This window comes from Centroberyx affinis, unplaced genomic scaffold, assembly GCF_046629955.1.
Source record: "Centroberyx affinis isolate AG114_WGS23_722 - 3 ecotype Tasmania unplaced genomic scaffold, CSIRO-AGI_Caff_v1 ptg000032l_1, whole genome shotgun sequence".
Lineage (NCBI taxonomy): Eukaryota > Metazoa > Chordata > Actinopteri > Beryciformes > Berycidae > Centroberyx > Centroberyx affinis.
The window spans coordinates 22,567-89,151 of record NW_027278746.1 but is presented as its reverse complement, the minus strand read 5'-3'; the positions used below and the strand labels follow the sequence as shown (position 1 = coordinate 89,151).

At 41.0% G+C, this 66,585-nt stretch overlaps 2 protein-coding genes across 2 annotated transcripts; both read left to right on the top strand.

The window, feature by feature from the left end:
- The first annotated feature begins 10,371 nt into the window (after window positions 1–10,371).
- On the top strand, window positions 10,372–17,819 carry rbm7 (RNA binding motif protein 7). The gene is made up of 5 exons (XM_071515851.1): window positions 10,372–10,570; window positions 10,870–11,032; window positions 14,367–14,442; window positions 15,335–15,428; window positions 16,782–17,819. Exons 1-5 carry the CDS (start codon window positions 10,478–10,480, stop codon window positions 17,148–17,150), a joined length of 795 nt encoding a protein of 264 aa, XP_071371952.1. The 5' UTR covers window positions 10,372–10,477; the 3' UTR covers window positions 17,151–17,819.
- Window positions 17,820–22,030: 4,211 nt separating this feature from the next.
- On the top strand, window positions 22,031–34,447 carry barx2 (BARX homeobox 2). Its single transcript, XM_071515839.1, has 4 exons — window positions 22,031–22,433; window positions 28,689–29,004; window positions 31,815–31,899; window positions 32,495–34,447. The coding sequence occupies exons 1-4, from the start codon at window positions 22,247–22,249 to the stop codon at window positions 32,798–32,800; spliced, it is 894 nt and encodes a 297-aa protein (XP_071371940.1). The 5' UTR covers window positions 22,031–22,246; the 3' UTR covers window positions 32,801–34,447.
- Window positions 34,448–66,585: the final 32,138 nt, after the last annotated feature.

Here is a 66,585-nt window from a genome sequence, read left to right as displayed (position 1 = left end):
TTTATCCAGGTTGACACCATAAGAGAGCAGGTAGGTGTGTTGCTTAAGAACCCGTCAACAGGCTGCTGATGAACGCACATTTGTTGTTGTGGGGATCGAACGTGTGGCTATATAGTTCAGTCTCTCTATGAACTAGGTCACCCTGTCACCCACATTATAATGGGACTTCCTTGTAATTCTTCCCTAGTCAACACTGAGCGTATATGGGATATGAGGCTCTGACATCAACACACCTCCTCTTGCTCAGTATTCCTTCGATATTTTTCACTAGTTAATGTATGAATTGTTGCTTTTTGTTGCCAGAGGGAGAAGCCTTGCCCCCCACATCTAGGAATACAAGCCAGAGAATATAAAATTAATATTTCATAGTGCTCCAACGCCCGTCAGACAAATTTATGTGGACATCCCGTCAATAAATGGTTGAAAGATTGATGGAATATGATGTCCCCGGGTAGAGCATGAACCAGCTGGTGGGGGAGTTGATACAAGAGCTATTTTTGGAAGATTCCTAGCTTTCCTTTAATCTAGGGGGGCAGCCAACTGATGCGTTGGTGCATGCATCAGTGTGGCCACAGAAAATGGAAAGCAAAAGGGCATGATGTCACAGGAATCTCCCCTCTTTATCACAGCCTGTATAAAATCACTGCTCATTTGTGTCTAACGGACATTGCATCGTCAATGAAAACATTAAGTATTTGTCTAAATTGAATTTCTCAGTCATATTCACATGGGGAAAACACCAACATATGTGCGTGAAAAACATTTTTCTGACAGGAAATTAGTTTAACTTCCACTCTAGATAATGGTTCTCAACGCAACCGCTGCCATTGAGCACATTCAATTACCACTATGATAGATTCAGCAGCATTTGTTTCTTTCAACTAATGAAAATGAAAAGCCCAAGCACTGTGTATTGCAAGATTAATAAGCAGAGGTGATCATGTGCTCTCTCTGCCTCTGTGACATTTGTGTTGCACATGTAGGGCTCAGGGCGTGCGCCCGGGGCTTGCCTGCAGGGCCACGGTCACCCGTGAAATCTGACTGGCCACTCGAGATGACCACAGAAAAGGCAGAGATCTAAGAGCCTAACTGGCTATGATTTTAGGACTGTCTAATAAACATGACGACTGGAAAGGCATTATCTCTAATAAGGTGAAATTTATATTAAGGAATGTCTCCTTCATTAGAGTCAAAGCTTCTCCATGAATTCAATCATTGAAGTTACCCTGCCTTTAGCCATTCTCTTTCGTTGTTTTTAACAATCCTCTTCCAAACCATCTAGGAATCTCAAGGAATGTTGTTACTTACTTAGGGAGGTAGCTGTCACAAATCATGAATCACATTCTGAATATGAATTACTGAACATGAACCCGGGTCTTTTGAAAATGTTCAGTCATTAAAACATGGGTTTAGACAAAAAAAACAATCAGCGTGCAACTGAGTTACTGAAACAAGTTAAGTAGCTAAGTAACTATGAAGTACAGGTGTTGTCAAGTTTTTTCATGTTTTTTTCAAGGTCATTTTGTCCAGAGGATCCCCATATGAGAAGATTTTTGCTGTTGTTGATTTAGTAATGAATTATTTAACTGTCTACACTGTACATGTAGAGACAATAGTGGTGAAAGTGAAACCTATGATTGGGATAGTCATTCTTACACTCTCTTACACTCTCATTAGCATAATTTATAATGAATTTCATTATTGTAATATTAAGCTATCCCTCATTTTGCCTAGGGACCCCATGGAACCCTACAAGGACCCCTCAGGGACCCTGGACCCCACTTTGAGAATCCTTGATGTAATACACACTTAGGTTGGTGTCATAGAAACACAATCTACAATGTAAAATGCATAGAATCACTGCATTTACCATCCCACATGTTTATCGTAAGACATTCATATAAGGTTCAGTGTCATAGGTGCCCCCACCAACACACACACAAACACGCACACGCACACACACACACACACACACACACACACACACACACACACAAACACACACACACACACCACCTCCACCACCCACCCACTAAAAAGATCCTGTTGACACCAATGATCTCGCTGCCTTCTGTTATTCATGGAAACTGAGTTGACAGAAAGAGCTATGCTGCATTCATTATGTCTTCTGCAAACCAGAGATAGCTGCTCCATTGTGACACACCTCATTACATTGGACATGTTTATACGATTAAAAGCTGATTCTTACCTTTGACCAGTTTTCTGATCCATTACACACTTTATTAAGTGGCATCCTTAATTTTGCTTGGCTAAAATTCTATGACATCATAAATAAACTTAACGTTAAGGAGAAACGCTGAACGCTTCTACAGAGAAACCGACAAGCCAAGAATAGAAGGACAACAGTCGCAATATTAGTTGTGACAATGACAGATCCAAACCCGTGGAACAGCAGTCAATGGATTTGACATGGTCCCATCTTGCCGGATCTGTCAAACTGCTCTTGAACTTTTCTTTCTATTATGTTATGGTTAGGAACACAGTACAGCCTAGAGCAGCTCCTGCACGGGTTTGAAGTAATGTGCTTTACCCTGACAGTGAAGATAAAGGGCTGGGGCTGGGGGTGAGGAGGAAAAAAAACAACAACTCAGAGGTCTCCAGAGAGCTTACTGTGAATTTGAAGGTTAGCTCTGCAGTTTTATGCCAATATAAGGTCGGTAGTCGTTTCAATTATTCCACAAAGCTACCGCCAGCAATTAATTTACGCACCGAGCGTTACCAACAAGATTGAAGAATTGTTGACCTTCTTATGCACTCCATAAACACCCGGGCAATACAGATAGCTTCTCCATGAAATGACATGGCTAAATGAAATTCTATTTCACTTGCATCACTGACTTCTTGGAGGTTGGCAATTTGAGCCCAAGGCTAGGATAGTTAAACACCCTCTTAACAGTGTGCCAGTCATGGATGGTTTATATGACTGTCTCATTTTTTTTTTTGCCAGCGTAAACATACGAGGATGAGGACACCACCATTCTACTGGAATTATGGGATATCAGCTTCTCAAATGGCATTCGCTGATAGGAACCCCTATTTGAGAACAGTTGTGAAGTCTTGTCTAAATGGAAGCTCTGCCTTGTCTACCATAAAACTATCAGCAATGTAATTTCTTCAATACACTGACAGTATAGATGGTGGTCTGGCTCCAGTGAGTGTAATTTCTTCAATACAACTACATCATTGATGGTGGTCAGACTGCTAGCCTTTGTGAACCCAAGTGCAAATTAGAGAAAGGGTTTTAATCCAGAGGTTTTGCATGTAAAGCAAATATTTGCATCACAAGGAGTTCAGCTGATTACCATAGTGATGAGAATCTTCAAAGAGAAAACTTAGTTTCTTCCTCTGGGGTTGAGCTCAGAGTAACATGTTATGAGCTGCGATATTGACTGACTCCGAGGGCATGTTCTGCTCAACGGCAGAAATATGGGACACTACGCTGTTGATTATCATAAAGGGGGGGGAGGGGGAGAGAAAAAGCAAAAGCTTACTTTTGGAACAAGAAAAAATGAGAAGCACTCTCTTTTGACAGAGCTCATTATCTTCTCTGAAGGTGTTTGAGGCTTCAAAAAGCAGCGGGAGAGAGGAGGAATAGAGAGGAGAGGGGATGGGAGTGGAATATCCAGAGCGGCTGGAGATTCGTGATGTGATGAGCTTTATGCTGTGGGTATCCATCTCTTAATTATTCCTTTAGGACCGTCATTTCCCCTCCATTCCCCAGCTATAAAACACCCTCCATATGGCACCTTTGGCAAAGGGCATTATTCTGTGCCTCAACAGGCAGGCATTGGGGGTGAGCCTGAGGATTTGCTGGCCATTTGAAATGTGCTGACACCTCACTTCTTGGAACAGTTAAAGGGGTATGGGGTAATGGGAGGAGAGGGGTGGAGGGACGGGTATTATGCAAAAGAAATGCCCCCTTTTATTCATTTTAGCACAACCTATGCTCCTTCCCATGCTCTTATACATATAAGTTAATTCAGTCATTAGACACATTCTTTTGGGGTGAGGGGGGGAGTGGGGGGGGGGGGGTGCTGTAGAAGTTAAGTGATGGAAAGAGAAAGGAGTGGTGGATGCCCTGCCGCAGTCAGTTTTGTGGCATGGGGCTGATGCCAGACATCTCTCTCTCTCTCTGTTACTGCTACTCAGCACTGCAGCACTGTAGCAACAGGGTGGATCTCTCCCTATATTTGTGTGTGTGTGTGTGTGTGTGAGAGAGAGAGAGAGAGAGAGAGAGAAAGAGAGAGAGTGGAGTCACAGAAGTGGAAATGAAGTCACAGTATGTCAGCGCAGCAGCAACATGGAGAACTGATATTGAGATAACAAGCATGTTGCAATGTGAGAGAAATCCGTACAGAAACGAAGCGGCTCGGACACCCCTCAGTAGACTTTTGCATTCATTTCTTCTAGGGTGGGCGATGAAGTGAGATGGCACCCTGCCAGCGATCAACTTGTCTGTGTGTGTGTGTGTGTGTGTGTGTGATTCATTTCATCAGATATATCTAACAATGTGAGGACAGAACACCTCACTCAAATCCCACACTTGTATTCACTGAAGATGTTCAGCTGACAGAAACAGTTGCTGCACTGCACTTTGCACTGAGCTTGGACGTCAAGTATTACGCTTTGAGTTTCATTCTACTCTGAGAAAATAAATGAGTAATGTGTGTGACCCTTCCTGCTGGTGCAACTACTCTCTCAGGCTGTTCCTGTAATCTAAGAATACTGACTCACCTGATTAAATAAGGGTGATACAGTATATATATGGACTCAGCATACATAAAGTACAGCACACTGCCATTGCTGGGCGTAAAGACATACCATACGCAGTATACAAAGCACTTACTCAACTATCTAAGAGGGACCCTTCATGAATAGTCCACAGTCTTGAATAATAACTGACATCCAGCACACCAAAAGTGGTTCTGCTGCTCTATTGAATTAAGTATGATTGATCCACATAATGCCACAGGCTCCTAGAAACCACTCAAAGACCGTCCCTATCAACTATCCAATAGCAGTGCAGGAGGTGTAAAATAAGATTGGGTGTAGGTAGCGGTCGGGGGGGGGGGGAGTGCTGGATAAGCACTGAGTAGCACTTATAAAGGTACAGGCCATTAAACCGGGGCGCTGGACGCATTGAGCGGGAAACCGCCCGATGACATCACACCGCCGGAGAGGGATGGCTTAATTAAAGTTTCATCCGACAAATATTCATGTGCATTTAATGATCCCAGATCACTTCATTCCACATGAATTATGGATATTAATGAATAGGAGGGGAAGGGCTGGGTGTGTTGGGGATGGTGGGGGTTAGAGCCTAAGGCAAGGGTGGGGATTGGATGATGAGGAGGAGGATGGTGTCTAGCCACCAGTCCATCGCCTCGCAGTCTCACCATACCCTCCCGGCCAGAGGTCATACTGGAAGTGCGTCTACAGTATGTGTGTGTGTGTGTTACAGTAACCTTGTGTGGAGGCGCTGAAACTCCACAAGATTTCACCCGGACCTGGCCGGAGCGGGGCGGCTGGTGGTGGCCTACTTCTGAGGTTGTGTCCTGTCACATCTCCCTTCTGTGCATGCTCGCTGGCTTCCATCTCGCCCCCGAGCGCTGCTCCCGTTTTGTCATGTTTTTTCATTTTAATCGAAACAATGTGGCCGAGCCTCATGTACAGGCATCCAAGATCCCGGTCATACAAACAGAAGGGACGCACCAATGTTATTCATGGTCAGTGTAAGATATGACTTCTCGAGCTGAAGTGCACACCACTATTTCATCTTTATCTCTAATATACTAAAGTGTTTCTGTAATCATTATAAATTAGCAAACTGGCTTTCTGCCTGTGTACTACTAGGTTCCCAACCAGGCACAACAGGCATAACAGTGTCCTGCTTGCTAATTTGTTTGATTATAAAGAGTCAAGTCAGGCAGTGCTGTGAGTGTTTACATTAATCTTGAACAGTGGATGCACATGCTGTGCAATGTAAAGCAATGGGCATTCAAAGATTTTTCGAAAAAAAGCTTGAAAAGAAATCTCTTTCATTAACATATGCAGTCATGTGAACCACTGATCAATTAGCCATCTATTTTAGTCAAAGACAGTAGATGTGTAACTTTGTGAGAGCTGTGCAAAGATTATGTGAATCTTTTTATTAGTGTTCCACAATGCACTTCTTCACATTGCACCACCTTGCTGAATTTTAACCCAGGATGTTTCAGTAAACTCTATGTCACACTTACTGAGTCCATGATAAACGAGACATTGAATGTTGTCATACATGCTCGTACAATGGCAGGGGGTTTACAGTAGTATCCAGATAGTCCCATCTTCCTGATAGTCCAAACATTACCATGTATATAAAAATGTGAATGATTTCTTTGGAGAACCTTTTTTTACCTTCAAAAACTTTGTCAGCAAAAATTGTTCTCCAGAAGAAAAAGAAAAGATCTATGCAGAACTACACCACCTAACAAAAAACCCATTTAGAAGTATTTTTTAATGTAATGAAAGTAGGCTGTCACCAGGGGAAACATCAAAAGAGCATATGCCTATGGCAATCAGATCTAATTCCATTCTCGTCCAAATAAAGAGAAATCTTTAAATTCAGCATCTCTATTCTTCCACAATGCATAGCAACCATCTCTCCTCACCACAGAGATGCAGCACCGCTCTGAAATACCAGAATCATTGGATCAATGCTGCCACCTACTGCTACTTTAGAGGCTCTTCAGGAGGAAAAATCACATTGTGGCTCAGTATGTTTTTGGATATAGCCTAATGAAGGGATAAGCAACCATATGCCATAGAGAGTCTGCAGGTTTTCATTCCAACCAAACCTCTAAAGCAGGTGACTTCACTGAGTAGCACACCTTCAACCAGAGTGGAATAAGTGATCAGTGAAATCTCCTGCTGTAGTCTTTGGTTGGAATGAAAACCTACAACTATGCAACTATTACATTTTTTTCAAGACAATGCTGCTCAAAATTTCAGAATTTCGGATATATTCCTAAAAACATAAAAACCTCTTGCACACCTACACCTTAGTGACAGGTACGTAGGAAAATAACCATGTACATTAAATGAACAAGACTTCCCGCAAACTGGCTCCTCACTTGTACTCACTATATTCAAATGACATTTCAGTCATTAGATCTTCATCACCAAAACGTTGTTTGAAAAGTACAAGAGTACAAGTGATGAGACAGATATAGTCGTAAAGCAGAAATACAGGGGATTGTATTGTCTTCAGTCAGTTTCTGTGGGCAGTAAAGTGGGTTTTACGCTCTGTCTCACTCACAGACTCAGCAAGTCTGCCTGTTTTGTCTTCCAATTCCCCCCATTTTACACCTAGTTTCCCCCATTTCCACATTGAATACTTTGTCCTATGGAACAGCACTTTCATAGTACTTCCCTGAATTCCATCCAATGGTTATAAAAAGGGAGGAGGAAATACATCAGGGAGATGTATGGGCTAATGGCAATGCAGAGACCAAAAATAGATCCAAGGGCTTTAGTCATCAAAAAGCACTGCACAGGTGTGGTTTTATGGTTTAGGTTTTTTTTTTTTACTGCTTCCATTGCAACCTTGCAGCATTTTAAATCATAAGCATTTAGTGGGAAAACGCCAATATATCCAATACGTCAAGTGTTAACAATCCTGCACGACATGCACAGTTCCCACAAGAAATGATGAGAGCCAAGATTTTAGTGTCAAGTTGTGGAGTTCATTGGCACAGGACAATTATAAATGACGAAAATATCGTCTTGCGTGGAATAAATCATACAGATTGCAAGGTTTAAGATTCATACAGATTCTGCTAGACTGGCTAACATAGACCATGCAGTCCGGCTGGATCTTGTATAAATTATACAGCAAGAAGAGTAAAAGAAGGACTGTCTTCAAATTGTCATTGATGTGCAGTCCCTATCTCCCCCGCTTGAGCTTTACCCCAGGCCAAAATCTGTGAGGTTGTTCCCCAGGCATGGAGGAGGAAATCATTACACTTTAAATCGACCTAATTAATATAGAGGACAGAGTCCAAGGCCCATCTGATTAGGGTGGAAGTCGAGCCTCTCACACCGCTCACTTGACCTCTACACTCGATGATGTCGCCATCACCAGGAGCACTTGGTTCCAGGCGCTTGAGTCACTGACCCAAATGCATTGAGCCACAGGGTTTTAAAGAGAAAAACCTTTTCAGTATGCAACAGCCAGGCAGTCAAAGGAAGGGTATGAGACAATAGAACAGAATAGAATAGAATAGAATAGAATAACTTTATTGTACACATAAGGTGGAAAATTGCATTTGGCCTCACCAAAGATAGACAACAGTGCACACTGCCCAAAGAAAACCACCATATAGAGAAGTGCAAATGTGGTGTGTGCAGAGAGCTGTACATCTATCGTACGCAAAAAATGAGTGATCCTATATGAGAATTTGGGATCCACTGGCAAATTCTAAAACTGTAGCTTTTCAATTCAAGTGGGCCTGTACAGCTTATTGGCATGGCCTTTAGTAAGATATAGCCTATTAATGTTTGAAAGACACACTCTCTCACTTGAACAAGCACGCACACTCACAAGCATGCACGTGCGCAAACACACTCAAACTGTTAACAAATCATTGAATACCTTCTCTCTCACTACTGAATTAGGATGAGCAAACCCACACGTTTGAGTAGTCAACTTTGTTGCTTCTAACACTTAATTTTTTGTCTGAATATTGATGAAACATGAAAGTAGAGATTTAAAAAAAAATGTTATGATTCTGGTCTTTTTGGACCATTTGTAGAAATCTTTTCAATCTGCAATGGAGAGGAACAAAAACATGTTCTGCTCATCCCATATGGCATCACTGCTACCCTTACATTTCTAAAGATCCTACTTTCATTGATGATAAAATAAGAGGCCACTGGAATATACTGTATAAGACAATGAAAAAACAATGAAAAGTCATAGCAGTTCTATGGTTTGATTCCATTTTTGAATGAGGAGGAGTCAGAAGAAAAAAGTCAGAACCATTAGCAAGCCTTAATGTCTCTGATCTCTGAGTACTCGCTTGCTTCACCTGCTGAGAGCCTTAACGAAACTGATTTTCCTGTGAAACGATTCTCAAGTTTCATTTATGGAGATCAAACGGTCTCATAAGGAGATACAGAACACAAATAAATGCAGAGTGATTTCTATCTGCAATCACCATCCATCTGAAAACTTGTCTTGTAATTATGTAAAAACATTTGTGAATAAACACTTTCATTCATTGTCTTTACCTGCTTATAGGCTGCCTATTCAGGGTCATGGGAGGGCTGGAGCCTATCCCAGCATGCATTGGGCTGAAGGCAGATTAAACACCCTGGACAGTTCGCCAGTCCATCACAAGGTTAATACATAGACAGACAATTTAGAGTCACCAATCCACCTGACTTGCATGTCTTTAGACTTTGGGAAGAAAACCACATGAACACGCATGCGGAACATGCAAACTGCCCACATAAAGGGCCAGGAATCAAACCCCAGACCTTCTTGCTGTGAGGTGACAGTGCTAACCACTGAGTCACCATGCGGCCACATAAATACTTTCAATTATCATTAATAGCCTATATCATGTTTTAATATTTTCACACAAACATATCCAGTTGAATGGCTTAACCATATTCACAGTCCTTAAACATATTTGTGAATTGGCAAGTTTGCTTTGTTATTTAAATATTTCTGTGAATCTCATCTGTTTGTGTTGCATTACACTTGCCAGAATATTTCTTAGAGTTGCATTTTTGGATTCAGATATATTTATGAATCTCCATCTATTTATGTTGATAGTGGATACTTTTGATACTTTTTGTTCTGGACCAAGAACAAGACTTCCGTTTTTGCCGTTCAGATTTCAAAATAAAAGCCTGAAAGTTTGTTCAGTCCAGTTTAGCATGTGTTCAGTATGGCTACTGCTCAGTATAATGTATGCAGTCTTTATAGTTAGTAAAAAATATTCGGATTTTTTTTTAACATTAGCCTATTATGACATCATGCTATACACGTTTAAACGTCGGCGCTTTTATTTTGAAAGCTGAACGCCAAAACCGGAAGTCGTCTGATATTCTGGCGAGTGTAATGCAAAAGTATTCACACAAATAGATGAGATTCACATATTAAAATAACAAATGCAAACTCGACAATTCACAAATTAGTTTAAGGACGGCGAAGATGGTTACGCCATGTAATTTACCGGTTTTACTGGTCAATCTGCAGCAGTGCCCTTCCTTTACAGGCTGATAGGTAGGTATTCCAACTTCTCACATCTTTTGTGTCGTAACAAAGTCTATGGCCATTACGACTGAAACTACATTATGACGGCAGGAAACTACTCTACGGTAGCGCTAGGCCTTCCGTATATATTTCGCAGAGCTCGTTACGCGTGTAGTTTGCTTTGCTTGGAGTGCCAGTGTTGTTAAAGATACAATGGGAATAGAAGATGAAACAGATCGGACGCTCTTCATTAGAAATTTAGATCAAAGAGTGACGGAGGAGCTTTTGTTCGAACTGTTTTTACAGGTGCAGTAAACACTAGCAAGGCTACCTTCGTATACATAACATTAGCTTCTCCAAGCTTGCCAGAGTTGATATTGGCTAAAATGACCCATAGATGTAAAATAATTTAACAAATATGCTCATTTACCAACAAAGGGTGGCTGCACCGTAACTTACACTGCTAGTTGTGCAAAAGCTGTGGACAGATTCGGGCGAAAATGACACCAGTCAGTCAGCAGCCATTCAGATTAGCTAACGTTAGCCGATGCTAGCTTGCTGTCATACTGCTCTTGTTTACAATCTTACTTTGATGTTTCTTGCAGGCAGGACCTCTCCTCAGAACGAAAATTCCAAAGGACACGGATGGGAAACAGAAAACTTTTGGCTTTGCCATTTACAAACATGAAGTGTCCGTGCCATATGCCATGCAACTATTGAATGGGACGTCGCTGTTTGGGAGATCTATCCATGTTCAGTTCAGATCAGGTGAGTGAACCTTTTTAACCGGGTGAACCCTTTTGGCGCATTCATTTATTATCGTCCATAAACAATTTAAGGTACACTGGAGATCCAAATTGAAATGCCGTCGAGTTACACTGGTAGGCAACGGTTTAAAGTCAAAGACCACTGTCTTCACATAAGTAGGTAGGTATGGGTGAAAAATATAAATGTATGAAAGATGGTTAGGTAGTTTGGTAGAAAGTTGGATAGGCAAGTGATAGCTTAAACTACCTCAAGATATGGCTGCAATTTATTTACACATAGCTGCATCTTGAGTACAAACGGGACCGTCCGATGACTTGGACGAAGTCTTGACCGCATACTGTGTGCCAAGAAGCGGCTGGTCAGAAACTGATAATTCTGATTCTGATAAGATGGCGGCCATCTTATCAGAATCAGAATTATCAGAAGTAGATATACACGGATATGTGAAAAGTAGACCCTCAAAAGTCTGATTTTGTTGTTAAAATCAGCTCCTATGTAATAGAAACGGACCAGTCCACGTCAGAGTCCACCATTTTTACCATATTGCACATGAGCCTTGTGCCAAAAATTGTCCCAGCTTAGAATGTTTTTCCCCTTGCAGCATCTTCCCTTGATTTCACACCAGGGTAGAAAACAATGAAATCATTTAAATTTTGGGGATTGTTTTCCTATCACTAGCTTTTCAAACTTTAAACCACATTTTAAAAACATTTAGTCGTAGCCTACTCAAAGTAACAGCTGCCTCATAATGAATGGAGATCAGGCGTGTTTGTGATCTTATTTCAAACCACAAGTGTCTGTTGAGTCTACAGGATGATGTCAGCCTATGCATTACTCTACTTGTCATACAAAGAACATTTCACCATTTCCTTATGCAGCGACAAAACAACAACACACACTGAGGACAAAACAAGGACACACCGCCAAGAAAAAGACAGTTTATAGGGGATACAAATTTTGGTACAACACCATTCTACGCAGTCCTGTGATGTGTGCCACTGCTGCCTCTAGCATGTGCAGATAAAATTTCAAAATAAGGCCTACATAGTTAAAGGAATAGTTCACCCAAAAAAAAAAAAAAAAGCTTGCCAGCATGACTCTGTAGCAGCCTTCTCCAAAACAACTGAAGTCTTTAAGGACTGATCTTTACAGTTCCAAAAATCACAAAAAATAACCATAAAATTACTTCATGCAGTTCATGCAGCATAATCAAAGTCTTCTGACACGCTCTGTGAGTGGGGAAAAAAAACAAAATTTTATACGTTACTTAATGCAAATGGAGTCTTTCTCCATTGTATTTAGCTTCCGCATTACCAAACCTCACGAGATGGAGGTCACACACTGTGGCACGCACAAACCTTGCACGGCCACGGTGGCCTCGCAGATGCATCAGAAACCTTCTTTATTGTATTGCACCTCTGATTATCCATGACATGAACCACTGGAATCTCGTGGATGCCTCTCAGCAGCTGGCTGTCACACTGAGGTACTTAGTAATTGGGATCAATCAATAGGCTTTTGCAGCTAGTTACAAGTTGGGCACTATGGCGATTGTTGTATCTGTTTACACCCGAAATTACTTCTTCTTTGTTTATAATTGGGAATTTATCAGTATTTGCATTTAGCGCCTCTCCCTGAAATGCAAAATGCATGACATTGCAACATGCATTAGTGTTGTGTTATAAAATTTGGAGTACGCACTTTACTATGTGAGAAATGCCACCAATGTTGCCCTTTGCATTGTTGCGCATGTTGCTTGCATAGAATGTGTAATGGGTCTCAGAGCGGACCGACCATGCAAGTGCTAACATACTAAGCCACAATGCTGTATCATACAATGCTATTTGATGGCTTTGTTTACTCTGTGTAGCACTCAGACCTGCCAGCTGAACTTGTGTGCGCCTTTTTCCACATATCCGTTTTGTGCATACTCCCAGAGTAAGACATCATGTCAGAACTGTTTCTGTCCAGATGTTTTTTGCCACATGGTATGTGATCAAGCTGTCCTCCAAGGTTTGGCATGGGCTGCATTCAGACTCGAGATGCAAGTAAATGCATATGAATTGCAGCGGCATCTTGAAGCTATTCAGCTACATATTTTCAGTTCAGTTGTCACAATAGCAACAAACCTGGGATACAACAAACAACATAAAATGCTATAATCAAAGCTAATGAAGGGTAGCTAATATAGATTAGTTTTGAAATATGTTTTCCTGTGTCCTAAGATGGTTCATATTGTTTTAGTGATCTTTTACTAATAGTGAGTTTGTCCCACCCTGTAATCTTTGCTGCTACACGCTTGTATAGTTGCGTACTAGATACAATTGAAAAGATTGTAAAAAAATAATGGCAGTACTGAAGGGTTTTGGCTTGGAGCTGGTGGCACTTCTGTAATGGGAAGTACAACTGGATATAAAAGTTTAGGGCTGGTTGCACACAAGGACAGCAAGGGGCACAAAATTGCTTAAGTCAGTTACAGTCAATGCTTTTATGCAAGAGGTCCAGGGATTTTATACAGTCCTGATCTTATAACAGTTGTTGATTTAAAACAAAATTCTGGCCATGGTTTGGAGTGGTATCACTGAACATTAACTAAACAAGCTTCACAATCTCTGTAAAGTAGGATCAGGCAAACAGTCCATTGTGTTTTATTGAATGGTGAGTGAGATGAGCGCAGCACTGTAGAGCATAGGAACATTTGTTGAACAGTGTGCACTTAATACAGAGTAGTATTACTAATATTAATAATAGGTATACCAGAGTCATTATTGAATAGCTGCAACTTTGTGTGATTTCTTAATGGATTGCAGAAAGGCCATGTCACCAAAACATGCACATAGAATAAGGATTGAGGTGTCTACCTTGACTTCTCCCAGTCCAAGCCTCCATGCAGCAGCAAAGCACCTCATTCAAACTGAGACTGCTCCCATGAATAGCACCAGAAGGCAATTTTTTATTTTGAACACAATCAGCACAATCAGTGGTGATCAGAGCGCACATTACTATTTACATTTTTTTTATATTTGTCTATAAAAGTGCTAATCATCCCTATTTAATAAATCAGTTGACCTCTAGTTTAAACAGAGTCCACAAAGTCTGTCTCCCATTCATTGTTGAAGGACAGCTCCAGGTTGTACATCCTGTCAACATTACAGTTTAGAGTCTTGGATTTTATTTTATTTTTTTACTTTTGGCACAGAGTTACTGAAGTTGCTAAATACTGACTGTACTGTTTGCTAGTCTGCCTTAAGAATAACCGTTAACGCCTAGTTGAATTACTTTCCCCTTCACCATTAAACAAGACCCTCTTTCTGCTGCCTTTGCCTCATCGCAGGAAGCAGCCATAACAGCAGCCCAGGGAACTCGCAGAATTCAAGTCCTGCAAACACTCCCAATCCACATGGCCAGAGGTAAGAATGTGGCACGAGTTTAGTTTTTCTTGTAGCTCAATAAAGGCAAATCTGCATTTAATTTGGGTTTATAAATCTCTTCAAGGTGCGTTTCACTTTAGCACAACATTTTCATTTTAAGTATGCTTAACCTTGTAGGTTTGGGGGATTAAATGATTACATCAGGGATCAGTGATGGGTGGAAATTCCATTGCCAATTTTTTGCAATTTGAAATTACCTTGGTGTTTGGTAATTTAAAATGTAGCCTCGTGCTAGGCACTCTTTGGGGAAGCACATGCAGGGAATAAAGTTATGCTCAAGTTGATTTTTAAAATGTATTTACAGCAGAACACACCTAATATGTCACAAAACCTTCCTCAACGTGTGCTGGTACCCCGTTTGAGTGTCTTGTGCTACTGGAATGCACCGTGAGCTGATAACTTGTTGATCAGTTTTTTTTCCTTGACAGTGAGGACTTCTAGGCCTACTATATTGTCAAATGTAAAAATACCTCTTACGTATTTAAAAGCTACATCCCCTTCTAAAGATTATATCCTTTTGTCATACAATGATCCTATAAAATATTAGCACTAACTTCCCTTTCCATGAAGTAGACTAGGTGAAATCAATTGAAAGCTGTTGTTCCTTTTCGATTTCACCAGGTAAATCTGCTTCATTCACAAAAGGCAGGTGTAGATAAAAGGTCGGACATCAATTAGAGAAAGGATTTAAAATGTTGAGACAAATCAAACATGGATTGCAAAAGTAGGTGCTGTATGTCAAGTGCCCCTAACATTTTGTCGACTCTGTGTATGTGGAAATTAGTCTGTTGGCAGGGTGGGTAACATTTTGTTTTTGGCTTTTTATGACAAGGAATTAATTGACAATGTTTTCTTTTCCTCTTGTGTGGAGGACACAAGTCCAGTTGAATTCCCCACCGTATACTCCTCCTCCTCAAATGCAGAGGTCCTTCTCATCTCTTGATAATCTGCAAAAACATGTCATGGTAACTTTCTTCTCCTTTCTTATTGACACAGAACCTTGCAGGCATGACACAATTTATAGTCTCCATTTAAGATGTGATGTGTAAAGATCTGCACTCTGCCCCCTTTTGGTCAAAAACCTGCATCTGTTTCTCAGTGATGAATCAAGATTCAAGATTTCCTTTATTGTCATTGTACAGGTACAATGACATTGCGCTCGCAGCTCCCTGAGTTTGATGCATAACAAACTAAACAATAATAATTGAAGTAAATTGAATAAAATAAATAATATAAATTAAAAAAATGAGTGCAAAAGCACAGTGTGCATGGTGTGTTGTTCACTTAAGTGTAGTTAAAAAAAAAATAAGTTTGTTTAAAACTTATGAGCAGTTGGGTAAGAATATTGGGCCTCATGCAGTAACATTCTCTTAAATTTCTCTTATATTTTCTCTTAATTTTCTGTTAAAAGAAAAAATAAGAGAAGTCAACTCCAGATGCACCAAACGTTCTTAACCATCCAAATCTGCTCTTACCCGGGTGTGCTGAATGATGAATCCCACTTGATCATAAATTGGAGGCGCGTGGCCGATTTGTTTATTAGCATAGGTAACGCCCCCTAAACACCTTATAAGGGCAGGTGTTGTGCCGTGTGCAAATACTCTGGCACATGGCCAAGAATTGGAGAGGCGCTCTTGGCAATCTGAAACGGCTCAGCAGCCATTCATCCGTCTCATCAGATAGATCTGTGCGATCTCTAAAAACACGTTCTCTGTGTAAGGCCTGGATGGCCAAAGCATCTAAGAGCAGTATGTAAGCCATTCAGAAGCTGAACGCATGCAATATCATCCAAGGGTTTTTATAGTCTTAATTGGGATCAGTGGACCGATAGTATTTCTTTAGCCCACGAATTTAATAATCCAATCATTATAATTACTCTAAAACATATAATAATCTAAATTTGATTATATGATATTCATGCGTTTTTTTTTTATGTTCTTCAAATTTAAAACTTATGTTTCCTTGTGTTGGACAAACAATTTGTGGACTGTGAAAATGAGATGTTTTTTTCTTATCTTGGTAAGAGTGCTCTCGACCACTTGTAAACTTTTCTCTTACCTAAGAGAAGAGCAAAAATAAGAAAAACATTGGTGAATCCCAGAAATCAATGGGTACTAACAAAATAAGAACAAATCGTGGATACGAACAAAAATAAGAGAATTTGTTTGTATATCGCTTCCTGCATGAGGCCCAATGTCCGTACTGCACTGATCATATTGAAGAAATACATTCCTGATTACACTGTGTATAGGAAAAGGAGAAGTAGCAGGATAAAGAACCTTTATGTGCATGTTACCTTTCTTTTCCTACATCCACAGATGAACAATATGATGTGGCAGATGCAGCAGCTTGAGCAGATGAACGGCAGCGTCCCCAGGCTTCTGCAGAGGCAGCAGTTCGGAGGTGGAAGTTCTGGAGGAGGCGGCGGCGGCTCGAGGCAACAGGACAACTCTCCCTATCGGCAGCAGTCGCCCCAGGCCAACAGCGGCGCCGCTCACCACAGCAGAAGCCAGCGCCACGCGGACGAAGCGGGTTCCGGCCGTCACCAACAACACAGCCGGGACAACCACCATCACCACGATGACAGGAGCGGCAACCGTCACCATGACAACAGAGGCGGAAACCGATACCCTGACGATAGAAGTGGCAGCCGTGGCTACCAAGATAATAGATGGAGACGGTATTGAGACACCGTAGGGATTTCTGTAAATTGATTTTACAAATTTGTGGACAGCTTACTAAAGAGGATCATGAATTTTTGTTAACAAAAAAAAAAACACGTGTGTACTCAGGTTGTTTGTATATGATCCTACCAGTTTGAAGATTTACTAACTTATGCCTTAGTGCCATCATTGTTTACTTTTAAGGTGTTTTTAAACTTTGTACACTTCTTTCAAATGTGAGTTTTTCCTCACAAGTGTTGCAAATATATTGGGGGTGGGATGTTTTCATCATGAGAGCAAGAAATATGATCTACTACATAAAAAAAAAAACACTTTTCGCTGGTAGTCACTGTTGAAAGATTAAGAAAAAATCAAATGTATTTAAAAAATTGATTTTGGATAACGACAATTTTTTATAATATGCAAATCGTCGTTAAAATGGTGCTCCCAATATTTTAATCTACTGCAGGTATTTCAGCAAAAAAACAAAGCAATTTTCAGCTAAAGACTCGATTCCACCAGCAGCACTTTTTCTGCAGTAGGACAACACTTTTTTTCTTTGTTTTCTTAGATCAATGAACCTTGCTCTTTCTAGTAATGGAGTATTTTTTTTTTAATTCTGCAATTGTAAGACAAACTGGTTACATGTTTTAAAATGGACATTTTGATTATTATAAAGCTCCTTTCATTTGATTATTGTATTGTCTTTTCATCTTTTGGTATATTTTGTGAACATTTGGCCATATTATAAAACAAATGCCTATCTGGGCCTAGCAGACTGCTTTCTGGCTATGGCACACCAGTATGCTATTTACATCTTATTCTGTAGGCTATGTGCAACCAACTAAGTGAGCTATTGTACTTTGATGCTACAGAACATACCGTTAGGCGCGCGCACATGCCTCATCTGCACCTATAAATGGCCCACGTGTAACTAATATGCTTGTGCAGTGGGTTATGAAGTAATCTGCAGGTGGCGCCACACACATCCTTTTATTGAATCAATTAAGATGTTAAATATAACTGGGCCACATGATCAGCTCCTACATCTGACCTTTCTATTTAGGATGCTTTCAAGTGTTTACATGGGTTTGTCACAGGGGTTTACAGTTTGGCCCGCTCTGCTCTGTTAATTGCATGCAGTGAACGGACATGTTGGGATCGTTCTTGTATTTCTTTCTCGCGCACCAGAACGGATCATAGGCAGTGTCTTGTTTTCCAAGATGACTTTATCGAAAGGTTCATCACGTCAGCTTGAGACTGGCACACGTTTGGTTGCCTTACAGATATGTTTTTAAAAGTAGCCTATTGTTCCGTCCCAAAGTTGGTACCACTTTGGAGCCTGACATCTCATGTTACAGTCAGCGTCTTTGCTCCGATGCCCCGGTGCCGCCCGTATTGAGGGCTTGCTTACAACAAAGTGACTGATCAAATCCCTTAATGTCCTCGTTGAGGTCATAATCTACCCTTCCGAAAGTGCTTAGGCCTCTAACAGCGGCTCCCGCGGTGTATCGACAAGTATATCCCCCAATAAAGCTCCCGGGGTCCAAAAGTGGAGGTGCATTTGCACCCTCTCCACTAAGCTCTTTGTCTTGCCTGTAATATGCCTAGTGTCAGATTCCGCCCTGATGCTCCCGAGTCGCCCTAATGAAGAGTATCCTCTGTTCTGTGTCAGTACTAGGAAGGCCCTTATTACAGCGCTGGCTGTGGCATAACTGTTTTAATTGGTTGATCTGCCTGGCGTCTCCAGCCCTGGAGCGGGCGGATTAGAGGGCCCGCTCAGTAGCCGCTGCTGTGTGGACTTATATAGAAGCGTGTCTACTGAAATGATCCACTACCAAAGACCCGCAGACCCTCCCTTCCTTCTAGCAGCCCCGCAAGCCACAAGTGACAAGAGCCTGCAACCATCATTCCCGGATCTTTGCGCCACTCAGGTTGCCGGGTTCATTGGTGCCACGGTATCCACTGCAAAAGATGCCCCTCTCAGCGAGTCATTTAGTTTCACATTCAGTCAGACAATCTTGTTGATTTTCTTAAAACGGGTGAAAACTTTTTCCAGTGGGCTAAAATAATGTCACATATTGGTGAGCTTGATGAAGGCGAGCACATCACTAGTAGGCTATTGTTCCTCATTATTCCCAGTGCAGTTTCACTCGTTTACTAAATTTCCTACAAACAAGTTTCACTATCTTGAAATTTAAAAGAAAAAAACAACAACAACAAATAAATAGAAAATGACCTTTTATTCAAAAGGTGGGAGCAAGATGATTTGCAGTGAAATCATCTCATTCTTTCTCTGTAAGAAAAACAAGCCTTTAAGGTTCAAATGACTTGTTAAGATGGATAGCCTACTTTTTGCAGCGGCCTCGCTCCCCACCCCTCGGCTCCGTACCCCACCCCTCAAAATGTAAAATGTGCTCCGCAGACTGCGGCAGCCTCTCAGCAGCAGTTGTTCTCATCTTCCCCCTTTGATCAAGCCATCAAACCCCCAAAAGAACCCGAGCTTTCCCATGCAGAGCTCCCATATTTCCTCCTTCATAATCCTTCACACTTTGAACACGGCGACTGTAATCTACGGAGGCACAGGCCGCCAGCGAGTTATATTTATTTCCAATGCTTGGGAAGATGGTAATCGTTTCTCCACAGGCCACCGACATTTCAAAGTGTAAACTTGACACTATCCTCTGAGGTTTCCTGCTGGGCTCTCACAGAGATGATTCGCCCCACACAGACATCTTAGGTAAAAGACTGTACAAGTAAATTATTGGAAACATGTCGGAAACTGTTACTTCTCTTCCTTCCCTTCCCCATCTTCCAAAAATATATGTCCGCCCAATGAGAATGTTACAGGCTTTAGTATTGGTCATTTCAAAAAGCAGATTTAGAGAAGAACAAAAGCCTATTGAATAAAAAAAAAAGTAGACCTCTCGTGGAAAAGCATGTGGAAAGATTCAGTCTGACATCAAGGGAATTAAACATGTCAGTTGGTGTGTCAGTGATTCCTCACATTAACATTCAGCCTGTAGCCAAAATGACTGATGACAGACACCGAACATTTATCCTGTAGCCTATTATTTGATTTAAGACAGACGTTCTGAAAAAAAAAGTTTCGCCTATTTGATTGTTTGCAATGGGAATAGACGCATTATGCTACTGGAGCCTCTATTCAAACAATAGGCTACTTATATCAGAACTTGGATTTGGAAATGGACTTGAAAGAAGGATTATAGGCAATTTGTTCTATGTTTCAGTTTGTTTTGCATGCTATTTCGTTTAGGATGTGTTGTTTTGAAATGAGGCAACAGTCATGTCTCCCTCGTGCCGCAATACACAGCCATATCAGTTAGCACGCACGATTACAATTTAGACTGATTGATTTATCTATAAGTTTAATTGATCTATAGCCGTTGGGGTAATAGAGAAAACGCTATAAACAATAATCAAAATGTTGAAAAATCCCGTTCACGCCAAGAAAACATTTAGCCTATTTGACTCCGCATTTTTCTCGTTTTGATGTTTTGGGTAGATGGTAGACAGGTATTTGGAAACACTGTAGGCCTACTAGAATAAATTAAATTGTGTATTAATAATAAATCTTGTGAAAAAAAAAGACTTGAACCCAATTTTAGGCGCATGTTGCCTGTTTGCTCCTCTATTAGGTTGTTTTGCTGAATGTCCACTGTTGCAACGTTAAATTCGTTAAAGTTAGCGACGATTTAATAGGCTAAATGTATTGTTACTATTATTGTTGTTGTTGTTATTACTAGCACTGAAATATTGACAGCAATAACAACCGCAAAAAAATAAAATAAAATAATAGGCCTAATAACAATGATAATATTAATAATAATAATAATATTACCAATAATAATAATAATGATAATAATAATAACAATAATAACAGTAGCATAATAATGATAATATACAACGTTTTATCTTTCAGTCTTACTTGGTCATGAAATGTATTCGACCAAAACTTGCATAAAAATACGAAAAGACATGCAATTTGTTGCTGGAAATCTGCTATTCCCATCCCCCCACATATCCCCATCCAAATCAAGGACTGAAGAATAAAAGAAACAAATAAAATTAAAAGATTAAAAAAAAAAAGAAAAAGAAAAAAAATCAGCCCACGTCGCCTCTTACTCGCCTACTGAAGTACGGTGTTTTAAGTTATGGGCATTATCACAACTGTGAGTCTAACATTATTTAGGCCTAGGTTACATTTAAAGAATAGCCTAGACTGGAAGAGACTCGGGCATGATCTAAACCTAACATTTTCAACGAAGTTAAACATGAATTATGGTTGACGAATAGAAAAAATAAGAAGAAAGTCCAAAAGAAACCCGTGAAACAAGTAAACTGCACGATGTTAATACAACTCTTATTAGTTAAATAAGGTTCATATTAAAAGAGCCTCATTAGATTGATTGAGGTTTGATTTGAATTGATTTGAAACTTCAATAATAACATTAGGCTTATAACAGTAAAGATATCAGTCTTTATTCTACAAATAACCCAAGTAGGCTCGTAAACCCGGCGTATATGATAAACTTTTTGGAGTCAGATTAACAACTTTTACAGCTAATCAGCGAGAATCATAGAAAAGGGCAAAAGAAAGAAAGTGTTTTTGGTGGTGGAGAGTTGGTTTGGGAGGTGGCCATGTGTGCTTGTATGTGTGCTTGTATGTGTGTGTGTGTGTGTGTGTGAGAGAGAGAGAGAGAGAGAGAGAGAGAGAGAGAGAGAGAGAAAAAGAGAGAGAGAGAGAGAGAGAGAGAGAGAGAGAGAGAGAGAGAGAGAGATTGACAATCCGGAGTGTCCAGGGATGGATCGAGCAGTGAAGATGTGTTCTGGGATGGTTTATATAGCAGTGGGTGTGAGCACATTGTAGTCAGTTCATTACCACTGTGCCACTGCGCAGCACAACTTGAAGGCTACCGCTCTTCACCACGACACTTCAGGAAAAACAAAATTATCTTTTTGGCATTTTTAAAGGACAATGAATCATTTAAACGCATGAACTCCAACAGCCGCCTCCTCCTCAAGTTTGAACCAGTTTAGATAACATTGAACGAGCGTACTGTTGCGGCGAAACAGCGCACGGCGCAGAGCGAGAGATCATGCACTGTCAAGCCGAGTTGAGGCTCTCCTCCCCCGGGCAGCTGAAAGCAGCCAGGCGGCGCTACAAGACTTTCATGATTGACGAGATCCTGTCCAAGGAGACTTGTGATTACTTTGAGAAACTTTCTCTCTACTCGGTGTGCCCTTCGCTCATCGTTCGGCCGAAGCCTCTTCATTCGTGTTCGGGTAAGAAAACTCTACAGTCTGTATGTTTTTTCACTTATTCAGATAGAAATGACTTGAGAGTAAATATCCCGCCCCGTTGATTTGTTATTGGGGAAGTGAGGGGGGTCCTTTTTATGCATGAAATCAATTATATTCTTCCTCTTTTTACGCATGCATGTACAAGATGAGAAAGTTGTATTTGACAAAAATACATAACATGTTCAAGTTCACGAAATGATTTACACAGGTACATCTTACTCGTTATATCAGAAGGGTGAAATGTAAAACAGGAATACTTCAGCACGTCTGCACTGACATGTATGGTTGGTTATCTCAGTGTAATGACAAATGTATGTGGTGTTACGATTCAGTACAGTAATGAAGTTGTAATTATAGTTATTTATTCATCGTTTTTAATCATCATTCATCATACATACCAACAGTAAAACAGTAAACCGCGCCACGCTTTTAATGGTAATGATAACGCTAGTGATAATTATGCCAATCCCATTGTAAGTACTGTTTGCTTGATGTAGCAGCTTGGTCTCTTAAATTTGCAACTTTTTTGGGTGAGATGATTTGCAAGAACGTAGTTGAATCGTTTGTAAAGACCACTTCAAAAGACAACCCGTCGTCATACAATAGTGCCTGTTTCCACAAAAAATAATATTAGTAAAATTACTCCACCCGCTTAACCTTCGTTATCAGATGCACCACATCATAAATCACAACAGTTGTGTGTTTTGTGTTGAAAATGAAAGACACACGCGGTACAGCGTGTGATCCTCAGAGTGATGCTTCAGGGCTTTTGTTGGGTGCAAGATGATAAATGACTTTGACTTGTCAAATAAGCATTATCACACACAAAGGTCAATGAAGATACAGTAGAACACAAATACGATGCAAAGGAAAACTTCCTTTTCAAACTCATTGGGTACCAGAGCTTTACCACCAGTCCATTTGCCCTCATTCACTGGGATTAATATGGGTGTCCTGCTAAACCCACAGGCCTTCCCTAATGAGTTTTGCTGCTGCTGCTGCACATTTGCTGAAGCATGGATGATGTCCTGTTAGTGCACAATGCCTCTCCCAGGGTTCATTGACCCTAATATGATATGGACATATACTGTATGTAACCAAGAACAAAGCAAAGTCGTGCACAAGAGACCTGTGACATTTACAGTGTGGTGAGGTGTGGCACCCTATACAAAACACTGATAGACATTGATATACTGTATATTGATAAGTATTGATACACTGCACACTGATGTACATTGATTGATCGTGATTAAGGAAAGTATGCAAACTTTAAAAAAAAGTTTGATTTAGGCTATGTTCATTTTAAAGTTTGTTTCCCTCTGTTGATTTGGTTTGAACATGAATCACTTTTTGTAACAGAATTTGCCACATTTGATAAAGCACTCACTTTGTTTCATTTTTCCTTTCAGCAAGATGAATAGATGAATATCATTAAATATCTCTATCTATATAGGGATAGATAGATACAGAGAGAGAAAGAGATAGATAGATAGATAGATAGATAGATAGATAGATAGATAGATATGGACATACAGATGTATTTGCAGTCAATCATGACAACAAGCCTTTAGCTGTGTTGTAATTGCTGAAAAGTACCCACCAAATTAGTATGACAAAAAACAGTTGTCACGGCACATTTCTTCTTGTCAAAAGAAAAGCTCCATGATTGATTCTTAATTGTAATACCCAGTGAATCCAAACAACCATGAGACTACCGCACACTCAAGTAACCATTAAGATAATTGCTCTAAACTCTGAAATAATAGCCGCTGCAATTTGATGATGACAGCGATGCGTGGATAAAAATAGAGGAAGCAATTCCCTCATCCCTCTGATATGGTTTGGTGTGTGCTAGAGGGCACTATGACTGGGCTTTGGCACCCCTCTATTCAGATGGATAGAGTAACCCGCCCTGCATATCAGAACAGTGTGCCCACCACTTATTTGTAGCTGCGGGGGTGTGAGACACAGTATATTCCCCAACATCAATGGCTGTTAGTGCTTGATATAGAAGCTGGCAGGCTTACAGGCCCTGGGCCAAAGAGAGGCCACTGGCCCCATGGTCCCCTACCAGTGAAAGTTGACTTCTTCATTCTTTATACTAGTGGCTGCTATAACCCTCTGCTACCAGCGGAGGCCGCTGAAAGACAGTGGTGCCAGGCTGTAATGCTGCCTGAAGAGGTTCAACTCGATGACAAATTGTTTGTTTTGTGTATATACCATTGGTGTCCCGCTCAAACATATCATTATGATCCTCATCTTACATCGTGCACCAACACACCTATTATGATTCTTGTTCTCTCCAAGATCCCTCAGCTTAATTACGCTGCTGCAGCCCGTTTAACCATTTTATCTGGAATACAGACCGTCATGGAGTTTATTCCCCCATTCTCTGTCAGAGCTACAGCAGTAAGTCCTGACCCGGTGGAGATCATTACTTTGCTGAGGGGAACGGTGAACAGCGTAATGGCAGGTTACAATATTTCATTTGGAGTCCCATCTCTCAGCGGGACCCAGGGCAGGGCTTTTAGTGGCGTTTTCTGGAAGAGGTGAGAGAGATAAAGATCAACTGTGGTGTAATCTCACCTGACAGCGTGATGAAAAATGAAAAAAAAAAAAGAAAAAAAAATAGGAGTGTGTGCACCCCGAGGGCCCCCGGGTGCTGGTGTGGTACTCGCTGGGGCTGAGGGCTTACAGAAGAAAGCCAAGTGAGCAAAAGGGTTTTCATCCCATCTTAAAGTCTAATCCACTGCAGACAATAAAGCCTCCCATTAAGTATTAGGTTGACTTGAGAAGGTTGATTACACCCATGTCAACACAGATGCAGGTATGCAACCACATACACACACACTACGCAGGTAGGCACGCACACACACACACACACACACACACACACACACACACACACACACACACACACCCTCATTCTAGACAAAATGGGTGCACGATTTCAGTTAAGGATAATGTTTGACAACTGCCTGTCATCTCCCCGCCATTTCCCCACAACCGATATCATCAGACTTTTCCATCTAGACAAGGGAACAGGTATATTATCAGTTATAAAAATAGTTTGTGCTTCAGGCTGATTTCAGATGCCACAGGAAAATTTACGTGGATCAGTTTTCAGGTTAAATACTTAGTTAACACTTAGGGCCAGTGTAATGCGTTTGGATAGGTGCACGGCTTCAATCGGAGCAGCCTGTCAGTCAGCGTGCATGGGAAAATGCTACCACAACAAAACTCAACAACATGCGCTCGACGCCTCCATCCACCGTACGTCGAGAACTGGTGTTAAACCGCTCTGATCTGTCATGTCCCGCAGGTGAACGACTCTAATTAAAGCAATGAGTTGGGACAGATGAAGAAGCAGTGTGGCCTGTTGCCCTTCCCACCCCTGCAGTGTTTGATTTGCACTCCAAGGGCACGGCATGGCTGCCGACCGAGTGAAGAAAAAAAACTCTCCCCCCCCCCCCCAAAAGAAAAACCTAAGACCTGTCTAATTGAACACCTCTCAAGCTGTCACCACACGGTTTATACCCAAAACACTGTGAAAGTTCATGTACGCATGTCATAGCTAAGCCATGAGTCATCCTTTATAGCATTTCATTGAAAAAAAAAAAAAGAGGGAGAAGAAGCACAAATGTTATGGTAGGCAGCAGCTGGGTGCAGGAAATATATCTGCTGAAAGTTGCTGCATTGGCCCCTTAAAAGTCATATGTCATACAGTCATCAAAAGGAAATTCCCTTCTTCACTTATGATAACAATTACTTCAATTTTAAAAAATGACAGCATGGTTAATTTAATTGTAATTGTGTCATTCTGTAACAACAACTACATGATCAATAGACCAAGCTGTTAGTATTAAAGGGAATGCTTCACAAACGGCCTCTTCTTGATCTATTCTTAGCAGGTATGTCTTCTGTAATGGCTACCATAAGCACTTGTGCCGGTCCCTGCATTCCGACTGTGCTTATCAAGAGTATCACTGTGCCTCTGCATGGGGCCGAGTTGCGCGCTCACTGCTACTCAAACAGTTTATTTGTAGACTATTGACAGGACACTGACACTTGTCAACAACATGTCAGATCTGGGCTGAGAGAGAGAGACGGCTTCGCTGTCAGTGGAAAGTCACCGCGAGGGCTGACATTTCCCTCCTTCCTCTCCCTCTCTCTCTCTCTCGCTCCCCCTCTCTTTGACAACCGCCCAAAAGACTGCGGAGACAACTTCAAGCTCTTCGTTGACAAGAGATTTCCTGACAAATGTGAAGAGGAACCGAGATGTTTCCTTCATTCGGTCTGACATGGGGGGATAGCTTCCCTGTTTTTCTAATGTCCGCTCACTCTTCCGATATCATAATCAATTGAATAAATACTGTAGAGCCTTTTAGAGGAGTACACACATTAAAGCGGAAGATGTGTCAATAGCAGAAAAAAGTCAATAAAGCTAAAGCACATGAATACAAAATTTAGAAATAGGAAGAGAGGCTAAGGGAGAGATAAGTGGAAAAAGAGAGAGATGATACTTCCAAGGAAAGCAGTCTTCTTGTCTAGGCCTGTTGCAATAGCACCAATCTCATGCAGTCTCACGTTGGAAGATTAGTGATGAGCTCAGTGCCTTACCATGATGTCATGATGAGCCCAAGGCAGTGTCTGGTGTGTGTGTATGTGTGTGTGTGTGTGTATTTGAAAGAGAGCGAGCATGCCTACCTGTGTGTGTGTGCTTACATAAGTGTGATTAATCTCCTTAAGACTGCTTCATAACTAATACCGGGATTTATTGTCTGTTTGTGTGTTGTGTTGTGCTGCATGTGTGTGTATCTGTGTTACCATGCGCACTGTTTGTGTGTGTGTGTGTGTGTGTGTGAATGATATGAGTGTGCCACCTCTTCCTCAAATCATCTTCCTCTTCTTCCTCCCATTTGTGCTTAGACACCTATTTTCTCACCAGCCTTGAGACGACAAACGTCCCCAACTGCTGAACATTACAGAAAAGTAGCAATAAGAAATATCATGGCCAACGACTGTATGTCTGGGGTGTGTGTGTGTGTGTGTGTGTGTGTGTGTGTGTGTGTGTGTTTGTGCATTTTGAATGTGTGTAGTTGCATGTGTGTGTATGGTAGATAGATTGATGAGGAGACATATCTACCACAGTCATGCAGGAACACACAGGCTGCGTCTCCGTCACTTTTGTGACAGCCTAATGTTCTCTCTCTGCTCCACTGCTGCCTTTTATCTCCCTCTATATCTTCCTCTGCTACTCTGCTACTCCCTTTATCCTCTGGGCCCCCCCCCCACCCCACCCCACCCCCACCCCACCCGCCCCCGTGTCCTCTCCTCTGCTCCTTATCAGCCCACGCATTACAGTCTCTTGTGTCGTGCTCGGTTTGGGTCGTAAATTACTGTACGGGATTGGTTTTATATTTGAGGCCGTAAGGATTTTTGTGGCAGATATTATATTCACTATGCGTGCCCCCCACCCACCCCCCTTCCCCACCCTCTCCCACTGTCCCCGTCTCTTTCCTTCCCATCTTGGCTCCAGCATGTGTCCCCCCCCCCCCCCACCCCCCCGCCCACCCCCACCCCCACCCCGCTAGCCTCAACCGCCACCCCACCCAGACAAGTGTTACTTTTTATTGATTCTGGCGTCTTGCTGCTTCTGTCTGCGCTGATAAAGAGCGAGAATTTGTATGTGTGCTCCTGCCGTATGGCCGTGTGAGCGTATAAGAGTGATCGAGAAAGAGAGAGAGAGAAAGAGAGAGTTTATTAGTTGAATGCTGGTCATTTAGCTTTTGGATTTATTACAGCCTATTCCGTGTGTGTGTGTGTGTGTGTGCGCGCTCTCAGGTCCAGTGTGTGCATGTGGTTTTCTGTTGGGGAGCAAGTTAGTCTTTAACTACCCCTGAAAAATAATCATTCATTCGACGGGTTCAGAGGAGTGGTGTAAAACACAGCCTGCGTCATCGGGATCGCAGCCCCTCTACATCGAAAAGGTCAAAAGCAAAACACTTTTCACACTAAAAACAGGGCAATTAAAAACGAACCTGTCTAAGCAATTTCAGACGGTCGATAACGGCACAAACGAGGTGACTGAGAAACACATAAGGCCTAAGAACCTCCTAAAAAACCTCAAGTAATGGAGGAGGACATCTTGTCTTTAGCCCCTTTTTCTTCCCCCACTTATCTTTATGGCATTTCTCTGTGTTTCCTTCCTCTGACGCACCGTCTCCTCTCTCCCAGGCTCCTCCTCGCTGCGTGCCTACCCGCTGCTCTCCGTCATCACGCGGCAGCCCCCCAACCTGCCCCACCACCTCGCCCGGCCCTCGTCCCCCGGCCGGGTCCCGCCGCACCTGCCCTTGCTCTCCCCGCAGCACCCGCGGGCGTCGGAGCCCTCGCCCAGCCAGACGCCCCTCAGCATCAGCAGCGAGTCGGAAACGGAGCACAGCGCCCCCCGCCTGAAGAAGCCGCGCCGCAGCCGCACCATCTTCACCGAGCTGCAGCTGATGGGCCTGGAGAAGAAGTTCCAGAAGCAGAAGTACCTCTCCACACCTGATAGGTCAGTTGTGGTTGAGAAACACGAGTCTGATTGGTTAGATTCAATTTGACTTCTTTGTTTTGCATTGCATGTCATCTTCTGTTTCATGTACAGGGACACGCACAAATAAACAACACACACACACACACACACACACGCAAATTGGAACAGTACACCACATGCACACACGTACACACACACACACACACACACACACACACACACACACACACGCATGCACACATAAACCAACATAAACCCCCAAATGCAATTGTTAAGCAGTGGTTCACCCTACATCATAATTTATTGATTTATCCTGTGGGGAATGTCTCATGTAATGTGAATTTGTCTAAGCCAGTGCATTACCTCAGCATTCTAGTTGAGACAAGAGTAACGTTTTAACCCTGAGCCCTCGAACAGCAAAAAGCCCCAACAAAGAAACACTGCCTTATTCAAGAAAACAGGGCCACTGGCCAACACAAGCAAACAGAAATGTATTACATTGATTTATTGCCAATCATTTAATATATGTGCAGGTGTATATAAAATACATTTAGCTTTGTACAATAAGATGAAGTAATATCCATGTTAATATCTGGGTCATTTTTGGGGCCTGACATGAGGTTATAACATATTTTCCATTTTTATTGTAGGCCCCACTTTTACATTTGGCCTGCAGGGTATATTTCCATTATAGCACACATTAATATTGAAACATAAACCTCAGAAACTTTCCTTCACATGAGCAATAGGAATCCCAAACAGCTTGTGAACCTCAGCAACAAGTAGAGATTGAATGTTTCTACTCCCTCCCCAACCCCCTTGATCTTCTATTTTTTTCCATATCCACATAGAATAACTGACGCTCTTTATGTTCATGCATTCACACAGGCACACAGTTTTACAAATATCTACATTTACATATAAACACCTCTAATATTGTAGTCTGTCTTCTTTGCGCTGAATGTAATCACCTCATCTGATCTAAAGACATTAACATATTTGAAAGAAACAAAATTTATTTGTCATTCAGTTTACATCCCACCCTGGAGGAAAACTCCCACGATGCGATATTAAATATATCACACGTTAGCCTCGCCTGCAAGCCAATGGCAGTGTGCCATGCCTCATCTTAAAGCAGAACCCCTGAGGCGGAGCACAACTCAGTGATCAAAACCAACCACCCCTATGGACGACGGTGCCAAAATACTGTGTCCTGTCAAAATATCTGATTCTGACGCTGTGTTGAGAACTAATTAAATACCCAGCTGGCGGAAAAACATCAACAGAGAAAATCCCCCTTCAAACCCCCACATCAAAGGTGTGGCGTGCTCCCCACTTTGGTTTGTTATGATCCAAAGATAACTTGAGATTTCTCTTCCTTTCCTTGGCTTGGAAGCGCTGCGGTCTTGGATCGAGACGATGCACGGGGGTGGGCGGAACCAAAAGCAAAACGTCCCACAAAACCACTAAGACTTTTTGATTATTTATATTGTCAAGCAATAATGATTTTTATATCATTTTCAATTATAATAATCAGCGCCATAATCATCATCATCATTATTATTAAAAGGTATTCAGCTGCACCCAAAATTCCCTCATGATAGGTGTGAGAATGCAACAAAATGGAGGTCTTGCAGTAGCCTAGAGGGAAGTAGCTCATACACTGCCACTATTGCTGTAAGTGTGTGGTTTCTCTCCATAGAGAGCTAATGACCATAAATAACTGGGGTGTTTTCCTCTTTTGCAATTACTTTTCCTTGCCTCCAGTCCTTGCATTACTATAGACAGGGGCACTTGAGATAGTGAAGTGTGATTGACAACTTGATTGCCTGTATTTCTGCCATAGAGTTTTTTGAAAGTACAGTGCACAAACGCATGCACACACACACACACACACACAGCCCTTTGTGTAGGGTATAAGGCTTTGTAGACTATACCTTCAATCAGAGGGATTTGTTATTGCTCTGTTTTTTCGATTGTGGTCGATTCTGGCCTCTCTCCTGCTCTATTTTTCTCCGTCTGCCTTGCCTCCCCTTTCACCATCAAATGAGAGTCAGTTCCTTCTGGTGGCTGAGAGGGGTTGAGAATCCAATCATCTGACTGTGAGAGACTTTGAAGGGAGAAGAGTGGAGGAAATCTCATTTCAAAAACCTGATAACCCCCCCTTTTCCTCTACAAATGGATCCCTCGTTCATTTATCTGTCCCTTCCTGAGGTATCACATTACACGCCAACCAATAGCCCTATTAGTCATGGATCAGCACATGTGGTGGATGCATTCAGAATTCTCTGTAACAGCCCCAATCATCCAGCTACAAATGCTGTGATTGGATTACTGACCTCGGTACAGATGTTTCAAAAGACTGTTCCCTTAGCCACAGGTGTACAGTGTCTGTCTGGGCTGAGACAGCCTCAAACCCTGAGCTAATAGCCAATCAGCTTTAATGTGAGATGCAAAACAAAGAGTTAAGTGTAATAAGAGAGGTTTGTTACATCAAGGTTTGCTACACAGGCAACCTCCAGGCGTAACACCATATTGTGTACTTGGCAGGCGAGTGAAAACATTTAACATCAAGATTACTGTTTAATTAGTAAGTCTTTCTGATCATTCCTATATTTTCCTGCCAGTGGGAAAAAAAAAAAATCCGGGATTGATTCTACCTGGTTCTTCTGGGAAATGTGTTGAGAGAAAACAAACTGTTGCGCGCATTCTCGAAAGCACGGGGTAACATGAATAATATGTTACATACAGGCTGAAGGACCTTAACACAGAAAGTATATGAAATGCCCATTCTGACATGTAGTCTGTGTTGTCTGTGATTTTTGCAGGTTAGACCTGGCCCAGTCACTCGGTCTCACACAGCTTCAGGTGAAGACATGGTACCAAAACAGACGTATGAAGTGGAAGAAAATGGTAAGAGATAGAACTTGGCAAAGGCTGCCATGTCTGGGAAAAATAATGGTGGAAAGAAGGAGGAGAAAAAAATAGTTGGCCTGGCTCTGATTTCTTTGCTTATCATTTTTATATCATACTGGAAAATTCTGGGCACACAGGAATATATATTTTTTTTATCCTTTGGCACTATGGCTTCCTTGCACTGCTTGCAGTTGCTTGTAATGCTGGTAACCAAGGAAAACTTTACTGTTGCACTAAGTGTAAATCACTCTAGATAAGAGGTCAGCTAAATGCCTAAAATGTTAATGTAAAATAGGCAATGCATGTGGCAGAAAGGCAGGAAGAGAGGGTGTGGGAGGCAAAGTGTGGTGTGGGGTTTGACTGATGATGACGACAGCGAGAGCAAACGCTTTTGTAGCAGGGTCAACAACTCAGAGAACAAAAAAAACGACCTCAAATCGTTAACTCTAAAGATAAATGAGTGCAAAAGGGGCAGCCAGGAGCAATACGTCTTCTCTTAATTACTATAATAACCAGCGTTGCCTTTGACTGCTGCTGCCATTTATCACTAGACGGGTCCACTGAGACTGTGTATGTGCGTCCGCTCCTCCAGGTGCTGAAAGGAGGTCACGAGGCGCCCACTAAGCCCAAGGGGAGACCCAAGAAGAACTCCATTCCCACCACAGAGGAGATCGAGGCAGAGGAGAGGAGGATGAAGCTGGAGGAGGAGGACAGGATGAGGAGGGCGGCCGAGGAAGCGGCGCTGGCCCACGGAGGAGAGGCGTCCCAGCTGGAACCGCAGGACCTCAGTACGGTCCCGACCACAGCTATGGAAAGCCACAATGCAGCTGCGGCGGCGGAGGGATCTGAGCGAGAGCTGCCACTCCCGATGCAGTCAGAGACTCACGCAGCCAGCTAAGCAGGAACGAAACCGCCAAAGACTAATGCCGACCTGAAAACAGACAAATAGTGCCTCAGGATCACTGTAAAAAAAAAGCCTGTCTGGTGTTTAGAGCCATTTGCTTTTGGGATTTGACTGGAAACATATTGGTGACACCCAAACTGTACTTAATGTAACCCGTTATTTTTCGTATACTGAGAACTGTACAATGCAAAGAGCTAACATGCATAGACACTGTTTGCACTGGTGATGATTTGGCCTTTAGAAACTATATTTGAGGAGATCCCTAGCCAAAGAGTGTGTAAATCAAACCAGTCTAAGCAGGCCAGTAGCTAGGCTCAATACTCACAACAGAGTAATATGTAGTGCAGCGTTTTTATTATTATTGTGTGTCACAACCATAGGAGATCGGTTTTGACACCTCTCCGTCCCAAGACCTGCCTCACATAGTGCATGTGCCAAAATCTGAAAAATTGCCTTACTATAGTGTACCTATGTATATAAATCACTTCTCTGCCAAAAAAATATATTATTAAATGGCCACAGTGCCTTTTTGGTCTCAGAGGAAAGCTTTTAAAGTGTTGATGAAATAACTATCTAAATACAAGTATATTTTTTACAGTGTCTCACATCGTTTTTGATTACAAGTGCTGTTTTTGGAGACAAAGCTGTAATGTTTGGTAAAGAACAATTTCACACTCTACATTGCAATTCTTCTATACAGCTTTAAGACGTTTATCTGTTCATTCATTTGATCAGTAGTTTTATTTTTTCGTTTTTTTTTCAATCTGAAAATCAATATTTCTGCCAAGCCATGCACTGTATCATACTGTAGAAATCTGTATAAAGTATAAAATATATGGTCTTTAGGATATATATGTAAAACATTATTTTCAATTGTTGTTTTAAATTGGATTAAAATAGTTTGTATGTATAATGTTACACCCGTCCCGGATCTTTTCTTTTTTTTTCAGAATGACTCTACTGCCACGAGGCGTCTAAGACTCTTAAGCTGTCAGAGATTCTCAGAGGGAATAAATCATAGCTTGTGCCAAAGATACAGGGCAACTGCTGAACATTTAAAAATCTTAGAGATGTTTTCAGCCCGCAGGCCTTGCATGAGTGGCCCCACATCAGTACGTTAGACTTGCATTAACATAAAACTGTCTTCAGCTGCCTGTCAATGCTTTCACTTTACACTTCCAACTCGAATTGTTCTTTTCAAAGATTTGTAATTTTAAAGAGTTTGACTTTTTGAATTATACAGATCTATTTTTATTTGTTATTGTTTCATATGAAAAGTGCAGTATTTTTCTGATGTAAATAATGCTTGTTTGGTAAGCTTGTTTGCTGTTTTTTTAGGTTTGTGTAAAACCATTTTTACCATATACACGTGTGTGTGTTTTATGTATTTAAATACACCTAATAAAATGGCAATCATTTTCATTTCACTTGGTATTATTACCACATGATTGCTCAAAGTGCCGATACGTAAAAGTTGTAGGTCCTGTTTTATATTCTTAGCCCTCAATCAAAGCTAAAGTTTCAAAGGCATTGTTCTCTGATGAAACTTCACGCATCAATGCAGTGTGTTGCATACAAGCGAACACTAAACAAAAAGTTTAAGACTATTTCTGCATGCTCAGTGTTGTTTTTTTATGTAAAAAGTTCAACAGCAAATTAAAGTTACAATGAAAATGTATGTGCTGTAGTAATACTATAATTAATAACCACGCTTGATCAGTTTCATCTCAATACATTTGAGCTGCAGGATCCTTTCACACATAGTTCACAGCAACAGAAATAAATTATGGATGAAGTGTGTTGTGGCATTATATTTAGTCCTCCACCCTGTTTACTCAGATAAAATTGAATAATATTAGACATCCTCACAGTCGTACTGTCACTTTATATAAAGCGTGTTTAAATCAAACACAATTATAGTAGCGCCGGCAGGTTGGAGGAGTTCAGGCAGTTACATTACAGAGGAACCATTTGAAGATGTATTATCCTTTTGAAAAGTTTTCCATAAATCACGTTCAAGAGAACAAAGCATTTAGGCACTCCATGTTGTGACATTTATCATCTTTATCTTTACAGCAAACAAGCTGGCCTTTAGTGCACCTAAAGACTCTTCTGTGACCCTGAGCAAGTGAGTAACAGTCTAAAGTGTATTTTTAGTGCCTGATACCGGACACGGATGATTTCTAAAGCAAACAGTGCAGGTTAGCACTGAGTGAAGTGCACTGTGCTCTAACGCCTTGTGTAAACATTCTGAGCATGCTTTGTATGTGTGAGCATTCAAAAGCAGAAGCCCCCACGCTGTCTTGGAAGTACAGTCGAGCCTTGTTAGGAGTCATTTTTCAATCTCAGGGAATACATTCGGCACTTTTTATGTCTGGCAAAGGTCAAGGTGAAAGAGATTTACAATTGGGAGACTAAATGTTTTTTTGTGTTTTTTTTTTTTTTACATAGAAAACATACCCAGGGATCAATATTTGGCAAAACAGTGTGGTTATCAAAATCAGTGTGGTTCACTACGAATATAGATGTCACAGATGTGATATATTTTCAATGTTGCCTGCCAAGCAGCCATGTTGATTACTACTGATTAGAATCGTTTCATACATAGCATTCTTGCTCTAGCTGAGCATAACGATACATTGTTTTTACTGTAGTAAACTTCTATCACATACAATATTAAAAAAAAAATTATCTTCTCTTCTCTTCTCTTCTCTCTCTCTCCAGTACAATGCCCACTAAATGATATGGCATCTTTGCAAATTATGTATCAAAATGAAGGCCCATTAAGAAGTACTGTCAAAAAAGATAATAGATAATATTTTAGAGAAAGGCATATATTAATAAACAACCCTTTGCTTTATTTAAGTCACAATAATAAAGGCATAATGAGTTCAATATTGTTGGAACTGGGGTCAGCATGTAGTCAATCTTACCGTCGACCTTAATGAGTGAAACAAATCCTGTTTGCATTGGCGAAAACATGGGGTGTAAAATACGCCATGAATAAGTGTCTGGGTTCCTACAACTGGAGCCAAACAATGCAATGCTTTCAGTACCATTGTTTTAGTCGTGACCCTTGCATAGTACGCGTTTGCCCAAATTAAATAAAATAACTCACTTTGGATCTGTCATCTACCTGGTTACAGCCACTGGGAACACAACGTTAATAAAGACTAATGAGGATTTACCCTAATGACCATGGTCATACAGTCATTTGTTTGGCATGCATTTAAGTTTGATTATTCTGAATTTGCCCTGCCACTTGCCAGGCTTATGTAGAATGAGCAGTGAGTCAGCCCAGCCACCTGGTTAAATGATGGCTAAAACAACAAAAGCTTTTGGAGCAGGTACAGTGTATCTGCTTTAATTGCAGGGAATGAGGGCAAACGTTTCCCTATTAAATATCCTTGTGAAAACAGAGTCTTCTGGCTGGCAGGCAGGCAGGCAGGCAGGCCTGTAGATACCAAAGGAGCTGCACTGTGCAAGTCTCCACAGGCTGCAGTGAGCTGCTCTAGGCTAATTGTTGTGTGGCGAGGTAAGGAAGACTTCCAGAAACAGCCCTGCGGTAAGACACTGGCGGCCTAATTGGAGAGTCTGTAATTTTCTCACAGGTCCAAGTTCAGACGCGGGTCACGGGAGTGGAGTGGTGTCAACCCTAGCCGGCCCCCTTTCCCCCCCACCCACTAAGACATCCATCGCGCACCTTCACCTGTCAGCTTAGCGTACGCTCCAGCAATTAGCCCGGACTGATTTGAGTCGGGGGGGTGGGGGGTTGGGGGGGAGGGCGCAGCTCACTGTGTGTCACCCCCATGTGTGTTATGACAGGGGGAAGTCATTTCTAAAGGTTGAGTGCAGGAGCCACAGCAGGGCTTACCAAAGTCAATAAAGGTAGATGCTTTCTGCAACATGCACAATGCTCCCATTGTCTTCTTACAGTGGAAGAGAAGCGGTCGTCATCAGGAATGGCATCAGAACCAGAGTCACCTCCATTCATGAAGTGCATGCACAAGACATGTGGCTTAGTGTAGCTGTTGCTGAGACTCACATATTGTGCAAGATATGCATTAAAGCAATATTTGGCTTTAGTTGTATATTTCCATTTGTTTCAAGCTCACCACCTGTTTGGTCTGTGAAGCTGACCAATGTGACAGCAATATATCAACTGTCCATTTACAATTTCCAGCAATCCCCAACATCAATAGTAATGAAAAGTAGAATCAGATAATTTGCTTTTTAAAGCTGCATTTAAGAAAACAAGAACCTAGATGTAATCATAAACATAGGCTTTTATAAACAGAATCATAAACAACCATAGCCATAAACAATTATAACCACGAAAACAATCTTCATCCTGAACGTATATTAGTGTGAACTGCATGAACACTGGGGGAGACTAAACAGTCAATTATGAACTGAAAACATGTCTATATGAATCAAAATGTATTTCCTCATTCTCACTTTGAAATATTCTATGCAACTGGATGAACCCCACCGCCAACCATCCACTCCTGACTCAATTACATCTTTGTTATGAAAAACTTCATGCTAAACTGCACAGCCTCCCACCCAGTTCATTGAGGAAAGCTAGTCAAGTTATTTTCAGTTGAACATGTTTTCTCCACGACTACAGGCATAATATTAAAACATCCGAATAATATAAAAAAAAAAAATTGGAAGGAACAAATATTCATTCAAATGCATTATGTGTGCTTTAGCGAATATTACAATTACAATTACAATTTCCCATTTGGCAGACGCTTTTATCCAAAGTGACAACGTTCTATTCAGGAGAGAACAACGAGAGTAAGTGCCATAAAGCTAAGTTCTGGTCCAACAGGACATAGGTGCTACGAGGCAGGTCTACGAGGCAGTGCTATGAGGCAATGCATAGAGAGCATAGAGTGCATAGAGGCAGATAAAAAGTTTTTTTTGTTTTTTTTTGTTTGGTTACACAGTCCATTAGGTGAGAAGGTGTTCACTAAACAGGTAGGTCGAAGCCGTTTTGGTTGCTGCTTTGTAGGCGAGCATCAAGGACTTGAACTTGATGCGGGCAGCAACTGGGAGCCAGTGGAGGGATATGAACAGCGTAATATGGTATTCCGTTTCAGCAACATCTCTAATACACACACAGACACACACACAGAGATAGAGAGAGAGAAGCTCCCCTTGAACGTCTCTCCACAGTTCTTTCAAGGCTACACACAGAACAGCAAAAAAACAAGTGCCATATCACAGAGGACAGTTAGGTGGTGCTAGTGTCAAAAGACAAACAGAGCTCAACAGTGACCACCCAACCAACTACGAGATGAATCGTGACCATTAAACATTTCATTCGGAGAAAAATAAAATAAAATTGGAAAACGGAAAAAAAGGCAAAAAAAACCCCAACCTTTGCCTGTTTTTCTGTTTTCCAATTTTTTGTTCCAATGTTTTATGGTCACGATTCATCTCGTAGTTGGCTGGCTTGGTTCCAGGCTTAAAACTCTTTATATAAGGATTTTTCTGAAACGTCAATGGAGTGAATGAATGGGAAATTCACTTCCGGAACCGGAGCCGTTCAAAAGTGGGTGGTCACTGTTGAGCTCTATTCCCTTTAGAAAGACAGAAAGAAAGAAAGAAAGAAAGAAAGAAAGAAAGAAAGAAGCAGGCAAACAAACAAATGAACAAATGGAGAGAGACACCAGAAAGTAGTAGAGAAACATTTGCACCAGAGCTATAATTTCAATTTACAAATGTATCACTATTGAGCACTAAGGCAACAAGGACAATTCCAGCACATTCACTGTTTTGGTGAGTAAAGTGTGTTTTGATTCTGATGTTGAATGCTTAGGGCTCTCATTGTCAGCTCTGCTCCACTCTTCTGTGTTTGAAAGTGTAAAAGTAATAAAATGGACACAACTAAGATATCTTCTTTATGTACAATGTAGCCTCTCTTTAGTTTTTAACTTTTAGAATGTCAGAGTTGATTTGCGCATGTTGTCAGCTACATTGATCATTGATCAATCTGCAAATTCAACGCTCAGCAAAATATTTTGTATTGCCACAGTCCACTCAGCCAACAAGACCAATGAGTTAGAGTATGATTTATAGTTGACTGAGGAACTCATCCATTCATGCATTAAGACTAGAATGTCATGCAAAATGTATCATTTGCTCTCTTTTTTTGTAATAAAAAGTTATATTTTAAACTGGAAAAGCTATAGGTTTCAAGATTCCTTTTTAGCTAAAGCTACTATTAAAAACTATCCTTGTATTCAGAAAAGCATATGGTATTTTTCACATAAGGAAATCTTATTGATCAACCAAGACAGACCAATCAACACTAACTGCAGTAATTGAGAACAGATAAAGCAATTTCCTAATGCAAATTCACTGGGAAATTGCCATAAAAGGAGCAGTTAGTTTCTAAGAATACCCCTGAAAAAAATGCAGCAAGATATAGTCCAACTGAAACTTACAGTAAAAGGCAAACTAATTCCCTCTCTTTTTTCAAAAGGCCAACAACCCCAACCTGTTTCCCAACAACACGATTTCCTACGCAAGACTACCCATGATTCATTGCAAAGATCAAGCGCCAGATACAAATCAGTGAAAGTGTATGAGCATCCAAAGTAAATGGAAGTCAGAGAACATTTTCTCCCAAATGCGGACAAACCAACATATAAAAGCTCTCCACCTCGTGGCGAGCGTAAAAATTGGCCACTTTCCATTCAGTTTTGTTTAATGATTTTCACAATCAGCATCTGAACCTCAAACTCACAAATCTCAACAACTCCAAGAAGCATTGATGTGTTTCCAGGACCTAATGAATTTGATTGTCCATGAATGGCTTCCTCTCATTTACACAATCATCTTCTTTCATCCATGCTGACCATGCTGTCGTAACACAGATGCTTTGGTAGGACGAAGGGCCCAAATAATAATCTCAGTCTTTTAGTCTAATGTATTTACTGTGTTAATTACAGTGCTGTCCGCCTCCCTGTCTTCTTTCCCTAGCTCATGCTCTGGTCAACATGTCTGGGAGACGACGACACTGCCTCCTACCTCCAGGCTCTCAAGCTCATAAATCAACTGTGTGCGTGTGTGTGTGTGTGTGTGTGTGTGTGTGTGTGTGTGTGTGTCTGCATGCTTGTTTTTGCTGCAGGGATATTAAAGGGCTTGTTATGGAAGTCATGATCACTGGCTCAGGGGTATATATCCGCCCGCTGAGGAGACGGGCGGTAATAGACCTGTCAGTTGTGTTTTACCCAGGAGCTACCGTCTGCTGCTTCGTCCAAACCGCTGCCGACTCCCCCGCACCCCCGGACCTCCCCGGTTATCCATGTCGATAATGACTCACCCCCCTAGACTGATAACGGCCTGTTACAAATGTCTGGCCTCAAGAGATGTCGAATGCGAGACCAAAAATTCTTAGACTGGTGTTAATTCTTACTAAAAATGTTAAATACCAGAAAGAAAAGAAGAAAATAGAAGAATAAAGGTGCACACAAAGAAGTGAACTTGGAAACTCGTGCACAAGTTTTACAATTTTAAGTATACTTTGAGGAAAGCAAGACATAAAACATTATATTTATCACAAAATGCATGCAAGCAACTCCCAGCTGGGTGGATTAATGTATAGTTATAGAAAAATAACAGTTAAAGTGAGACAGTGGCGTGGGCCATGTGGGTGGCGGGTACTGTCAGAGTTTCTCACTGTGATCATAACTCATTCTCCGGCACAGCTGAGTACATGGGAGTCATCCATACAAAATCCAGCAAAGCCGGCAGTTCTTTTTTTTTTTTTCTGCCGTGACCTGGTCTGGCCTTTGGGAGATATACTCTCATTTGCCATTTTAGACAGGGGATTTTATGGTGGTCTCCCTCCCTCCCTCCTCTTTACAGTAACAAATCAAACCCTTTCAGGAAAGAAGCATCAGATAACATAAAAGACATGGCTTCCATCGGTAAAAATTCATAGCTGCCTACATGCTGTATATTGACAGAGGTTTGGCTCACAAACTTCCCCGATGAGGCAGAAAGTTGTTTATATGTTTTTTATTATAACTACGCTGCTTACTGTGTTTTGGTAATTTTTTTTTTTTTGTTTGTTTGTTTTTCGAGAATGCTTATTCTTTAAGTATTTTTTAAAAAGTCTGTACTTTTACTTCTACTTGAATATTTTATTGCTTTTACTTGCAAATGTTTTATTTTTTTTTGCCTCTTTTGCGATAGTAATTTTCTAGACAACTGAAAAAAACAGTATTTTAACTTGAGTAAAATATTTCACCAATTTCCCCTCCTCGCACAGCAGCGGACAGGGGTCTCGCTCACAGCCTTCCTTCCTTCACTTCTCTTTCCCCACTCCATTCTCTGCCTCTCCTTCACACTTCCCTCCCCCCTCTGCCAGGCTTTCACTCAGGGTTTTCCCTAATGGTAAAGAACAGCTCCTAATGCACTTAATTTAGGCTACATGAAAAACGGAGCTCAATAGGCTTGTAATCCACATTTTACACTGAGACTTGAGTTTATAAAGGAAGCCGCGTTCAAAGCCAAGGAAATGTCGGAGGGAGAAGGGGAAAAAGTGCAATACTGCCGACTGTGTAATGCGGGATCAACCGAGTGGCAGGATGGCTGAGCAATTACGTATTTGTTGAAAGCCCATTTCATAGGACTGTGCCCAATTGAAATAAAATGTGTTGCTGATCCGAGAGGAAGAGTGTGTATGTGTGCATGTGTGTCTCTGTTTATGTGTGTGTGTTTTTGTGTTTTTGTGTGCATGTTTCTCTAATTTGACAAAGACTTGCCTTCTCCCACAGACAATCAGCGTTCTCTATTTACATTCAGACACTTCTGATCAGCTTGTGTTTGCTCTTCTCCGAGAGCGCAAAGAAAACTTCCCAGAAGAACCTGTTTCCTCCTTGTCAAAATTACTTTGAATGAGACTATTCTTCTTTTTTTTTCTGACACAAATCCATACCTGCTGCTCTAGGACACTTTCCTGTGCTGACAGGATAGACTTTCCTTTTTGCGAGCGGTGGACACTTACACCCTCTTTCCATGGGGAAAAGCGTGTGTATAGAAGGATTTAACGTCAGTTAAACTGTGTTGTGTTGGGCCAGCAGGCAGGTAATGTGCTCAGGTGAGCGATGTGTCCTTTCTTGAAATATTTCCACTGGGAAAAATGAGAGAGAGAAAAAAGCCGAGGATGGATACTGGTGATTGGCAAGCTGTGAGGAGCTTCTATTTTCTCAACATGTTTAGCTTCTCCTCTGTCAACTGCTCTGACAGAGGAGCATGTCAGTGATTCTGCGAGGGGGCTCTGCTCTTTACTGCCTGGGCTGATGTCAGGGAGCAGCCAGGGGTCAGCCGTCAGCCACAGGGGCGGGGCTAACAGGATGATTGACAGTTCCCAGGCTGGTATGCTTCGCTAGCTGTTACTGAATCCAATGTGTGGTGTTGCCACAGGAATAAACAGATCTTTTTTTTTATTGTACTGTTATGTTTGTATTTTAAAAATTAGTTATATTTACATTTTCCCAACAAGATAGTTTGTCTGCTCCCATTGAAATTAGGTGCAAGTTAGGATATGTAACACCTCAGCTCACAAACAAAAGAACTCCCCAATAAATGCCCTGTGCCATTGTGTAGTGCCTTCTGCATGCATAGTTTAGCCACTGAAACAATTATGCTTATGCCCAAAGCACATATACAAGCTGATGCAGGTGAGGCAGATGCATGTGTGACTCATCTGTGCATTATTCACATGTCCCAGCAAAGCTCAACCACATATTACTTCATGATTGCCATAAATGACACGTGTGAATTACAAATCACAGAAAGTGGTTGACACTTTGGGCTTTTGTGGTAAAAAAAAAAAAAAGAACTTTTTAATGTTATACCATGTTTGACTGTAGGCTACTCCTGATCTCTACAATTACCCGCCTCATATACTTTTAGGGGACCCTTGGCTTGTGTGGTGAATGCTGTGGCACCATCAGCAAAATTACTAGCTCTCAGTTGTTTTAATGAGTCCCATGATAGGAATAATTCAAACTGCCATATTCCACTATCTGACAAGAGTCAGAGGTGAGAAGGAAAAGACACAAAGAAACCATTAAAATGCAATTTTGTTTTATAAGGTTTAGTTTCAGCTAGAAAGTTATTGCAAACTGTATTAAAGTGCAGCTGCTTCGAGTTAGATATGAGGAAAATTTAAGGCCTCCACAAAAAAAATTCTACTGTATATCAAGTTGCCTCAACATCAGGCAACGCATGACGGATTCAAATTCCAGTATGACAAAATGCATGTTGTGACACCAAATGATAATGACTGTTGTTTGCAAAATGTATTTAGCTAATATGAGACGGCATACATTTCAGCACATGTATATTGTACTTTCACTCCTTGCCCTGCTGCAGACAAAACCTCCTTTATTTCCGAACGCAGCGCGGGACACACTCAAGTGAGTCAGTTCCTCTTGAACTGCTGTCATAACCATCAGAAAGCAGCGCTCCATGAAGAGCAAGACCTGCCAGACCCGCCAGAGGTTCATCCCTCTCCACCTGTTGTGGCGCTGGTTGCTATAAACATATGAGTAATTTGAATGGAGTATGCAATACTGTAATGTTTCCTTCAAGATGTTATCTCCCTGAGTTTGGCACAGTGCCCTGTACTCAGGGTGTATGCACAGGCTGAAACACATACACACACTTAGTCACACACACGGACACACACACGCACCCACGCACTGGAGCAGGAAGAGCAGGAGAAGGAGGGGAGGAGGAGAGGATGAGGAGGTGGCAGTGGCTGCGGTGCTGATATCTCTGTCCTTGGCCCTGACAAGGTGAGCGCTCTTAGCCCGGAGGACTGGCTGCACAAGCAGCATTGCTGGCTGGTGATGTGGATAATTTCATAAGCACTTAAAGGTGATGAAACACGAGGGCATGGCAGATGGAAGAGAGATAGATAGGTGTGTTTTTGTCTTAGAATGTGTGTGTGTCTGTGTGTGTGAGTGTGTGTGTGGTGTGTATGTGAATTGACAAAAAGACAGACTTTGACATCATGTCAGCGGGTGCCAAAAGGAAAAGCATATTGAAAGAAATGTGTTCTTTGACAATGCATAACACGTTTCTAGGACAATACCGCTATTATTATTTTTTTTCTCTGATGTTAGTCTGTCTTTTAGCATTAACCCATGCTGTGTACTGTTGCAGCTCATGTCACCCATACAGCCTAAAATTCAGTCAGTAGTACAGTATTGGGCTGTGATTAGCTACGGTGAACTTTAGGATTCTATGGCTCATGACTAATAGAGTGATCGTTCATTTTCTCAACCTGCTTAATCCTTTTCGGGGTCATGGGGAAGTGAGGCATATCCCAGCATGCATTGCAGCATGCATGCAGAAGGTGGGGAGAAACCCTGGACAGGTCGCCAATCCATCGCGGGGCTAACAGAGATAGAAAGACACTCATTCACATTCACAATTTGAGTCTCCAATCCACCTGACTTGCATGTCTTTGGAATGAGCACCCAAAGGAAACCCACACAAAGCAACGTGGGTGCGTCTTGCTTTGAGGTGACAGTGCTAAACACAGAGTCACGCCAATATGTGTGATTGGTTATTGCCATACTTTCATTGTTGGTGTTATATGATGACTTCATTGTGAGGGAGAGGGGGCTACCAACAGTTAAAGCTTATTTAGAATGAGATGAAACTCATAAATGACACAGGCAGAAAAAAACTAAACTGATTGCAGTGTTTAATTGCATTCTAATTTCAGAAACAATTTCCAAGCAAGTGTTTTACACAAGATACTGTCTCTCTAACAATGTAAAATAGCCTAGACTAGACTAGACTGGGAAAGTGTTAGTAGCATTTTTGAGCCTTTAGGAGCTACAAGTTGAAACCATTTCCATTCATAGTTTCTGGCAAGGCAACTGATTGAACTAAACTTTTTAAGCGTAGATGTAAACTGATCATTCAGATAAGGAAAAAGCTTATTGATGTAGTATAATACTTAAAATTGTAAAGAATACATTGTAATATATTGTGGAGAAAATAATATAATCAATAATCAGGACATATTTTGGAACATTTGACTATAGGACAATTTAACAAGAAAACAAAAAATGAATATGTTTTAATTTCAAATGTCAAGCCCACTCATCTGAACTGAAGATCAAAGCATTATCATTAACCCCTTGCATCTTGTTAAAATGCATAATGACAATCACCATAGACACAGTCACAAAATGCATTAGGCGATGATGATGCTTTTCTTTCCTGTGGTGTGGGTGGTAATGATTCAATTTCCCTGATAGGTGCTTCCTGATTAGCAACCAGAGAGGAGGGGAAAAAAGGAAAGAAGCATTGAAGAAATGGAGAAAATGGCCTCGCTATTAGGTTTAGGAATGATGATGCAAGGGAACAGCCGAGCTCGTTGGTCGCCGAATGAAAGAGAGAGGGAAAAAAAAAAGAAAAAAAAAGAATGTCACTGTGCTATTTTTCTTCCACCAAAGGAACACGGTAACAGGGCCTCAGGGGGGATTTTCTTTAGGGTTGGGGGGCTTATTTGAATTGGATCTGCTGTTGATTGAAATGAATCGGCCCAATATCACAACTCCTTATAACTCGATCCCGGGGACAGATGGAAGAGTCATCTGAGAGGACACTTTCTCTAATCCTCGCTCTTCTCATGTGCTGTGGCATTCTGGGATGTCGGAGAGGGAAGAAAGAGGATGGGAGAGCCGGGTGACCCTCCAAGCCCTCACACACATTCACGGACAAATGTGCGCACTTAGACACACACACACACACACACAGATCCATCCCAGAGGCTTCTAGCTGTGAGGCGCCCTGATTTCACGGTGGACAGGGCAGTGAGATCAAAAACAACAGAAAGGTGTAGAGGAGAGTGTTTGTTTAGTTTTACTCCTCATCCAGCAGTTGGAGCGGCGGGCTGCGGGGGAGCAGGAGGTCAGCTTGTCAGACGCAGTCATCTAAACCTGGCTTTGACCCTTCCTCACCTTTGACAGGCTCTGGTTTCAGTGAGGCTGAAAGAAAAAGGTTTCCACAACTTTTGTAAGATGTGACCATCGCTTTCACATTTTGTCATTTTACCCTGCCAGTGGATTTGATCCTAAATGTAATATACTACTGTTTTACCTTTTTTTTTTTGATGAAAGCTAAGTTGCCATCTAATCTGAATAATACTAGTGTGAATACATTTCTGTGCACTTTTTTTTTCTAATCAGGGATAGTTGTGAGTTCTTCAGTTCGTTCATTTGAATTGCACCAAGACAATGTTAGACCTGTAATCATGCTTTGATATACCTTTGGCTTTGCCGCCCTTCTGGAAGCTTTTTGGCCACTACTCTCCTTCTTTCTCTCTCTCTCTCTCTCTCTGACCCACTCTCTCCTCCACAACCACCCCACTGGCATTTAAACCCCTTATCTTTCCATTTCCTGCTGTTAAATCACTGCTGTGCTGTCAGCAGCAGCATTGCCGCGGCTCACATCCACTCCTCCCCGTCGACGGAGTGGTCGCTCTGAGGCGAAGTTACGAGAGGAAGCGCCATCGTAAATCTAGTGTTTGTTGTGACAGCACAGAGGAGACGAGTGGCACTCTAATAACAGCCATCAGGAGCCTCCACTCCATTGTAAAATGTAACATGGACTCCAAAATATTGAGTCACCCATACAAGCTTATATACACATTTACATACATATACATTTACAGAAATCACTTTTTTTCCACTTAACTTTTTTGAGTTCAAGTAGTAGTCTTTGCAGCAAGATATGACTTTTTGTCTTTGCGCAGTGAACTGGAGGACTGGGGCCTGAGACTTAAGGCCTTGGTATGGCATTAAGGAAGACGACTCAGAGTGGGAGAGCTGGAGATCGTGTAGTTAGCAGGCAGAAGGCTCCTCTCCTCTCGTGCAACTTGTTGGAAGTTTGCAGTTTAAGAAAAGTGGCTGGTATAGGTCTTAAACATTTAGCTGTCAGCACAAGCAGGTGCACCTTTTGTTCCTATAGTAGTCACACAGCTCGTTACAGGGTCAAGCATCTAATAATAACATATGAAAACACAAGGCGTGCTGCGTATCTGTGAGCTGGTTGTCTCAGTCTAAAATTATCATTTCGATTTTCATTTGGAACCAACTGAAATTGGCAGTTTCGATTGCAATCTATTTCAACGGTTCTGACCTGAAACGCTGTCAATAACAATGCATTATTTCAGCTAGTGTTCATGGTGAGTCAATAGAAGTAAAGGCACAATGGAGGCGATTGTTCATGGACGGCCTTGGATACAAACTAATGGTTGCTGTCTTTATCAACACTGCCTCAAAAACAAGTCTGGCAAATTTCTGTTTGGTTGAGTGGCCACAGACAAAGAAAGCCAGTGTTCCAATTGACTGACATAATCTGTGACACATAAATGATTTACTCAGCCTTAATACCAGGGCAGGGCATGGTATATATGCAACATTAGGTTGGATGAGACATCGTAGAGAGAAGGTATATACTTACAGTCACAAACCTGTGCACACTCACGTATACCTGCACACACACACACACACACACACACTCACACGTGTTTGTATGCTACAGAGCATGTGCTTCAATGACTGATACATAAATGCATGCATACACACATGCAGTCATGCACGTATACACACACACACACACACACACACACACACACACACATACAGGGGCACTGAGGCTATGTGTTACGGAGCATGTACTTCAATGTACGCTGTTGTCTGTGTGCAGGGTTACCCAAACAGTGCAGCTGCCAAGACACACAGTGAATAACACCTGATACTTTTGTGTTTTCCATTGACTGTCATCCATGACACTCCACTTTTTTCTCACAGTGAAAACCTCATCGCACAAAATTTCATAACACAAAGTTTTTGTCCAAATCGAAATACATCTCAATGATGTGAAGTACTTGTTTTTTTCTTTTTCACTGTCCTGCAGGCAGGCCTTGAGTTTTATTTGAATAAAATCTCTATTATGTGGCATATCAGCAGATTAAACCACACAATCTATTTCATTCTGAAGTGCCTGATATTTCAAAGATTAAATAAAACATCTGTCAGATTTCTTAAGTGTTTTTCCAGCAGTTACAGAACAGTACAGATCTTAATTATATTACACTAACCATTTATAAATGTAGCATTAGGCCCAAGTTATTGAGAACAAAGGTCTCGCTGACTCTTCTGGCACAGTGCGCACATAAATTATTGTTTTCTTAATTGGATTAAAACCTCAAAGTGAGTTTGGAGACCTCCCACATCCAGGCCATGGAAAAAACAAGCTGGATCATTGTAGATTTCCATCTCATAAGGTCTTCAGTTTCTCAATAGCTATTAGACAAGGATCCTTGTTACAAATTCTTTATTTTATTGAGACAATAAATCTATCATCTCCACTATACAACAGGGAATACAACTTTTTTTTCCTCTCCCTCTCCCCCTTGGAAAAGATGTTCCATATAAATAAACAATTGGTATCTTCCTCATCATCTTCCGCAATTACTTTTTTTTTCTCTCTCTCTCTCTTGCTCCTCCTCTTCTCTCCTTTGTCCCCAGGTGAAAGGAAATTGTTGGCACATGTACGTGGATTGCTCAGTCAGTCATGATTTACTAACCGCTCTGACAGTAATCCTGGCTGATCTGTTAGTGTGTGTGCACGCGCGTGTGTGTATGAGTGTGTATACACAGGTGTGTGCACGCATGTGTGTGTATATGTGTGTGAGTTTGGTTTGGACGCATGTGTGTTGACAGCAACCTGCTGGGCAGCTTAGGGCTCAGAGCGTGTTACACTGAGGACACAGTGACACATGTCAGCAGAGAGCATCCTGTTCAGTCTGCAGTCATCTGTAACTGTTTCTTGACACACACTCAGAAACCCAAACACACTGTCGACTATGTATTCATCTCTCTTCTGACATGCAGAAAGAGCAGGTTTAAATGAGGAGGATATGGTCAAAATAGAAAGTATTGTGAAACTTTACTTGTATAGCACTTTTCAAAATGGTATTTAATAGCTTTACAGAAAATAAAACATTACAGTAAAACAAACTCTATTAACTATAAAATGCTGTAAACGAACCCTGACCCATAAAACATGCAAATACAAGATTTAAGTGGCTGTAAACATGTTATATGACAGCCTGTTTATAAAACTGTTTTAAAGTAATAATCCACAACATTTTCATATAAATAAATGTCCATTTTGCTACTGTCCTCTGCTGACTGATACCATACAATAGTGATTAAACCAATACCCAGTACATGCAAGCTTTTACAACTGCTATTCTAAACCCCTATGAAGGAGTCCTTCCCTCTGCTGCACAGAAAGTGAGGGGTTTTACAGTTAGGGAAGAAACAACAGCAATTTATTTGGAATAAATGTCAGAAGGAAGAAGAATTATAAGAATCTACATTGAGTGTCTTTATTGTTACAGTATGTTGGGCCAGTGGCGACATTCAGTGCAAACACCAAAACAATAACTGCTTATCACCAAAGGTGTCGCCAACATCAAGAACAACAAGAATCTTGCAGATGATCACTTTAAATAATCTGCAAGATTGTTGCTATTCTGTGCTGTTTGAAGCTATTTGGTGCAAACTGCCAGCATCTACAAGTACTGCAAGTCCCTTGCAGCATTATGAGTGCATACGTTTTAGTATGAGTGGTCAGAATGGGATTCTAATAGCTAACCCTGGCAGTGTTATTACCATGCTCTACATATTGAGCTTTACAGCAGCAAAAGCCACAGAGCCAAATGTTTCACCACAGTGAATGCTTCTGGTATTTCTCTACCGGTCTGTGGTTCATTTCCTGTTAGGATGTAGCTCTAATTGGTTATTGGTTAGTTCCAGTCGCTTTAGAGGCCTATGAATATTACAGCCATCGCTATTGTGGGAATTCTGAGTGAGCACCTTCATCCAATGATGCCATTCTTTCTGATGGGAAATGTGTTCAGAAATGTGCCTTCCTGCTCCTATTCACAGGACATGTGTAGTCACCCAGTGTTTTGAAAAGGCTGATAATGATATTAACCACAGGCTGATCTGAATCAGCTATGATCCCAGCTGAGCGTTCAAGAAAGATTTTTAAATGCTATGTGGGACCGTGTGATAATGATCTGAAAAAAACAAAACAAAACAAAACAAACAGCATTAGAGCATTAGGGAATTAGAGAACCAGTTTTACTGCAGGAAATCTCTTTGCTGTTGTTTCCTTTATTTTGACCATACAAAGTACATGTATCCGTGTAAGTGTTGTTAAAATGACATCTTTATTTTGTCAAGAATGCATCTGAAATATCTAATGAATGGGTGATTACAGTAATAAATGATGATTTCCAGCCTTCATTGTGTGTGTATGTGTAGGGATGCATATTCGTTTGTCTGCTTGGGCTAAACTGAAAGAATGGTTCTCAAGTGTGTAACATATAGCCTATCACTGGAAGAAAAAGAAAGAGTCAAACAGTAGCAGCACTACAACAGCAGTTGTTTTCACAACCAAAGCCCTGAATATGGCTTTTGGATGCAGAATAGGGCAGATAAAAAAAAAAGAGACATGGATGAAAAAACAAGAACCAGTGCCTGGTTTTCATGTAGGGCCAATTTAGATGTATTCAGCTCTCACACACCCGCAAAGGTTTCCACTTGCTCATCTGAAGAACCCAATCCTCCCTGAATTACAGGGAGATTAGGGCTGGATTACGTTGCCTCTGAGAATCCCAGCCAGAGAGCGGCTATTATATCCATCAGAGGAGACAGTGGGCCGCACCTGTTGCCACACAGTCGCCTGGAAGGGGACAGTTTAGCCTTCAATTTGGGGATATATTTTGTAGATTTCAACTTATTTAGAAAAGAAAGAAAAGGATAAAAAATCACAGTGAATTTGTAATGTGAAATTGGACATTTTTTCATCTTTCTTGTCCCTCCCTATTTCGCTTAAAAGCACCATCTGTGAAATGTGCTTTGAATTTCATAACATTACTTCATACCCTGGCAAAAGATGTCTCCAAGAGTTCATGAATGTGTACATAGCCCAAGAGGTTCTTTATTGTCCCTGCAAGCATTTTACAACCAGCAGAATGTGCAGTAATTCACTTAAATGCAATTATCTTGAAAAAGTGGACTATAAAATTGGCAATTTCAAGAAAACGGTGTCATGAAAAGTTAATAAAACTGGGAGTTATTTACATGGCTAACTGAGCAAATTACTCCTAATGCTGTAGTAATGGAAGAGAGGTGGGAGTGAACCCTCACAATTAACTGCCCCGCTAAAAGTGCAGCCAACTCGCAGGTGCAAAACGCCAAGCCCTGTTTATGTGTGCATCTTGTGGGAATAAAATATGAGAAGTCACTGTTCGTATAAATAACACTTGATCTCATAACAAGTTATGACACAATTTGAGCAATCTTCAAGCGTTCTACACAGCATTGTATAGCACTGAACACAGTCCTGTGGATTCAGATCACTGTCCCGTTGAGTGAGAACTTGCTGAGACAGAAAAAGTAAGGGGATGATAGATCAAGATTAGAAATAGATTCATCTATAAGACTATAATCCCATTAAAGGATCAAAAATAAGTACAATTAATGATCACGCCCCACTGTCTTCCCAGGTCCACAATGTAGATTACTCAACCTTCCAATGACCGCACCTAACTCTTGCAACTCCAAAGATGTATTTACATGGACAGTGACAGGCCTTTAGTCATGCCAAGATGGATTGAGCAAGCATGTAATGGTTTAGCATTAACGCACTGCGGTTGAATCGACAAGCTCCGGAGAATGTCAGTCAAAGCGATAGTATGCTTCTCCTCTGTTTTGATAAGCAGAATTAAAAGGATACGAGACAGTTACTTCAGTGTTAGAGCTCTTATATTCGTATATAAAAAACACAAATTACAAGGCACATGTTAACTGAAATCCTGCAATTAGCCAAACCAAGCCATTGCTGTAATACAGGTCCATTTGTAATATGTGCAGAGTACTTGGGTGGGTATTATAAAGTGTCTGCAAGTGATGGTCCAACTGGAGACAGACAAAGGCTTGTTTTCCACTGAAAACAAAGATGTAATCAATTGGAGTATCCTTCAATGCAACAATGCTGTTGGGCAATAAATAAAATGGAACGATTTACTACGCTTGTCAGGAGACAAACACGACAGGTAACAGTACATTAGGAAAACAACCTGCGGTTGCTAAGGAACAGCCAAACAAACAGAGTGGAGAAAAGATGGGGTTGGGTGTAAATCAGCCTGAAGGGACAAGGGCCCAGTCACTGAAGCACAGAGAGCCAGTTTCACAAGGGAGGCCCGGCCAAGTATCATCCACCGTGAAATACCAGCAACTAATCGTTTACCTTTTTCCTTTTTTCTTCCCCACTCTCTCTCTCTCTCTCTCTCTCTCTCTCTCTCTCTCTCTCTCTCTCTGTTTACCCATCTATCTCTATCTGTTTCTTTCTCTCCTGCTGCCCTCCTCCTGTGAGGTTATCATGAGACAGGACAGCAGCAGCAGACATTTTATCTATACTAGTCAGCTAAACATTTACAATACTTCTTCCACACAATATTTTTGTTATTGTTGTTTTTTTCAAGTAAATATTATGCGGGTGCAAAGTGATATTCTAACACAGGACAGTTACAGTATGCAAGGTTTGCATTGCACAATACAAACTGAGGATGATGAGTCCATTTAGAAATGAACACTACTTATTAAAGACAACTGGTTCCTCTGTTAAGTAATGCATGATCGATTCACACTGCAGGTCTTTTCTACTAATGGTCTGCTGTTTTCATGGCTGTCAAGGGAGAGATGAGGCAGCTTCAATTTAGCCTGTCATATTTAACCATAAAGTGTAATTACTGCTCTATTACCTTATGCTCAGTAGTTTAAAACAAAGCCATCTCACTTTGGTGTGCGGAAGGTTAACTATTACATTTGACCTCTAGAAGCAAAGGGTCTCCCTTTCAAATTTGAGAACAAATTGTGACAGCCTCACAGAAGAATAAATGAACTTTACGAGTCGCTTCGACTTTCTGCTCGCAGCGTGTAATTTTCTTTCCGCTTAAGTTGCTCCAAGAGATGACAGACGCGTTAAAAGGGTAAAGCCACTGAACGTAAGATGTAGGTATCTGTTCTTAACCATGGCCTCTCAGTATCACTGCTCGGCTGAGGTGATACTTGCTCTCCGGTTTCGATGCAGTTCCGCTCGACCGGGCAGACTGGGGACATTCCTGAAATGAGCGGGGCACACTTAAACACACTTGCACACGCCCCTGTCACAAGCTTAATTCATGCTCATAGGGACAGCAGCATCTCGTAATGTGTTTCCGTTCTTGACATGTTAAGCTGAGGAATGTGCATGAAAAGACAGAGAAGGCCTTTGCCGAGGCTTAGTTCGCCTGTTTTTCAGCACCGGTTCGTCTCAGGGTGACAGCCATAGTAATGACCATATATCCACCTCTTGCAACATTTGCAATGCACTGCAGAACATGACACTGTCCTTCATGTCTCCTCATGCAGCACGTTCTGAAAGTGGCCAAATGACAATTGCCATGAAAAATGACAAAATGAGTTTAATGAATCAATTCCAGAGCACAAGCATATAGCTTTAAGAAGGAATAATGTTGGAAATCTTACCTGACCTTATTGACACCTTTTCAGGAAATGGCACACTGCATTCATAGTTGAGTATCAGATAAAAGTTCAAGGAAGTAAAGTCTCAGATTACAAAGGAAAGCTTGAATGAAGACACCATAAAAATATCATCACAAATACCATGTGCTATTTATAGGGAGGGTAAAAGCAGTTTTCTTTTCATGGCTTGGCATAAACCAAGGTTAGAATAACTGAAGAACTGAAGCAAAGTGCCACGAATAAATAATTACCTAGATAACAAAATATCTTGAATCATAGATATTCAAGTTTAGTTTTTGTAGACAAAGCACAATTAGAAAAGGGAGTTTATGGGGGTTATTTTTCCTCGTCACCCTATAGCTGCTGGCCTCATGCGGGCTGGATGTTGTCAACCCAGCTGCTGGCAATATCACTCGGCACCAACGGCGCGGTGCCATGCTGCGAAGTGAGCTAATGGGCCCCGCGTTACTTCATCGCACTTCTAAGTGTTGCTCCATTTAAGAGAGGCCGAAATGACTGCAGAGGCACTAATAAAGCCATTCAGCAGAGAGAACGTCCCTCGAGATTTCATGGCTCTACTTGTGAATAGTTGACAAGGCTTTCCTAAAGGCCCAGGTGTATCCTTCAAGTGCAACTTTCACTCCTCCACTGCTCATTTAGATGCTCTGGGAGGCCTTCCAAGTGATTTCTGCAGATGCATGGATGGTGTACTCTGAGGACCAATTAATGTATTTTGCTGGAAGTGTGAGGAAAAACAATATTAGAATTGAGCATTAACAACTTCAAGTGTGAAAAGACTTTATATTCACAGTATGTCTGCTAATGGCTTGGAAAAGCCGTTTTTCAATCCCCAGAAGTTGTTTCATCAGAGTTTAATGTGAATACAAGATACAAAAACATACAGTCCGCTCAAACGAATAGCTTTAATCAACCAAATACTAAGATTGTTTTGCTCAAAATGAAAACAAGTAGAGAAAATAATACAGAAGTTGGAGCTGACAGTCCCTCCAGGTACACTGTGAGGATGATCTAACAGCTGAAAGCTCAGCAATAAATATGAAGTATATTGCAATGAAGTTTTTTCATGGTTTTCCCCTTTTTCCCTCCAGGTGTGCCCCCCACAGTCCTGCACTAGGAGACGTGTGTCTGAGGACCTGGGACAAATTCTATAAGAACCATAAACCATGGAGAAATGGCACAATTAATGTAAGGATTCAGGGGGATAGAGACACCTGTCTGGGTGTAACTTGATATTTATTTTTCTGAGAACAGGAGCATCAATCATTCCCTATAAGGAAGATACACGCTGTATATGAAATGCCATCTAGATCATGCATAAAATCCCTCGTCACCGCGCTATGCAAACTCCTCGCAGCCTGTTTTTGCAGCTCCAGTTTTCCCTCAAAGGCATTCTGTGTCTATAAATTAAATAGCAATTACACCACTGCTTGACAAAGCACAAAGTTTGTGCATCTGTGTGAAGCCTGACATTTTGGCATGGCTGTCAACACATACGGAACGGCCATGGCTGGGTGTGAACAGTGGTTTATAAATCATCCTTTTTTCTGGAGAGAGAGAGAGAGAGAGAGAGAGAGAGAGAGGGAGGGAGAGAGAGAGAGAGAGCGAGATGCGATGCAACAGCCAACTTGAAATTTTTTCATTGTATCACTAAATTTAACCGCAGTCAATCATTGCTATTAATTCAGAAGACGCATATAAAGATTGTCATAGAGCTACAGGGAAACTATGCTGCATAGAGTTTTGATGCAAGACCTTAAGGCAATCTATCATGAAGTGTAAATTGTTTTCCAAGGCCTTGATAAAACAAGTGAGATCACTGTACTGGATTGGCATTGATCCTCAGGACTGGACACGCTCCGCTCCTCTCCTCTCCCAATGGGTGAATTAGAGGTTGTCTTTATTTTACACGGGGGCATGGTGCTTTTTCCACTGCTGAATGTTATTTTCCCCTGTCACCGAGATGCCATTTTTCCCAATGAATTCACAGGTTAAGATCCTTACCTATCAGTGTACGTCATTCATTTTTTTCCCTCTCAGAATTGTGACAAATAGCTCTGTCAGGCATAAAGATGGGAGGGGATTGAGAGTTGTTGCTAAGGAACGAAGCCTGAGAATCATAACAAAACAAAACAAAAAACAAAAAAAGCAAAAAAAAAAAAAAACATCCTCTGGGAGTTAATTTAAACGCATTATCACCTGGAGGCACCAGTCACTGTCTCACTTGACAACATGAGAGGACTCACTTACTTACTGTAATCAGAAACATAATGAAGCTGTATGAATCTTATTAGAGATTTTTATCTTTCAGCTAAGAAAAGACTCTAAAATACTGATTAAAAACCTTCCTAAGTTTCATTCACATCCCTGTCAATTCTTGCATTCACATTAATATGCTGTACATGCGGATGGCTAATGTTTTTATAGGCTCAAGAACCTGGCATGTGCTAAAGATTCACTATTGTTAGCCATGAGCTGTACAGTAAGCTGTGATGGAAAAAATAAATCAGAGCACCATCCCAAAACAGAATAATATTTGCCTTGTGCAGATATAGCAAAGATTAACCAGAACCTTCCAACAGAAATGTACACAATCTCAAAGGATAACGCTCTGTACAGTAAGTTGATAAACCCATTGTGGACAGATTGATGCTAGGACATCTTACTGTGTAAACAGAGTGCAGTAAAGACTTAGCTTCACTCAGCAGATACATTAATCATCATGTACTTTTATCATAGGGATGGTGGTAACGGCAAATATGCTTAGAGATGTAGGGGTGTTAAGATGTTACCATGTTAAGAGTTCAATGCCCAGTTGGGACATCACTGGCAACACAAAAATCATAATAACATGCTTTATATGTGTTTATGTATAATAAGATAAACAATACATTGTTTACACTGTATGCTGTCATCAGAGATAAAGTGGCAATGATCACATAATGTTGCAACAAATACACTGACCACAAAAGCAAGAAAGGTGCAGCATGCTGGTATGCAATGTTCCACCCAGCAATACAGCAAAGCTAAATTGAGGCTAGTCGCTTGATTTTGTGTTATATATTAATACTAAAGCAGTGAACAAGAACATTTCCTCAGGTTTTTAGAGCCTGGATCCATGAGTTTTTTCACATCAGATCTCAGGGCCTCCAGTTGTTTCTGAGTTGAGTCAGAGGCAAACACTTCTATTCATCACAACGGCTTGCCAGACAGGCATAGAGGGCATGAATCAGCAGCATCAGTGGCAAACTATAACACCTCTTAATGAAGCCACTGGAGCCATGTACGGATAGTATTATCAATCATCTCTGCATATTCTTGCACTCCCTCGATGGGAGGACTTGTGATTCTTAGAGAGAAAGATGGACTTGTTTTAGTTTTGAAGAACAACTGCGGCAATGAGTAAACTCAGTCAACCTTTCAGTTATGAAATGTTATGTTTTTGGTGCAATATAAAGTAGCAAGCAGGTGATTAGAAAACACTAGTTACTTTTTAAAGTCAACAAAAGTAAATGTTGGTGACACAAAATGATTTGGCTGCAAGGTAACTTCTCAGTTCAGGACAGCTGAAGTAGCTTATGGGGGAACCTGTCAGAATTTACAAGATCATGTTTGATGTAAGATAAAACTTTTGTTTACACGAGTCTAAAGAAATATACAAAAGCTGTTAGGAACTCGAAAGATCCAAATCTCTCAGCAAACCACTGCAGCTTTATTTCCTTCAGTCCTACTCTCTTAAGAGTTCTGTTAGGTTCAAGCAAAGACATCTACAGTATTTGCCTCAGGGCAAAGGGTTTGAGGAAAAGGAAGCAAGAAAAGCACCTATTCATAACAGTTAAAAAACAGAGCCCTTCCTGCAGGCCCCCGCTGATAGACTTACGCCCATTGACTGATAAGGAGGAGGGCATCTTTCAGCGTGCATTCACCTGCAGGGCTTACTTAGAGAGACATACAATTCACCATTCAGCAGAGAATCTGGTGTTACACACATCCATCTGTCTCTCTAGTGGCATACACAAGTTGAGTTGTGGCATAAATAAAAGATAACCTGTCAACTTTGCAAGGAGGACTGACAAACTGTCAGCAACACGGGGCAAATGAGGGGGCATCAAGCTGTGTACAAAGGTCATAAGAAAAAAATAATGTAGGAAAAGTTTGCATCTCTGGACAGGTAGAAAGCAAAGGTAGAAAGCAGTGAGTGTGAAGAAAAAAGAAAGAAAGAAAGAAAGAAAGAAAGAAAGAAAGAAAGAAAGAAAGAAAGAAAGAAAGAAAGAAAGAAAGAAAGAACAGATAGCTGGCTGGCAGCCAAGTCCCGTCTGGCGTGCCTCCAGTTGCGATGATGTAATAGTGGGTTAAGTAGTTGTGCCTGCTGCAGGAGTTGGAGCGAGGCTTTGTCTTTTTCGGGGTGCTTGTGCAGCAGGTGAAACACAACAGTCGCTGGATTCATTTCTCTGTTATCCCCTTCAAGGGGGGCAGAACCCCACAACATCTCTAGGAAGGAGGAGGACCATTAGAAAGGTCGCTCTCATTCTCTCTCTCTTTCCGTGTTTCTCTCTCTACTTTTTTTGAGTGCTGTTCAGTTAGTGTTGCACCAGCCACAGACTGAAAATCCTGCAGTTGTTCAAGTTAGTGTGTGTGAGATACATCGACCTTGTCACTCAGCCACAGTTGAGCCTGATGGGGAATATGAAAAAGGTCTGAACCCTCAAGGTGTTTTCTTGTCCAAAAGAGGATAAACAACAACACAAAAAGAGCAGAAACACTGATTATTACATTACCATTGATCAATCTGAAGTCTTATTGCCAGAACCTTGTTGATGTTGCCATGAGTTTCAGTTCTTATCAATAAGTGGTACTAACACTGCCATACCCTATTTTGCCACAATGGGGCATTGTGATGTGCATATTAGTGACCTCTTGTAAAACAGAGCAAAACATTATCAATAAATCAATCAATCCATCAACCAATCAATCAATCAATCAATCAATCAATCAACCAACAACTTACAAATGAATGCATGTACAAAATACAGCATTACCTATGTCCTCTAAATGACAGAATTTCTTGCAAATATACAGGTAGCCTACTGAGGAAATTAATAGGCATCTCTCTAAGGTGACAGATTTAAGGTGGGAATAACAAGGGAAACCCTCCACCACGTCCCTTTCCTTGTAATTTTTTTGAGTTACAGTCGGGTGATGCACTGGAAAAGCTCAATTAAATGCATCCTTGTCTGTCATAAAAGCTGGTCAGTGTTGGTTTACACAGGGTATATTTACACAAAACCTGAATTACAGCACACATCAAATGAGTCACATGGCTAAAACACAACAGTTTATACAGCATCCAAGAATGCATTGTGTGATTGCAGGGTGCAATCACACTGAGAGTTTCAGAGTGAGCCCATTCTTTCATATTGTCACACGGAGCGCGTTATGTTGCAAAGCTAGATAAACACAGCTGAGGTTAAATTGTTTTCTGTGTGATAACTTCCAAACACTCCTTGACACTAACCAAAATTGAATACATTTTGGTTACTTTGGCACTTTTACTCTAATGATGGCCTAAGGCCGGAAGCTTAGCATTAAGAAAAACTAAGAAAACAGTAAGTCATTCTTACATTTCAAGAGCGCCCTCTCAATTATATCCATTTAGAATTCTCACTTGATACTGTGTGTAGGAAGAAGTAGCTTAAATAATTCATTACTTGCTGTCAAAAATCAACTTCTACTAACAGCAGAAAATATAAGAAAGTGATCACACTCATCTATATAATTTGTGTACAATTTGATGGATAAATATATTTCCCAAATTATGTCCTTTCAGTTTTGAATATGTCCTTTTACATAATGCTCCCTTATTGCATACACAGATTTATCAAATTGCTTATTCTGTATATTTCATGATTTTTAACCAAAATTTATTAGAACAGAAAGACTCCATGCACACCGCCTTGCAATACATAGCACTTTAAGGGAAACAATAAATGGAAACACTAATACATTACTTAAAAGATTAATTAAGATTAAAATGAATTGATCCACTGATGTTTGATCAAATAATTTTCCTTGTGCTCATCCAACTTTGAAATCATTGATTAACTGTTTAACTGCTGGTTTGATTAACAGTGGTCAGGATTTAGCTGTGGCAAATAACTTCAATATTCCTGTTGGAAGTACTGTTGCAATTTAACACACTTGAATCCTTAACTTCCAAAAACAGCCTGGGGATGACGGCTCTCTCAGATGCCAACTGAATAAAGTCACTCTCTTTTTGACTCAAGGATAGTCCTAGTGAATGCAAGCCGGTGTGTTACCAAACAGTCAAGGTTACCGGGGTAACATTTAAAATGACGACATACAAGATTGAATAAGAAATAGGATTTAATGTCAACAGAGAGAGGTGCCAGGTAGTCCAATATTACTTGTTGGTCGGAGTCTCTGCAGTATTTAAGGCCACTGATATTAATGGTGGTAGAGGGAAACATTATCCTGAAGGCTTGTGGTTGAATTGAGCACAGAGACCAGAGGTCTGCCAATGCATATGCAGCTAACCCAGTCTAATATCCAAATTACATTATGGCACACTCAATCAGACCAAAGTGCTATTATTGGTCACAAGAGAGGACATAGGCACATTTGCAGAGAATGGTTTCATTTATGAAGCAGGTCGTAAAAATAAGGGTTGGGGGGGTGGTGTAGGGTACTTAGAAAAATCTGAAAAGGGGACATGTCATTGCAGTAATAGCATTAAGTTAGCCCTTTAATCTGCATTGATGACTGTTTACCTTTCACTTATGTTGAAGTAATGGGCTTCAATAGATCACAGTTGGAGATTTAAAATCTACAGTGCTTTTTCTTGGATTATTTCAGGAAAATACATTAAACTGACTTCTGACAGCTTGGATATGGACCAGTAAAAAAGAGAGAGTGAGTGAAAGAAAGAAAGAAAGAAAGAAAGAAAGAAAGAAAGAAAGAAAGAAAGAAAGAAAGAAAGAAAGAAAGAAAGAAAGAAAGAATACAAATGTGAAAATTCAAAGAGCAATAACTGGTCTAATGACTGTCCATCATAGTTTTTTCTGATATTTAAATGGTCTGTTTGGCTAAAGTGGTCAGGGAATATATTTTGTCTGTTTTTTATGGTGATGGTGAGGCTTTACAACTTTCTCCAATGGGCCCAATTGGTCACTTTTACAGGCAGACCTCAGACAAACCCATGTCTTCTCCAACAACAACAAAGACAGTCAAAGCGTCCCCTACTTGCACTCCTATTTCAATTGGCCTGTACCCTGCTGATCAGCACTTGACTACAAGATCATTTTCCAAGGAAAAGTACTGCTGATCTCAGAAACCTAAGCTTAAGAAACCTAACCATTGCCATTGCATTTACTGAAACTGAAGGATTCTGGGTTTGTCTGTCATAGAATTTTTCAGATTGCAAACTAGTAAATTGCAGTAAAATGCTCATACAATATACATGCATTCAATTGTTAATATACACGATTTGCATTCTGAAAAAATAGTAGGCTACTTTTAAGTTGAAATGTATTCTAAGTAAAACTATTTCTTTAATAAAACATAGTTATCATCAGTTTATTGTTATATTTCACCTTATCAGGCTCGTCTAATTCTCCATTTTCCAAATCCAATACAATAAGGATATCCTCTTTTTATGCTTGCCATCACTAAACAAAAAAAAAAAAAAGACCATGTCAAGTGCATGCACACAATTGACATCACAATTGTCCCTTTTCAAAGTATATTGTTTGCTAAAATTCAGCAAATTATTTTGAAACCCTCCTAAACGACCTCAAAACCTCCTGGGAGCCCCGACACCCTGCTGAGAACCAATGTTGTATATGAACCGGCCTTATAAAACGAGCATGACATAAGAAGACTACAATAGACTTCTACTTCAACATTCATGTTCCTTTTTTTTTTTTTTTCTTTCCTTTTCCTGTCGAGAGAAGGGAGGATTTGCAACGTATTAAGCCGTTTTGATTCACCGTCATTTAGTAATTATGTGTCTGGTCAGGGGAAATAGGATGGAAATCCTTGTGAAGGAGATGAAAGGCCAGGACTTCTGCTAGAATGCGAGTTAGCCATGGTGGTCTCTTTTCCCTCTCTCTTTCTCTCTCATCCCTCCCTCTCGCACTCTCACTTTCCCTCAACAATGTTTGCCAGAAGTGGATTTCTTATAACCCCCCCACCCATCCCACCCTCCCCCCGCCCCCCTCTCTCTCTCTCCGTCTCTCTCCTCCAGCCTTCTCAGCGGACTATCACCGACTGACCACCTTTGAGCATGGCACTGAGCTGCTGTGATCTAACAGCTATAAAATGCCAAATAAAACTTATGGACAGCCATTGCCAGAGAGCAAAAGCCTATGCAACACAATGGATCATTGTTATGGAATGGATGATGTCATGACTGCGCTGCACTCACTGCTGCTCCTCTTCCCCTTCCCCATTTTTTTTTCAGTAGAAAGTTATTAATTTGTATCTATATGTATCTTTGATATGATGATGTCATGTCTCTTTGCATTCCTTAGAGTTCTGCACAAACCCGTGACTGTTGTGAAGAGCAGGTAAAAGACTACTTTTTTTGTTCCTCCAGACAGGTAGATTAAAGTAGATTAAGGTAGATTAAAATTTGATGATTCACCTAAAAAAATGTAATCCACATATTACCAGTGTAATTTACATTAAAGTCACAGCAGACGTCTCATTTTGTATAATTGCATGTTAGTTCTTAATATATATATATATATATATATATATATATATATATATATTGTAGTGTTATGTTATAATGATGATTTGAAATCAAATTTAGATGAAAACATTTGATCTAAAATGTTACTTAATTTAATAGAACAACATTAAACACTATTAATCAAAATCATCATCACATTCACATTCATTGACCTTTCATGTAAAACTTCAGTCCAAGTTCAGTCAATACATGTAAGTCAAATCCAATAAACTCAAATCCAATAAATCACGATGTAAACAAAACCTGAAATGACGACTGAACTGTCTCAACAGGGGTCACCATACTGCAACCCTGAATTAGAACTTTAAAGATGAATGAGAATAATTAAATAATTGCATACTTCCCAAGCAGCATCATCACTGCAGCAAATCATGAATGCCTTCTTGTCAATGCTGATTTTGCAAGCTAAGTAATAATTTGATATGTTGCCCTGATACGGGTGTAAACTATGCGTGCATAGTAATTCATCCACAGCAGCATCAATGGGCAGGTAGTAATTAAATAGAGCAGCCATAAATCTCTCTCTTGAACTCCATGTTAGAAGTATCTTGCAACAGAGGTTAAAAGGTTTTCTTTCTCCACTGTATGTCATAAATCAGTTCTAGGAAGATGTGATATGTGATACTTCAAGTTTCAAAGGATACTGAATAAAGGATTCAGGAACTGTAAGTTATTTTATAAGCAAAAATAATCCATTGTGGCTTTTAGTTTGTTAGCAATCATTTTGTGTCAATTGTAAAGTGTCAGTTTTTCAAGATAGTAGCCTAGTTGTCGCATTTTGGAATTAAACTTTTCAGTGGTATGATATGTGAAAGGATGTTTCTAGCACACCATCTGAGGCTTAGGACCTCATGTTTCATCGCTCATGAGTGTGATCTTATTAATTTTTCCACAGAAACAATAACAAGCTTCTATCAGGTTAGTACTTTGTTGGCTTGCCTGGAGCTGAACCGTTTACCATGCCGTTGCTCTTGCTTAATGTCAAGCACTCTGGAAGAATCGTGCAATTTTCCCTTAATACATTCAGTCCAAGACCAACTATTACTCTAAATCTAACTTGGGTTAATTTAGACAAATTATCACGGCAAGTATGAGACAAATGGAAGGTTTGGATTTTATGAGAACCACGTTCCAAATTTTAAAACATCTGTATGCTTCAAAGCAGTTTTTTTTGTTTACAATTTGATTCAAGGAACAAAAAAAAAAAAAGAATACATGAACTCTAGTGCAGCACAATGTGGTTAAAGTCTGTGTGCCTTTTTGGCAGTAACTTTATGGACCCCCCCAATGTGTGTGTGTGTGTGTGTGTAACCAAAGAACACAGACTTTGGCCACAGCAGCACATGCACACAGCCTCGCTCTCTCTCCCTCATCCCGCTCCGCCATCCCCAGCGGTCCCCAGCGTTCGGCCCATCAAGCCCACCAGCAGGACCAGCCGAGCCGTCCGCCCCTCAGCCATCCTGCGCTCCGTCACCCTGGCGTCGCATGACATTCTTTCCCACAGGCAGCCACATAGTTCCAGCGTCTCCTCATGCGAGGGGGCCTGGGACCCTGCAACAGGCGGGGGGCACTTCAAAGGCCGGCCGGCCCACAGCTGCAGCCTGTCGCTCCAGCAGCCAGCTCCAGTTTGTAATCATTATTAAAGGCTTGACCTCGGAGGCATCTCTGCCGCTGTTCACACCCCCTACCCACCCCTGATAACGCTGCACGGGGCTCCTCTCAAGGCGACTCCAGTTACCCATCAGTTGACTGGATTGAAAGGGATGAGGCCGAGGCATTGTTTGGTTGCTGTTGTGGCGGCTGAGATGCAGCGTTATGGATTTCTCCATGGGCCCTTTCACTGGGACCTGTAAAGTCTTCAGCGCAAAGTGATGCTTGAGATGCTGGTGACAATGCCTCGCTGGAGTCTCAAGATGTCTGTAGCTAATAAAATAGAAAAAAATATGGCTTACATAGATATGATACTCACAGCTGATTCCAATGAAATGTGGTTTACATGTGGCTCTTTAAATGGCTGCAAAAACACACCTTGTGTTTGTGGCTCCTTATAATGCTCCACAATTCCTCCAGACCGTAGCCATTGTTCAGGGACTGTGTCCGAGGTCAAGTGAAAAGATTTGGACAATATACTCTGAGTTCTAATTATACAACCAAGAACACAATGGTTATAGTGAGGCTTCACTGTGGAGCTGCGAGGGGACGTGACGGCTGACCCTGTGCTCCAGCATGGCCGTGCCCTCCTGCCCTCCCGCCTCGGCTGGAGGGGGGGAGGAGGGGTGGGGTGGGGGTGTTATTAGCTTGTTAGTCCTGGTGTGATGAAAGAGGAATTTATAGATGGAATTTGCGGCCTGTATCAGTCCTTGAGTAGTCAGACCCTCTCCTTATTACAAGAGAATATGCAATGGTTTTTTTCCGCCCTCAGCAGCTTTTTTCTGCACTTTCCTCTACTAAAGCCTGTTGATCAGCGATCAGCTGGGTCACCACTCATAAAAAGGCTTTAGCGATGAGGAAAGTCGCTGCAAGCAGATGCCAAATACATTTCCCTTTCTCTCAACAACTCCACAACTGGATCTATTATTTATATAGATTGTAAACAACATTATAAAACGCTTGTCCATAGCCCTTATTACACATGGCCTACCTGTGCTGATAACAATCATCAGAAGCAATGCACAATGCTCTCATGTTTTGGTAACTCGAGGAGCCTTGGGCCAGATGTTAATGTGTTAACAGCCAGGATGCCTCAGTGCACTCCTTTCCTTTTCTCATTAATTCCTCATGCCCTATATTGATGTAATGCTCTTGACTCACTCCAAAACAAGAGCAACAGCAGGTGTCCAATAATGGCAGGCCTGCAAAATGAGTGGGAGGAGTCTTTTCCAGGTGTGCTGCTTTGGTAACAAACATGGAGTCTGATAACCAGTCATTAACAATTCCATACTCTGTATGGCATGCATCCGAAGCATGATTTCCACCTGAAACAATCCATCCCTACATAATAATCAATCCCTTAACAATAAGTCATTGGTTTTATTGGGGTTTTATATCCTTCTACAGATGGTTGGCCTTTTGACAGCTGAAATTCTCTAAAACAAACATTGGATTTATGGCCTTCTTATAGTGGCAATAAATCTAACATGACACTTTTGCGTCAAATAGACAAGTTGTAGACATCACATTGCTAATAACAATGTTTTGCATGGGTCTTTGCGATAGAAGTATAAAAATATCTTTTCATTCACAGCATTCAGAATCATGCCTATTACTAATGCAGACGATTGGCAGACATACTTTATTTTATCCTCTGTGGGCCCATAGAGTTGAGTTGTGCTCGACAAAGCCCTTTTAATGGAATATTGAATGTCAAGTCATCCATCATCAGGAGATTAAAGAAGAAAATTGTATGCTGTGAATGCTTGTGCTTAAACCACATAAAGAGTTACTTCATCTTCCAGGATGGCCCTTATAATTGAAGCCTTAATCCTCACCACCTTTGACCCCTTGGTATATTTAAAAAAACACTTTGACCCTAGACTAACTTTGAAATGCAAATCTGTCTTTTTTTTTTTTAAATCAAGGAGTCACACTATATTGTGTTGAACTATTCTGCATGAGGCTGGACACACAACTACATCCAGTGACGCGTACAATTGCTCTGGAAAAATTGTAGCACGTACATTCAATCACTTCCTCATGACACTACAACACTACAATCTTGCTCCACTTTCGTGGATGGAGCCACACCACAGAGATGTTTCATCAGCGATTCACATGATGACATCAAAACAATTTACAACAATCTTGTGGGATGGAATTAGTTTGTGAACACAAATGAAAGAAGGATACTACAATGAATTAAAAGTGTAAACAGAGATGTCACATTCAGCTGTGTTTACACTAAAGCCCATTATATGGATAATCATATTTGCTATTAGATCCTATCTGCTGGTTATGATGTGTGTGGATGCTATGCCACCTGTGCTGAAATTCCAATGATTGATGATTTATGTCCTCTTGCACCATGTCTGTACAAACAGACCTCACAAAGGGCTATTGAAGCCCAGTAACAAAACCAACTGTGAAACAAAGGAATATCCAAATTGATAGCGCATCATCAAAACATTAGGCAGAAACCCCCGGCTATGTTCCCCGTCAGACGTTTTCTGTTTGCTTTTAGTTAAAGAGTTGCCATGCAATAAAAGCCCCACCATGCATCAGTAGTGCCAAAATATTTCAATTATCGAAACAGATATGATAATAGAGGACGTGGCTGCGTGATCTAATGAACCCTCCGCTATCTCAATCATTTTGCAGCATCACAGTAGACA

Bases quoted from the DNA above. Each gene is read 5' to 3' on its own strand.
- rbm7 (XM_071515851.1), top strand. From the start codon at position 10,478: ATGGGAATAGAAGATGAAACAGATCGGACGCTCTTCATTAGAAATTTA. The intron at 11,033-14,366 runs GTGAGTGAACCT...GCCTCATCGCAG, and splicing joins CCATGTTCAGTTCAGATCAG to GAAGCAGCCATAACAGCAGC. The intron at 14,443-15,334 runs GTAAGAATGTGG...TCTTGTGTGGAG, and splicing joins CCCAATCCACATGGCCAGAG to GACACAAGTCCAGTTGAATT.
- barx2 (XM_071515839.1), top strand. From the start codon at position 22,247: ATGCACTGTCAAGCCGAGTTGAGGCTCTCCTCCCCCGGGCAGCTGAAA. The intron at 29,005-31,814 runs GTCAGTTGTGGT...TGATTTTTGCAG, and splicing joins TACCTCTCCACACCTGATAG to GTTAGACCTGGCCCAGTCAC. The intron at 31,900-32,494 runs GTAAGAGATAGA...CCGCTCCTCCAG, and splicing joins GTATGAAGTGGAAGAAAATG to GTGCTGAAAGGAGGTCACGA.